General features: G+C 36.5%; 4 protein-coding genes across 4 annotated transcripts; 2 read left to right on the forward strand and 2 right to left on the reverse strand.

Moving 5' to 3' along the window:
* Positions 1 to 11357: 11357 nt before the first annotated feature.
* On the forward strand, positions 11358 to 13198 carry Pgk (phosphoglycerate kinase). Its single transcript, XM_073969095.1, has 2 exons — positions 11358 to 11727; positions 11787 to 13198. The coding sequence occupies exons 1-2, from the start codon at positions 11666 to 11668 to the stop codon at positions 12970 to 12972; spliced, it is 1248 nt and encodes a 415-aa protein (XP_073825196.1). The 5' UTR covers positions 11358 to 11665; the 3' UTR covers positions 12973 to 13198.
* Cwc25 (CWC25 spliceosome associated protein homolog) lies at positions 13196 to 15872 on the reverse strand. The gene is made up of 3 exons (XM_073969093.1): positions 15687 to 15872; positions 14787 to 15003; positions 13196 to 14730 (listed from the first exon to the last, which is right to left on the reverse strand). Exons 1-3 carry the CDS (start codon positions 15846 to 15848, stop codon positions 13217 to 13219), a joined length of 1893 nt encoding a protein of 630 aa, XP_073825194.1. The 5' UTR covers positions 15849 to 15872; the 3' UTR covers positions 13196 to 13216.
* Positions 15873 to 27514: 11642 nt separating this feature from the next.
* Got2 (glutamate oxaloacetate transaminase 2) lies at positions 27515 to 34910 on the forward strand. Its single transcript, XM_073969094.1, has 4 exons — positions 27515 to 27723; positions 33385 to 33541; positions 33606 to 33956; positions 34016 to 34910. The coding sequence occupies exons 1-4, from the start codon at positions 27638 to 27640 to the stop codon at positions 34709 to 34711; spliced, it is 1290 nt and encodes a 429-aa protein (XP_073825195.1). The 5' UTR covers positions 27515 to 27637; the 3' UTR covers positions 34712 to 34910.
* An 8947-nt stretch (positions 34911 to 43857) lies between these two features.
* LOC141394527 (uncharacterized protein KIAA2013 homolog) lies at positions 43858 to 47584 on the reverse strand. Its single transcript, XM_073969080.1, has 5 exons — positions 47099 to 47584; positions 46116 to 46407; positions 44693 to 45799; positions 44498 to 44622; positions 43858 to 44425 (listed from the first exon to the last, which is right to left on the reverse strand). Exons 1-5 carry the CDS (start codon positions 47262 to 47264, stop codon positions 44238 to 44240), a joined length of 1878 nt encoding a protein of 625 aa, XP_073825181.1. The 5' UTR covers positions 47265 to 47584; the 3' UTR covers positions 43858 to 44237.
* Positions 47585 to 68012: the final 20428 nt, after the last annotated feature.

The following is a 68012-nucleotide window of genomic DNA, read 5'->3' on the forward strand; positions in this document are numbered from 1 at the left end:
CCCATTAACCACTTCAAAGCACTATGGTCCGTTACTACCGTGAAGGGCATGAGTTCTATAAAGGGTCGGAACTTCTTTATAGCACTAATAACGGCCAAGCACTCCCGCTCAGTAACGCTGTAATTCTGTTCAGCTTTGGACAACTGAGCGGAATGAAATGCAATGGGGCGTTCCAGACCTGCAGCGTCTAATTGGTACAAGACCGCACCGATGCCGAGGTTGGAGGCGTCGCATTGGACGTAAAACCGTTTGTCGAAAACCGGATGACTAAGAACGGGGCTAGTAGTCAGAGCTAGTTTGAGCTTATTAAAAGCTTCAATGGCGGTAGCGTCAAAAGAAAAGGTCTTGCCCTTCTTCAAAGTGTTCGTGATTGGAGCTGTTATTTCTGCGTAATTTCTAATGAAGCGCCTAAACCACGATGCCATGCCAAGGAATCGGCGTACCTCACGGGTGTTTTTGGGAATGGCAATATCAGTTATTGAATTGATTTTTGTTGGGTCCGGCTTCAACTTCCCCTCCCCTACAATGTACCCCAGGTACCTTAGCTCGCGACGACAGAATTTCGATTTGCTCAAGTTAATGGTCAGGTTCGCCCCAGACAATAGTTCACCTACCTTGCGAAGGAGTGCGACATGCGACTCGAAATCTGGTGAGACCACCAATAAGTCGTCAAGGTATACGAAGACTTTGTTCTTCAGTTCCGGTGAGATCACTTTATCCATTAACCGACATAACCGTTGGGCCGCGTTGCACAACCCAAACGGCATGACGGTAAATTGATAATGTGGTCTCCCCGGTACTGTGAACGCAGTCTTCGGACGGCTTTCAATCGCTAGGGGAACCTGCCAGAACGCATCCTTGAGATCGATGCTGGAGATATAATAAGTATCCTGAAGTCTACCAAGCAGAGCATCGATAAATGGCAAGGGGTACGCGTCTTTGACAGTGACTTCATTAAGCTTGCGCGCGTCTAAACAAAGCCTGTTCTTTTCCCCTCGGCGAACTAAAGTGACCGGGGAATTCCAGGGGCTGGTACTGACCTCGATAACGCCTAAGCTTAACATCCTGTCTAGTTCCTGATATATTAAGGACTCCACGGCAGGAGACACCGGGTAATGGCGCTGCTTAACAGGAACCGCGTTGCCCGTATCAATAACGTGTTCCTCAATGCTTGTCTTCCCAAGACCGTATTTTCCAGAATCCCTGAAACTTTCTTTTGCTTTCTCAAGTGCTTCAATTTGGTCTGGTGACAATATGTGCATATCCGAATCAGTATTATTACGGAGTTCAATACTACTAACAAGTTTGGGTGCTATACGAAATATTTTCCAAAAATCAACGCCGCAGTACATCGCGTTTTCTAAACCAGGGATCAGATAAACATCCATGGTATTTGTTTGGCCATCATAAGACAGTTCAACTCTAACTTTGCCTTTACAATGGATACGCTGACCGCTAGCTGTGCCGACGCTGCATTTAAAGACTGGGGTAACATTCAACTTCAAACTTTCTACTAGGGAAAAACAATCTTTGCCGAGACAGGTGACGGTAGCACCGCTGTCAAACAAAGCCAAAACTGCTATGCCGTTTATCAACACTTCTCGAAACGGTCGGGGGTCATCGGTCTTGAAATCAGAAAAATTCGCAGAAGAAACAGACAATCGCTTTAAACGTCTAAGCCGATAACGTTCTCGAGCTTTCAAAATATTTTTGGAAACAGATGACTTAATAGAAATCTCAGAATTAAAAATTCGTTCTCGTGCCTTCAAGTAATTAGCCATGCGGATGTGGAATGGAAGTGCCAAATCTGGTTTAGATATAGCCGGTTGATTGGAAAGTCTGGGTAATGCTCTACATGGATCAGAGAGAAATGGATCTGTAGAAATGGAAACATCAGTAGAGGCTAGTCAATCCACAGTCTGAGTGGCTATGGATTCTGATTTAGAAGGATTAGAAGGACGACTAACTTGTTTGCATTGGTTGCATTGTGGAGTAGTAACCCCTGGTGATCCACAACGGAAACAAAAGACTGAACGATGAGAACTAGTGCAATTCTTAAAAATGTGGCCATTGCTACCGCAATTCCAACATCTTGAAGTCTCATTTTTGGAAACACCAGGTGCCTTCGGCCGAAGCCTCAGCTCCTCAACATCATGTACAAAATCATCAAAATCAGAATCGTTAATTTCATTTATCATTCGAGAGGGTTGGCCAGTCCTAAATCTCAACGACGATTCCCTTTCAAGAAATTCTTCAGCTTTCCTAACTTCATTTCGGAATTGTTCAACAGAATAAAAAGTGCCACTAAATGTTAAATGAGCAAGTCGAGGTTTCAATCCCGCTTTGAGGATGTCTATAACTTCAAAATCTTTCAAAGGTTCCCTCAACTGAGTACGCAGACTATTTATGGCATCTATATATTGAGTAGCAGATTCATCCCTACCCTGCTTTCTGTCCATAATTTGCCTCATCACATCAAGATTTGATTGAAAACGCTGGAATTCCCTAACTATACACAGCTTTAACATCTCCCAGTTCAAATTTGGATATTGACGGATCAGACCCCAGTACCACTGGCAAGGACGGCCTTCCAGTAAATGATGAAATTCATCAACCAATTCTTGTTCTGGGCAGCCATAACTATTTCGAAGCCTTTCTACTCGAAAGATGAAATCTTCGACATTTGGTGTCTTTGGGGTAGCATCAAACTTAATGCCCCACTTACTGAGATATGGATACCTGGGCCTACTAAAATCTTCCCTATTTCGATTTGGAACTTCCTGGTTTCTACTACCCGATCCTGCATGTCTGGTATCGGTTTGTAGTGGTGGCAAATCATGGGGCCAATCAATGCTTTGAGAATGTGGTTCTTGTCTGCTAGTAGGATTAGCTGGAGGAACGGAAGATTGAGAAAAAGCAGCTTGAACTGCAGCAGCAACCGCTTTCTGCATTTCCTTTTTCATGGTTTCAACCATTGACGCTTGGGTGGCCTCTAAGGCGGACTGAACTACCTCAAGAACTCCTGTGCTACTAAGCCTATCAACCTGATCTTCATCATTGCCACGAATAGTCAAAGGGCTAAAAGAAGGTCTAGTAATTGTGCTTGGTTGCTCATTTACTTGCGAAAGAGTAGGTGGACTTGCAAATTCGTTTGGTGTAGGCGGATCATTGCCATCAGCGCTAGCTGGGATACCTGATCCGGTACCTGGTTCTGTTCCAGCAGCTTCTCCCACTGCTTGACTTGTCGACCTGGTAATAATGCTGTAAGTTTTTGGCTTAGCACCTGTAGCAGGCTGCATGATGTCCCACAAATCAACAAAAGTTACAAAAAAAAAAAAAAATGTCCTTGTACTACTCGGTCCAACAAGAAATTTCAATAAAAAGCTCAAAATCCAAAAATGTCTTCTCTAATGACCGACAGGTTTTCAAAAAGGTAGGTATGATACCATAAATTCAACAAAAATTCCAAAGATATACAGATGAAACAGTCAATCACGGTTACTACCTTAAGGTTCCGAAAAGTCCAATATAGAAAATCTCATACGCAACAAAACTCAATATGAAAATTTAAATGGTTCCAACAGGTCAGGTATTTCGAAAAAGGATCGAACCGAAAAAACAATAAATCTGCAAAGTTTCTCATAAGCAAGGAAAAAAAAAACTCAAAAATCCTGAAAAACAGAATAAATTGAGACAGTAGATTATCTAGGCTGTGCTAGATCAGGGTAAAAGTTTGTAAGTCCGGGTAAAATTAATTCGAATAATATTCGAATCAGAAAAAGAAAGGTCTTAGCTGGTGAAAAAAAAAAATATATATATATATATATATAGGACTTCGATAGGCTCTTCAGTCCTCTTCGCCTACCCCTATTGTTCTATGAGGTAAACTGTTCAAAGCGTAGGAGTGATTGTTGCCGGTTAGAATTTCCTCTAAGAGTTTCTCGAGGTCTCTTCAGTGTATCTTTAGTTAAGCATAGAACGGCTTTCTAAAGATACACTGAGAAATCGACAACCAGACAACAACCAGTCCTACGGAAAATGCTCCAACTCAAGGTTGAGCGCTGCCGTCCGAAGGCTCTCCAGACTAACCGCCCCTACAACCCTAAGGTACTTCAGCTGACCTCGAGTCGAATTGAAGACCAATCTTCGGAAACAGTTAGTCCAGTTCTGTGTACACCCTGTGTGTACGTGAAAACAAACAAAAATATATTGCTACTCAAAGCGTATATATTTTAAAAGTAAGAACTAGCAATCAGTAGTTTGAGCCTATCAAACCCCTCCTGCAGTCTTTTAATCAAAAAGAGAAAAACAAATGTCTTGAGGGCGACGACCCTATGCCCCACGCAATCGGAAATAGAATGGTAACTACCACGGTAGAAAATTCCAACAAAGTGAATAGTAAATTACTATCACAAAGTTTTGAGAAAAAAACTGACTAAAACTGATGAACCACAGATCCAAACTAACGATCGGAAAAAAATTTCAAAACATCCCACGACGAAACTCTATAATCAAATCTCAAAAAAAAAAAAAAAAAAAAAACCCAACCAATGAAAAATTAAAGTTTCTCTTATTCGGAGTAAAACTTCTCAATAAAAACCCAGAAATATTTATAAAAACAAATCAGCAGAATTGATTCTTCCTTTGCAAGTAGGCTATGGTATATCCAGATGGTAAGTACCCTCAGAAATACTTGACCCAAGCAAAAAAACAATGCAAATAATCTATAGGACCGAAACGACAATCCCCTTAAGTGCAAAAAAATATATATCTTACTATTTCTATCTAAAATGAGAAACTAACGAGATCCAACGCCAATAATTAAAAAAACCCAAAAAACATAAAGGAACAATGTAAAGAATCGATAATGTTTCACGCGGACCGAAAAAGCATCAACCAATTTAATTGTCTATTCCGTAATCACAAAAGTTACTTGTCTACAGCTCGACCTATTTTCACAAAAACGTCAAAAGATAAGTATTCATAAGAGTTCAAAAAGGTTAAAGTAAAGGTTAGGTTTCAGCCGAAATAAAATTAATACAACCACTGCATATACACAGTGAAACCAGAATTTAATTGTTGTCCTATATCTCTCATAAAGTGATACAACCTTTATAGAAATCAAAAATACTGCAAATAGAACGTCAACCATAAATAGCCAACCGCCTATGACTACGTATTTTGATCTCTAACATTGAAATTTTGATCTTTGATTTATCTAATCATACTGTTGCAATATTGGTTTTGCCATAAACGCAAACAACCAAGTCAACAAATACAATTTTCTGTTAGGTGTAAATCCAGAAATATTGCCAAAAATAATTCGTTAGTTTAGCTATTGAGAGTCGCCATACAAAGCAACTGCTCAAGTCTATTACTAAAAAAACATTCTATACAAAAGATCATGCTAATGTCTGGAAGCTTAAACGGAAACGTGCATTGACACATTCATCCTTCAAAAACCTCTCAAACAAAAGCCTTTTACGTTGGGGCGCCATCTTGTTATGTGGACTGGAGAATATGTATCACGGCGTATGGTCATCTAAGGTGTTGAGTATGACGCTTTTGAATTGCGCTCCGGCTCGGCCCATCATACTCACTCATCCACAAACAATCTGGTTGTATCACAAAGAATAATGAAACATAAATGAATCGTGTATCGTTGCACGGGGTTATGACTGTGGTTGTAGGGACACCAGGTGGTAGTGGTCCCCTTTTTGCCCTCCCAATGGATTCCGACGAATCCCCATATGGGCCACACTGAACATGCAAACCCCCATAAATATCTCGACTGAACCTTTTTACCTTATTACTTTACCTTCTTATACAAGAAATTACTCCATGGTATTCATTTCAAATCCAGATGTACATAACACACTTTATTTCAGAACGCTCGAAAGCCATCCATAAATTCAAGAAAAATAAAAGATGTAAACAATATTATAAATGTTAAATTTATCCATGGGATAAATATTTGGAAATAACTTTTGAATTTAGAAATGTTTATATATATGCTTTGCTTAACTGATTCTTCTATTAATTCAAGTAAAAATAATGTTTATGGTTATAGTGAAAGGGGGGGTTAAATTCAAAGATAGGAGGGTATACGCATTAGGTATGACTATCCCCAAATTTCAATGCAAATATGCAAGTGGTATTGAATCACTAATAATGTGGTTTATCTTTCTATTGAGCTCAATCGATGATAAAATAATAATTCACAATGATGAATTCCAATATTTGATGACATAAAATATGGGGTTAGCCTTAACAAAATGAAATTTGTTTTAGCTTATTTAAGCTGATAATATTTACAATATTTATAAATATATATAATTTATAAATATTTATAATAATAACGATTACGTTTCAACAATTGTATTATACATTAGGCATTACTGCCACAAAAAAAAAACAATAGAAAATGACTTGATTTGTGCTACAGTGTGCACCTTGAAACGGTATCCCCGCGTGGTGCAATAAACGAACAATTTATCAAAATCTGAATTTTGACGGGAAGCCAAAAAAAAATTAAGTTGAATGAATAGCCGAAAGTCAATGGTAAATTTAGAAATGATTCAAAAAGGCAGATATTGCCCTAAAGGTATACTTATGTACCACTAGTGGTTCTTGTAGCTAATTAAAACCTGACTTTAGACCATTATCCATTACATCCACGCGGTGACGTACCGTTTTGCAACGTGCACATTACATAAACGCACCAAAAGTGTGCATGTAAAGTGGTTGACTGTTACGTGGTTATGGATAGGGGTATGGATGGGGAGCTATTCAAACTCTGATATCTAATTCCTTTAATCAAGAAAAGAAACTTAATCGGCTGACCGTCGACGGATGTTAAAATATTTAGTTCACGTTTTCCCCCCTCTGTGATGGAGAAAAACGGATACTAAAGGGTATGATTTACCCTGATCGTACTTACTCAACGGAGCGATGAACACAAAAGGAAATATCTTAACAAGTGCTAATTTCTTTTCTTGATACTTATCTGGAATTTGATTTCCTGTTGTCTGAGTTATATATATGGCTGCAACTGTTGCAGGTTAGGTTCTGGTGGTGACAGGCAATCTTGAGGACGTAGTAGTTCAGGTATATCTGTTCATTCTCTGGATGGCAAGTTTGCTCAGGGTTGGTTGAGTAATCTTCGTTCATGTCCCCTCAGGGAATACTGATGACGGCAACTCAGGGGTTGAGTAGCAATTTGGATGGCAACCAATTAAACTGCTCGGTGTATCAAGGCGGGCAAATAATTATTCATTTGGTGACCAGAAGTTAGGAATTTCAATTATTTCCCTAAAAAGACAGGACGAGATACCCCCGCATGACTGTACCCCCGTGTGGTGCAATAATGTAGTGGTTATTGGTATAACAGCCACGAATCCAAATAATTTGCCAAAAAAAAACACGACTCCACAATTTTTGAGAAAATTCCACTGTCATTAATGGAATGATGGTTTTGTACGAACTCTTTTATTGATGGAGAGGGGAACAGTGCTGGGGTGTCGGGGTATCCACGTCTAAAACTCGAAGACAATCCACCAAGATTTTGCGTTGTGAGAGAAATCTTTCTTGCTGTTTAGTTATGCGTGGTTGGAAGGATTTTTCCAATAGGAACGTCGTTCTTATTAATTTATTTGTGCGGCACTTTTATAATTTGCTTTCTGTTATTCTCTCACGTGTTACTCTTAAAATACACTTTGGTGTTTAATGGCCGCCGATGTTGTCTCTTCAAGGAATAAAATGCAATGATTTGCAAAAAATATGAAATGCATCGAGCTTGTTGTTCGATGTTCAAAATGGCCGGCTTTTGCAGTTTTGTGCACATTAATAATGTGCACGAAAGGAAGAAAAAGATAAACGTCAAATCAAATGTGCATGCCAGAGGGATTGTTAACCCTTCTTGCATTAAATGAAAGCGGTCGTACGCTTTTGTTACGCCGACCGGTTGACATAACAACTTTGTTCCACAAAAAACTGACCTGGAACATATGGAGTATGCCAAAATGCTCATAAGGACTCCCTCTTTCATATTCCGTTGAGACTTTTGTGTACGTTTTTATATTGTGGCTTCCAGAGCCAATTTTCTGTGTTGACCACCAGTTGGAAACTAGAAAATTGGAAACTTTGTTCCACAAAAAACTGACCTGGAACATATGGAGTATGCCAAAATGCTCATAAGGACTCCCTCTTTCATATTCCGTTGAGACTTTTGTGTACGTTTTTATATTGTGGCTTCCAGAGCCAGTTTTCTTTTCTGACCACCAGTTGGAAACCAGAAAATTGGAAACTTTGTTCTACAAAAAACTGACCTGGAACATATGGAGTATGCCAAAATGCTCATAAGGACTCCCTCTTTCATATTCCGTTGAGACTTTTGTGTACGTTTTTATATTGTGGCTTCCAGAGCCAGTTTTCTGTTCTGACCACCAGTTGGAAACCAGAAAATTGGAAACTTTGTTCCACAAAAAACTGACCTGGAACATATGGAGTATGCCAAAATGGTCTTAAGGTCTCCCTCTTTCATATTCCGTTGAGACTTTTGTGTACGTTTTTATATTGTGGCTTCCAGAGCCAGTTTTCTGTTCTGACCACCAGTTGGAAACCAGAAAATTGGAAACTTTGTTCCACAAAAAACTGACCTGGAACATATGGAGTACACCAAAATGCTCATAAGGACTCCCTCTTTCATATTCCGTTGAGACTTTTGTGTACGTTTTTATATTGTGGCTTCCAGAGCCAATTTTCTGTCCTGACCACCTGTGGGAAACCAGAAAATTGGAAACTTTGTTCCACAAAAAACTGACCTGGAACATATGGAGTATGCCAAAATGGTCTTAAGGTCTCCCTCTTTCATATTCCGTTGAGACTTTTGTGTACATTTTTATATTGTGGCTTCCAGAGCCAATTTTCTGTCCTGACCACCAGTTGGAAACCAGAAAATTGGAAACTTTGTTCTACAAAAAACTGACTTGGAACATATGGAGTATGCCAAAATGCTCGTGAAGACTCCTTCTTTCCTTTTATGTATAGTTTCTTGTGTACGTTTATACATTGGAGCTTATTTTTTAATTAATAAATAAATTAAATTTTTATATTCGTAGCTATTTTTCGTCCCCACAGTTGGAAAAAACGTATTAAATGCAAATTTTGGGCGTTCTGTGTCGCCCTGTATTTTTTCGATAACTTTTGTTATCGTTGCTAACTGTCGTTGCTAACTTCACGCAGGTTCCAGCAACCACAAAACATTTTGTGGTTGCATGATGAATGACAAAATTGAACGGCCACACTAGCAAGCAACAACAAAGCTGTCATTCAAAACTGACAATGTGTACCCAGCTTTACGCCCAACCATGGCACAATATTACAGGTACAGCGGCAAAAACAGCTGGTTATCACACTAGTTGTCAAAATTCATTATTGTGAATAAAAACAAATACAAAATGTAAACAAGCAATTCACAATAATACATTATTGTGACCAAATTTAACGTTTGAAATGATTTGATGCATGGTGGAATAAAGGCCAGAACAGAATCAATCGTCGCTTGCTTTGCAAATTATAAAGGAATGCCAGAGCCTCCCCTTTAGGAGGCTCTTGCTTGGTTTACATTTACGAAATCCACTCGATTTCAACTGTCAATTCCATTGCTTAAACGTCAAATGAAATCAAATGGATTTCGGGTGAGTTTTCATTTGACGTATACGTAAAGGAATTGACAGTTGAAATCGAGTGGATTTCGTAAATGTAAACTAAGCATCTAGTATTCCTTTATATTTTGACATTTGGGAAGCAAGCAACGATTGATTCTGTTCTGGCCTTAAGAATGTGTTACATCAAATCATACAAAACGTCAAATTTGCTCACAAGAATGCAGTACTGTGAATTGCTTGTTTACATTTTGTATGTGATTTTATTCACAATAATGCATTTTGACAACGGGTATGAAGATCAGCTGTTTTTTCCGCTGTACCTGTATTATTGTGCCATGATTTGATGTAACACCTTTTTATTCCGCCATGGCAAATTCTAAGAAATTTATACGCTCGTTCGCCACCACACTAGAGCGATTTCAGTGAAATAATTTCATGAAATTAGGCGTTCTTAGTCCCGGTCCACACTAGAGTGATTTCATTAAAAAAGGTATGAAATTATGCGTTTCTATGTCGACTTCCATAGTATAGTAAAATCATGAAATTGCTGTAGTGCGGAGCTCTATCTAAGAATGTCTAATCTCATGAAATTTTTTAAAGAAATTCACTCTAGTGTGGACCGGGTCTTAGATCGAGTCCCCCACTATAGCAATTTCATAAAATTTCTTTAAGGGGTGTTTACACTATCTATCAATGTCATATGAGATGTCAAATTTGCTACCTGTGAATGTTGTACACATAGCATGGCACAATAATACAGGTCAATATCTATTTAACAGGTCACGTAAGTAGCACAACAACAACTCTATTTTGGCCGAAAATTCTTCAATATGTCAACATGTTTGTTTACGTTTTCATACAATTTATTCACTATAACAAAACATTTGACAGATTGAAACCAATCAGCTGGCAGTTTTACGCCACCTTATAATTTCATCATGATACAGGTACAACGGGAAAAACAGCTGATTATCACGCTAGTTGTCAAAATGCATTATTGTGAATAAAAACACACACAGAAGGTAAACAAGCAATTCACAGTAATGTGTTATTGTGAACAATTTTGACGTTTGGTATGATTTGATGTAACACCTTCTTATTCCACCATGACACATATGCTTTGTTCCAGAACTAAAAAGTTTTTACAATTTTTACGACTTTTACACATTTTATCCGAAAACCCGTTCCCGTACACAAAAAAGTTGTAAAATGTTAACTTCTCTTTGAACAAAAATGGCGATGAATCACGCTCTCTTTAAAAACTTTTTACTCGACAAATTTGAGCGTGTAAAAAATAGTAACATGGATGCCGGCGTCTGATTGGCTGGTACGCCGACTTTGACATTTGTTCCAGCTTTTTTGACGTTTTTTCCATTTTTGCGTTCCCGAACTTTTTGAAAAAAACTTTTGTGTAACAACAATTTTTCTCTCTTTTTCTCTTTTACGAGTTTTACTATTAAAAAGTACGGGAACAAAGCTATAGTGTGACCACTATTGGTCTGTTCCTTTACTTTTGAAAATGGTAAAACCGGCAAAAGTAGCAAAAATTGTAAACTGTTCCCATATGAAGTGCATGCTGTCCATGGTACAAATACACAGGTAGCCGCATCGGCAACTGTTGGTAACATAAGATGTCAAAATTTGACATCAATTCAATGCAGTTGACACCTTATGTTACCATCAGCTGAAATCGATTCAGTGTGGACCGGGACTAGTGGAATCATGACTCCACATTGCACTACTTCCAATTTTTTTGTTGGACATATTTTGTTCAACAAATCATTAGATGTGAAAGTACCTTATAATTATATACAATGGAAATGTAACATGTTTTTCCGAAAGTAGACATCACTGGTCTTGATTGAACTGACCTTCACTTGACATTCAGCCGTTGAATTTGCAGTTTTTAAGGGTAGAAGTCAGGTCCTGTTTTGTTTCCTACGAAGACGTAATCTATTGATTCCAAACTCTTCAACCGTATACACAGACTATTCAAAATGGCACTGAACAAGCTAAGCATTGAAAATTTGGACTTGGCTGGAAAGAGAGTTTTGATGAGGTAATAATAAGAATTTTTCAAATTATATAGTGTTCAAAAATAAAACAAAATCATTTCAGAGTGGATTTCAATGTCCCCATTAAAGAAGGCAAAATTACCAGCAACCAACGTATTGTGGCTGCCTTGGATAGTGTGAAATATGCATTCTCCAAAAATGCTAAAGCCGTCATTATGATGTCTCATCTGGGACGTCCAGATGGCAACAAAAATCCCGAGTATACCATGGCCCCCGTAGCAGAGGAATTGAAGAAGTTGTTGGGCAAGGATGTTACATTCCTAAACGATTGCGTTGGTCCCGAAGTAGAGGAAAAGTGCAAAAATCCTCCCGAAGGTAGTGTAATTTTGTTGGAGAATGTCCGCTTTTATGTGGAAGAGGAAGGCAAGGGTGTAGATGCCACCGGAGCCAAAGTTAAGGCTGATCCAGCCAAAGTTAAAGCTTTCCGAGAAAGTTTGGCCAAGTTGGGTGATGTTTATGTTAACGATGCTTTTGGTACTGCCCACCGCGCCCACAGTTCTATGATGGGTGAAGGTTTTGAAAAGCGTGCTGCCGGTTTGTTGCTAAACAAGGAGTTGAAATACTTCTCACAAGCTTTGGATAACCCACCCCGTCCTTTCCTGGCCATTCTTGGCGGCGCCAAGGTTGCCGATAAGATCCAATTGATTGAAAATCTCTTGGATAAGGTAAACGAGATGATTATTGGCGGTGGTATGGCCTTCACTTTCTTGAAAGTATTAAACAACATGAAAATTGGTTCCTCCTTGTTTGACGAAGAGGGATCTAAAATTGTACAAAATCTCGTTGAGAAAGCAAAGAAGAACAATGTTCAACTTCATTTGCCTGTCGATTTTGTTTGTGGCGATAAATTTGCCGAAGATGCTGCTGTTAGCGAAGCTACAGTGGAAAGTGGCATTCCCGATGGACACATGGGTTTGGATGTTGGACCTAAAACCAGAGCCGCTTTTGCCGAACCAATTGCACGTGCTAAGATCATTGTATGGAACGGACCTCCAGGTGTTTTTGAATTCCCCAATTTCGCAAACGGTACCAAAGCTGTTATGGATGCTGTTGTAGCTGCCACCAAGAATGGCTGCGTATCAATCATTGGCGGAGGTGATACTGCCTCTTGCTGTGCCAAGTGGAACACGGAATCTCAAGTTTCACATGTTTCCACTGGCGGTGGTGCATCATTGGAATTGTTGGAGGGCAAAACACTGCCAGGTGTTGCTGCTTTGAGTAATGCTTAAACGTTTGTAATTGATCTAAAGAAAGTTCATAAGAAGTAGAAGAAAGCACATAGTTTAGCTAAAATGCTGACATTGAAATGATACATTGTGTTTGACGGCATATAAGTCGCCGCATTAACGCTGAAACCAGCGTTTATACACATACACGCATACATATACATATGTAAGTTAATATATGAACTATTAGTTGTTGAATAAATGTTTAAATAAAACCTACAACAACCAATATTTAGTTTTTTTTTTATTATTTTTTAATAAAATTGTCATTCATAGAGGACGAAGTTCGTTGGATGTTATTTAAATTGGCTCTCAAACGAGAACCAACTGATGTCTGATTAGCAATGGCTTTCTTAACTTCTTTGTTTAAGAAATCCTTATCAAATTCTCTTTTTTTATGTTGTTCTTCTTCGCGGGCGTAATCTTCACGATGCTTTTGAACTATATGTGTTCTTTCTTTTTCACGCCATTCGGCATTTGACATCATTTCTTTCAATCGCTCTTGTTTTTCTTTCTCTGTTAAGCGGCCAGGTTGGCGTTGGGATGATGTGGGTGATACTTTCCTAGGTGATAAACGTGGCGATCGTGATCTAGGCGGAGATTTTCGTGGTCGTTGTAATAAATGTTTGCCTCTCTTAGAGGAGGGTGAAGTTGATCGTGATCTTGCCTTATATGATGTTCTGTTACGATTTGAATTATCTGAAGATCGTGATCTACTTTTTCGTTTACTGTATGGAGAAATAGAACTATCTTCCCTTTTACCTCTATTACGATTTGGTCTTTCCACAGAATCAGATCCTTTTCCTTGCTTATCATATGATCTCGATCTTCTTCTGTTAGAACTTGAAGATGATTTACTCTCCCAATTACTGTTTCTTTTTGAATTTCTGTCCCTAGAATTTGATCTAGATCTTCTATTATTTCGGTGTCTTGATTTCGAGCGCGATCTGTCCCTATCAACATAACTATTTTTATGCGATGATTTCTTGGGAGAAGCACGACGTCCTGCACCTGACTCAGATTTACCTTCTTTTCTATTATAATACTCTGCCACGTGCCCTATCCTTCTATCTTTATGTCTTTCGTTTTTAAAATCATCTTCATCACTGTCTGAGCTATATTTATCCTTCTTTTTCTTCTTGGATTTACTTTTTGATTTAGCCGCTTTGTCTAACTCCTGTGAAATTTTTTCATATTTTGAATCCAAAATCTTATCTAGATTCATTCCCTTCTCTAGAAAATCCTTTTCATCGAGTAAGCCAACTTTTAGTTTTTTGGCCAACTTACTATCAATGTCGGAATCGCTATCACTATTGGACTCATCCTCAGATGAACTGGAACTACTGGACGATTTACTTCTCTTCTTGTGTTTCTTTTTCGACTTTTTGCTTTTCTTGGACTTTTTCGATTTCTTGGCTTCTTTTTTCAGTTTTATATCAGTTTTCAAAATCTTGTGCAGCTCTTTTAATTTGACCGGATTTTCAAGTATTTTCCGTCGGGTTTCCATTTCACGTTGTTTGATCAACATTAAAGGATCCTCCATGAATTTTCGCTGTAGGTCAACCTGCTCAGTACTTTGTATATTTTTGTAAGCTCTGATAGAGAATGGAACACATTCGTGTTCCACATGATTCAATGGTTGTTTCACTCCAACCAGATTGCTCTTCTCCTTTTGCAGTTCCTCCGCTTGAAGAATTTCGAATGACTTATCAATCTTACGGCCTAATAGATATTCTTCTCTATTTATGAGTTCATGTGTACCTGCAAACAAGTGTATGTTTATAGAAAAATTAAATCGCAACAAAATATTGACTTACTTTTGTACATCCAGTCTAGTTTTTTGTCCGGTTCTTGTCCACCAGACAAGACACCACTCTCCCGTCCAACTCTTTTAAGATCTTCCATATCACGTTCCTCCTGTATTTCTTTTCTCAGATCGTGAAGTTTTTTCTCTTCTAGTGCTTTTGCCTGCTCGGCTTTCCAAACTTGCTCTTGATTCTTTAAAGTATGAGGATGCCATGACTTCTTGGAATTCTATTAAAGAAGGATTATGAATTAGTCTAATTCAGGCTTATCTTTCCTTTACCGACCCACCTCAGAAAATTATGAAACAATTACCCAGACCGATTCCAATCATGTATTGCTTTTGTTGCGGAAATGTATTCTTCCCGAGATATGGGCCTCCAAAGTTCCAAAAAATTACCACAGATAGTGTTCTTTATCCCGAAGGAGAAAGTCTTAAATTCCGGTCGAATGCCGGCTATTTAGAGAAAAATATTTAATTTAAAGGAAAATTTTGTTCCCGTTCCCGAGATTTGCACCTGTCCATAGGAGAAAGTCTTAAATCCCGGCCGAAGGCTGGCTATTTAGAGAAAAATAGGTTAGGGCCTTTGTGGATCTTTTGAGGCGCATATCTCGGGGAGTATACATTTCCGCAACAAAAGCAATACGACGTTGGATTCGGTATAAAAAGCACTATCAGTGGTAATTTTTTCACAGTTTTCTGCGGTGGTTTGCCAAAATTTTTGACTAGGGCCATTGTGGAACTTTGGAGGCCCATATCTCGAGAAGTATACTTTTCCGCAACAAAAGCAAAACATGGTTGGAATCGGGATAAAAAGCACACCTGTGGGAATATTGGAATTATGAATTTTCTGATTTGGGTCGGCAAAGGAAAGTAGTTCCCTAATTTAACCTTGTAATAGAATAGAACTTACTAAATCACCTCCTCCCATTTTAAGAATAATCACTGTATTAAACACAAAGTTGACAATTAAGAAACTGCTAGGAAGGATGTGAACGAAAGTGCACCATATAAATCTCGTAGTCTCCAGTCTCCTGCTACTGTGAATATTTTCTCCAAAACAAAACAATTCCATGCCACTTCTAGGGATGTGTAAATCAAATATAATTTTAAAAACATCCAAATAAAAGTCGAATTGAGAAAATCGACTTTTCATGATCTATTTTCGATTTTATGAAAACACAATAAAGCTAAAACACATCCAATGTTTGAGTAAAGATTTGTGTAATTTTTGGTAGAAGAATAAAATACAAGTTTCAAATTTTCCTTATTCTTCTACCAGAAATGACACAAAACTTTATACAAGCGTTTGATGTGTTTTCAGCTTAGAGGCTTGAGCACATAAACTGCCTCGCCTGCTTGCCTTGCTTTCCAGCTTCATTTTTGACATAATAAAAATAAAAGAATAAAGAAGGCCGAGAAAATTTCGAACTGGGTTGCCCTTTTCTTTTTTATTCTTTAATCAGAATCAAGCAAAGCAAGGCAGCTTAGTCCCGGGCCACACTACAGTAATTTCACTGAAATTTTGATATGAAATTATGCGTCTCTAGATCGTCGTCCATAGTAGAATAAAATCATAAAATTGCTGTAGTGGGGAATTCGATTTAAGAACACCTAATTTCATGAAACTTTATAATGAAATTCACGCTAGTGTGGACCGGGACTTATGTACCTAGGCCCTAAACACATCCAACGTTTGAGTAAAGTTTTGTGCCATATCTATAGTGGGATTCTGTAAAGGCCTGCGTACATAAGCTTCTTTGCCTGGTTGCCTTGCTTTCCTGCTTCATTTCTGACATAATAAAAATAAAAGAATAAAGAAGGCCAAGCAAATTTCGAACTGGGTTGCCCTTTTCCTTTTTATTCTTTTATCAGAAGTAAGCAAGGTAAGCAGGCAAGGCAGCTTATGTACGCAGGCCTTGCTTACTTCTGATAAAAGAATAAAAAGGAAAAGGGCAACCCAGTTTGAAATTTGCTTGGCCTTCTTTATTCTTTTATTTTTATTATGTGTTGCGGGCGCCCCAAACCCGCGATTCGGCCCTGACGCAAAAAAAAAAAAAAAATTGCGTGGAGCTTCGCTAGGGTGTAGCTTTTTTCCATGGTGGAAGCTACAAAAACCACCTTAAAAAAAAACAATTACAGTCGACATACAGAAATGTCGAAAGAAGAATGTGTGCGAATGAAACACGCCCAAACTTTAGTTTTCGAAGTAATTTTACCTTTGCTTTTGCTTCAAAACAAAAACAAAAATTGAAAAACACACAAGAGTTTGGACGTGTTTCATTCGCACACATTCTTCTTTCGACATACAGAAACTGGCTGTTATTCTTTTTGTATATCATAGGGGACCGGGTGTGTTGCTGTGGAGGGTTTTATCTTCTCCCACCGGGGGTCCCCTAGTCCCTCGTTGCGATGCCGCCAGCACGTACATTTTGCCAATTATAATAAAGCTGGAAGGGCACCGTCGTTTTATGGTTTCCATCGCTGGAAACCATTCCCAAATGTAGGCCACCTGCAAAAGAAAAGAAACACATATTAGTAAGTCCCGGGCCACACTACAGTAATTTCACTGAAATTTTGATATGAGATTATGCGTCTCTAGATCGACGTCCATAGTAGTGTAAAATCATAAAATTGCTGTAGTGGGGAATTCGATTTAAGAACACCTAATTTCATGAAATTTTTTAATGAAATTCACGCTAGTGTGGACCGGGACTAAGGGTGAAATAAATAAGACCGTGTTTAGACATTCAAACTGGAAAGAAAATTTTTCTTCTCAATTTCCTTTAAAATTTCCTTGTTGTTTAGACACGGAAATCATGTTTGTGTCAATTTTATAATTTTTCTTATTCTTCTTCACGCCCATTTTCTCATTGCGCCGTTCAAAAACAAAACCAAGGCAAAATTGTAATGAAAAGTAAAAATGGACGTGTGTGATAAACAATTAATTATTAAAGGAAACCTTGAATTGCATTTTAATTTTGATATTTCCACTTATTTCGAATTGTTTTTGCTTAAAAAAATAGTTTTTCCTCCAAATGGGTTTTTTTTTTCAATTGTCTCCGCTGTTGTTTGTTTCTCGACAGAGAAAATAAAATGAAAGAAAATGCAAAAACAAATCTGCAGCCAACTTCAGGTTGTATACGAAGAAATACGAAACAAAACAGAATTTGCCAGTACAGAGGTGTGTGTACCCCCTCTTATTCCTCTCTACTCCCTCGCCCATAAACTCAATTTTCTTTCCCATCAACTTTCCCTGTATAAACAGGGACTAACTAAACAAACAAAAACACAAAAAGAATTAAACCATGCAGACGACTGCATGTGGAAACTTTGTAAATTGACAGAAACTAAATGCATGAGGCAAAACAGCTGACAAAGACGTATAGTAATAAAGACTCGAACAAATGCATTTTCCAAAAACATATGATAATAGTTCCACATTTTGGTTTCAGATGGCTACACAACTCACTGGAAATGATAACAGCAATGTCAATCGTTTTTGATTCCAATTTCTCGCGGCAGAAAACATTAACGTCGTGTTTTGTGGCTGAAATTTATTTCTTTTCTTTTTTTATTGTTCATTCAATGAAAAAATCGATATCCTTTGAACATTTAATATAAAAAAATTTCAATTTTCTGGAAATATTTTAATTCAATTTCAAACTTCAACAATCAATATCAAATATCAACAACAATTTAATTTCAATTCAGTTTCAACAATTATTTCAATTTTCTGGAAATAACCAATTCAATTTCAAACTTCAACAATCAATATAAAATATCAACAACAATTCAATTTCAAGAATGGTAAACAGGCGGTCATGCTGCATCCCAAATTGTAAGAATAGAGAGCCGATACCGTACGTAAAGTTCTATGGAGTGCGGAAGAATTGGATAGGAATCCTTGAAGACAATTATGGTGCTGGGGTCAACTACCTAAAAAAATTTATTTGCTCACGTCATTTTGCCTCTTCTTCAGTATCCTCAAAAAAGTATTTATTGTGGGATGCTTTACCAGTGGTTCCGTATATCCCAATGAACAACAGTTCATCCGACGAGGATGAGAGAGGGGAACCCGACTTTATAGGTTTTGAAGAAGACGACAATGAGAGAGCGGAAGCCGAAGGTCCGACTACATCAGCTGCAGCGGACAGCAATTCTACAATGCAATTGGATGAGGATGATAAGGATGATGAAGAAATAAATTACTTCAGCGATAGTGAGGACACTAATTCAACACCGGAAGCGGAAGCCGAAGGTCCTACTACATCAGCTGCAGCGGACAACAGTTGTAGAATTCAATGTTCTGCAAACGACGAGGATGAGAGAGGGAAAGCCGAAGGTCCGACTACAAATAATTCAATAATAAAATTTCCTGAAATCAACACATCATCCGAAGTCATGGCAGAGTTCATGGGTTTCGAGGACAGTACCACAGCTGTGCTCAAAAAAATATTTGAGCAGAAACCCATGGACTACAGGAAGTGTATTCCGTCATTTGATGGTGCAAATGTGTATGACCATAATGTTAAAAAAGCGAGACGAGCATATTGTTTTATTTTAAGTGGTTGCAGGAGTTGCGTTGAAGGATGTGTATAAGGTGGAAGATATTAAAAATGGCTTTCAAAAATTTATACGGCTGCGGGTAAAATTGGTCTCTCAATAGAGTTCAATGTCTGCGATGCACAGACGCAGCACGTTCAGTTGTTGACGCCATTGAGACATTTTGAGCTGTTCTGCGAACCTGTGAAAGGTCAACATTTACTGTGGGGCATTGATATGATGCATCTACTAGTGAATTGTGTGCACGCATTAATAGAAGGACGCCTTAAACTCCAGGGAACTCCAGTGAAGTATACTTTACTTAAAAAAAAGTGAAGAAGTGTCCTTCAGCTATAGAATTAAAATATACATATTGGAGGTTCAACATATGTCTCTGGAGGAGAAAGATTCGGCTTTGGAGGAATTTGGCGATTTTGTAAGAGAGGTTCATTTTAGTAGCAATGACCTCTTCTTCTCCTGCATAAAAGCATGGCAACTGTTGCTCCGAAAATATGCGAACATTAACCTTCTTAAGTGCACGACACACTTCACTGTCGAAAAATATTTCTTTAGAACGTGTTTAGACATTCAAACTGGAAAGAAAATTTTTCTTCTCAATTTCTTTTAAAATTTCCTTGTTGTTTAGACACGGAAATCATGTTTGTGTCAATTTTATAATTTTTCTTATTCTTCTTCACACTCATTTTCTCATTGCGCCGTTCAAAAACAAAGCCAAGGCAAAATTGTAATGAAAAGTAAAAATGGACGTGTGTGATAAACAATTAATTATTAAAGGAACCCTTGAATTGCATTTTAATTTTGATATTTCCACTTATTTCGAATTGTTTTTGCTTAAAAAAATAGTTTTTTTTTCTCCAAATGGTTTTTTTTTCAATTGTCTCCGCTGTTGTTTGTTTCTCGACAGAGAAAATGAAATGAAAGAAAATGCAAAAACAAATCTGCAGCCAACTTCAGGTTGTATACGAAGAAAAACGAAACAAAACAGAATTTGCCAGTACAGAAGTGTGTGTACCCCCTCTTATTCCTCTCTAATCCCTCGCCCATAAACTCAATTTTCTTTCCCATGAACTTTCCCTGTATAAACAGGGACTTATTATTGGCAAACGACTCACAATCGAGCAGATGATAAAAGATATGTTGCATCCAAATAAAAGTCGAATTGAGAAAATCGACTTCTCATGATCTATTTTCGATTTTATGAAAACACAATTGGTGTGTCTTTTTACTTACTAAATGTAGTTGAAACAATTTTTTCAGCAACTTTTCCTTTATACAACTGTCAAAATCTGCAACATTAGTAATAATTATTACTAATTATCACGTAAAAAGACACAGCTAATAAAGCTAAAAACACATCCAATGTTTGAGTAAAGATTTGTGTCATTTTTGGTAGATGAATAAAAGGCAAAGTGCTGCCAAGTTTCAATTTGTCTTTATTATTCTACCAGTAGTGGGATTCTGTAACTCATTTTTGCTGTGACCGACAAAAATCGGTAAAATTAAATCGCAAACTTTTGACTAAAAACATAAAGAAAAGTTGGCTTCACTGTTTGTGCCATGGTAGAGGCCATGGCACAATTACCCAGGTAGTGGCATCGTAAAATTTTGAATATGTTATGTCAAAACATTCTTTATGTTGTTGGGGAAATTACAACAAAAATATTTTTTTTATAAAGGGATTTGACTTTTCATATTCGATCAGCTGGTGTGATACCACTACCTGGAAGTTCTGTCATGGTAGAGGCTAGCGACTACGTTTTATTCATCGTCAAGATCTATTTATAAGGTCACGTAAGGAGAAAAATTACAACTCTGATTTGACCGAAAATTCTTCAATCTGTCAAAATGTTTGTTTACGTTTTCATACAATTAATTCACAATAACAAAAAAATTGACAGATTGAAACCAATCAGCTGGTCGTTTTACGCCACCTTATTATTTCATCATGTTCATCGTTAAGTTACCGAAAAATTCCGTTAATTATCGAAATTATAAGCATTTTAATTTTACCGAAAATTATCGATAACAGCAAAAATGAGTTACAGAATCCCACTACAGGAATGACACAAAACTTTACTCAAACGTTGGATGTGTTTAGAGCTTAACTTACCGAAAAATTTCGTTAATTATCGAAATTATTAGCATTCTAAGTCCCGTAATTTCACTAAAATTTTGATATGAAATTATGCGTCTTTCAACTGTCAAATTCATAGGTTGAACGTCAAATGAAATCCAATGGATTTCAGATGAGATTTCATTAGACGTTTGCGCTATGGAATTGACAGTTGAAATCGAGTGGATTTCGTAAATGTAAACTTAGCATTAGTTTGTATTTCTTTATTTTTTATAAAACAAATTCTTAGAATTTTAACACTCTTTCTTGTGTTCAGAAAAAAAGGCTGCGACTGTAGGGATTAAAAAATTGGCTTGCTTGGCTAGGGATCTTTAAGCGAGTGCTTCCAAAATGTATCGAGCGCAGTGCATTTTCATAATTCCGTGTGGATTGCATCGAAAGATGTATTGAAATCATAACTCTGCATTGCACTACTTCCAAACTTTTTTGCTGGGACTTTAATGCACTTAATCATGGTAATAGTAAGTTTACATTTGCGAAGTCCACTCGACTTAAACTGTCAATTCCATTCCCAGCAAAAAGTTTGCATCCGCGGATGCAGTTAAATCACTAGAACAATTGCCGCTGGAGTACATCTTTTCCTATGAATTTTACAAGAGAGCGCGCAGCTAGGATGCACTCCATTTTGCTTCCATGGCACACAGCTAGGATGCACTCCATTTTCGATCCAAATCACAGCCTTTGATGTAGTGTTTTGGATTGAATTTAAATGCAGTCTAAAGATGTTATAAAATGCAAGCCATTGCAAATATCCCAAAATAAATAAAATACATTGCTTATTCGTGTAAAACAAGAATATTAACTTTATTACATTAACACAAATTATAAAAAACTCTCCATTAAATTTGATCATAACTGAGTTTACTACCTCTGCTCGGCTTTTTGACATCGCAACTGATAAGGCCTGCGTACATAAGCTGCTCTGCCTGATTGCCTTGCTTTCCTGCTTCATTTTTGACATAATAAAAATAAAAGAATAAAGAAGGCCGAGAAAATTTCGAACTGGGTTGCCCTTTTCTTTTTTATTCTTTTATCAGAAGTAAGCAAGGTAAGCAGGCAAGGCAGCTTATGTACGCAGCCCTTTATTGCTTCATCATCCAAATGGTTTTTCATTTTTCCTCCAACTCCAGTTCAGATTTCCAAAAAAACTCCAACTCCACTTCAAAAATAATTTGCGTCTCGTGAATTACAGCAATCTTCGTATCTTTAGTTTGTATTTCTTTATTTTTTAAACAAATTCTTATAATTTTAGACACTCTTTCTTGTGTTCAGAAAAAAAGACTGCGACATTTTTAGGGATAAAAAAAATTGGCTTGCTTGGCTAGGTATCTTTAAGCGAGTGCTTCAAAAATGTATCGAGCTGAGTGCATTTTTTCATAACTCCGTGTGGACTGCATCGAAAGATGTATTTGGTCTGTTCCTATACTTTAAAAAATGGTAACAGTGGCAAAAAATGGTAAAAGTGGTGAACTGGTCTCATATAAATTGTATGCTTGTTAAAGTAAAGGAACGCTTTGCAGGTTAAAAATGGTAAGAAATGGTAACCTCAGGCAGGTAAAGGAACAAAGCTATTGTAATCATAACTCTGCTTTGCACTACTTCCACACTTTTTTGCTGGGAATATACAGAACAGCTGATGTCATACATGTGAAAAAGCGGATGGTCTGATGATGGTTTAATTCACGAGACGCAAATTATTTTTGAAGTGAATTATTTTTGAATCTGAACTGAAGTAGGATGACAAATGAAAAAAACATTTGGATGATGAAGCAATATTAATTTCGATGTCATAAAAAGCAGAGTAGAGGAAGTAAACTTAATGGAGAGTTTTTATAATTTGTGTTAATGTAATAAAGTTAATTGGTCTGTTCCAGTACTGCAAGAATCTACTAATTTTTAATATTTTTTCCGATAACATAAAAGAAAAAATGTTATCGTAGTAAAAAGAAGTAGCTTCTTGCAGGTTCTGGAACACAGCAAATATTATTGTTTTACACGAATAAGCAATGTATTTTATTTATTTTGGGATATTTGCAATGGCTTGCGTTTTATAACATCTTTAGACTACATTTAAATTCAATCCAAAACACAAAGGCTTTGATTTGGGCCGAAAATGGAGTGCATCCTAGCCGTGTGCCGTAGAAGCAGAATGGAGTGCACCCTAGCTGCGCGCTCTCTTGTAAAATTCATAGGTGAATTCATAGGAAAAGATGTACTCCAGCAATTGTTCTAGTGATTTAACTGCATCCGCGGATGCAAACTTTTTGCTGGGTCTACTATGGACGTCGATCTAGAGACGCATAATTTCATATAAAAATTTTAGTGAAATTACTGTAGTGTGGCCCGGGACTTAGTATGCTTATCTTCTTCTTCTTTATTTGCTAATTCGATTTTCGAATGTAAGTCCCAATTTACATTAGGCGAGTTTACTTGCGGCAATTGTCAGTTTGATGGAGAGAGAGGTGAGGTATATGGTAACCCTTTGCCTCTCAACACCCTCTCCCACCCACAAACTGACAATTGCCGCAAGTAAACTCGCCTAATGTAAATTGGGACTAAGCGACCATACAATTATATCGAGGTACATTTCATTTACTTATTTATACACATAAAATGCTTATAATTTCGATAATTAACGAAATTTTTCGGTAAGTTAAGCCCTAAACACATCCAACGTTTGAGTAAAGTTTTGTGTCATTCCTGTAGTGGGATTCTGTAAATCATTTTTGCTGTTAGCGATAATTGTCGGTAAAATTAAAATGCTTATAATTTCGATAATTAACGAAATTTTTCGGTAAGTATAAAAAGTAGTCGCTAGCCTCTACCATTGCACAAACAGTGATGCCAACTTTTCTTTACGTTTTTAGTCATAAGTTTGCGATTTAATTTTACCGATTTTTGTCGGTAACAGTAAAAATGAGTTACAGAATCCCACTACTGACATAATAAAAATAAAAGAATAAAGAATTTCGAACTGGGTTGCCATTTTCTTTTTTATTCTTTTATCAGAAGCAAGCAAGGTAGGCAGGCCAGGCAGCTTATGTACTCACCCCTTTAAGGTAGCAACACAATGCATTTTTCATGCTTGCGTGGCTTTATTTCGGGTAAAAGAATAAAGAACGGCCAAGACGAATTTGAATTAGGTTGATTTTTTCTTTATTCTTTTACTGAAGCAAAGCAAGCTTTCCTGCTTCATTTCTGACATAACAAAAATAAAAGAATAAAGAAGAAAAGGGCAGCCAAGTTCGAAATTGGCTCGGCCTTCTTTATTCTTTTATTTTATGTTATTCCCATGGTTGAATATAAAGGTGTTACATCAAATCCAAGATCTATTTATAAGGTCACGTAAGGAGAAAAATTACAACTCTGATTTGACCGAAAATTCTTCAATCTGTCAAAATGTTTGTTTACGTTTTGATTAATTAATTCACAATAACAAAAAATTGACAGATTGAAACCAATCAGCTGGTCGTTTTACGCCACCTTATTATTTCATCATGATCAAATCATACCAAACGTCAAATTTGGTCACAATAATGTATTATTGTGAATTGCTTGTTTACAATTTGTATGTGTATTTTTTCACAATAATGAATTTTGACAACTAGTGTTATAACCAGCAGATTTTGCAGCTGTACCTGTATTTTGTGCCATGGTTATGCCAGAAATGAAGAAGGAAAGCAAGGCAACCAGGCGATGCAGCATATGTACGCAGGTCTTTATCTTTCTCGTTCGGTTCGTTCTAGGGATACGTATTCCCAAGCAAAAATCGATCTTTTGATTCTTACTTAGAACTCAATAATCGATCTTTTGATTCTTAAGAGCAGTACACATTGTCAGTTTTGAATGTCGATATTTCGCAGTTATCGATAACTGTCCAACTGTCCAGCAACCACGAAACATTTTGTGGTTGCATGATGAATGACAAAAATTAACGGCCACACTAGCAAGCACCAACAAAGCTGTCATTCAAAACTGGCAATGTGTACTCAGCTTTACTTAAAGCGGAGTACACACGATTAGTTTTGACTGTCGATTTTTCGTATTTATCGATAACTGTCCAACCATCCAGCAACCACAAAATGTTTTGTGGTTGCCTGATGACTGACAAAAATTAACGGCCACACTGGCAATCAACCGATTATTTGAGCAAAACTGACAGTCAAAACTGATCGTGTGTACCCCACTTAAGAGCAGTACACATTGTCAGTTTTGAATGTCGATATTTCTCAAGTATCGATAACTGTCCAACCATCCAGCAACCACAAAACATTTTGCGGTTGCATGATGAAGGATAAAAATGAACGGCCACACTAGCAAGCAACAACAAAGCTGTCATTCAGAACTGACAATGTGTACCCAGCTTTAGAACTCAAAAATTGATTTTTCGATTCTTACGTAGGAATCAAAAATCGATCTTTCGATCCTTTGATTCTTACTTAAGTGGCTATGGCCGAGTAGCTATGAAATAATGTAATGATAGGCGTTTCAAACAAAAACTACATTCCTTATTAAAATTATTCAGACATTATAAATAATACTTCCTTTCTATAAGTAGGCTATATAGCAAGATCTATTTATCATTTATCATTTCATCATGCTATATAGCCGAGTAGTAATGAAATAATGTTGTGCTAGTTATTTTAAACAAATTTGAATTTAATTCTTTAAAATCATTAATGTATATTACCTATTAAGATTATTAAAATACAGTGGGACCTCGATTATCCGTGATGGTCGGGACCGGAGGCATTACCGATAATCGATTTTCCCGGATAATGGAGGCAATGCTTTTATGCAGTTTTAGAACATATTTTAAAGTAAAAGTGGCATAGTATCGTACAATAATATGAATATCTGCAATTTTTTTAAATTTGTTACGCCAATCCAGCAAAATTTTAAAAGATACTTAAAATCATCATCATGTGATTCATCTGAATTGACTTTGTCCCATGGTTTTTGTGATACCATAAATGCACAAATTGTGTAATACGGGACAATTTCCAGTTTTTGTTTGTTTACCTTTTGTTTGCTTAATCAAATTAATTGGAAAGAGTTCTCTTAATGCCGGGTAATGAAGTTTATAACGAAAAATAGAGGAAATGGAACAGAGTCCAAAATTTCTTTTGTATCACGGATAATGGAGGTTCCCGGATAATCGATTCACGGATAATCGAGGTTCAACTGTATATGTAATTACTTAATTATATTTTCGAGTAGCTATGATATTCATGTGGATTCTTTGTAATTATATTTAAATTGGCCATAGAATTGTAAACTGGCTTCAATTGCAAAGTAAATAAATTAATAAATAAAATAAATAAATGAATAAAGGCAAGGTTCTACCTAATACAAATGCGATCCTGGATTCCTTTGTTCTTTAACAGAAATTTAGGTTTGGGTAAGCATGAATTTCTCATTGTGTTCTCACCTTTACATCTTCGTTATATCGCTGCAATTGATTTATTTGCATGTTAATTCATCCACCACAAGATGAAAAAGAAAGATTCGTTAAACTACTTCACTCTCGGAACTATTTGGAAGATAGGAAATAAAGGCCTGCGTACATAAGCTGCTTTGCCTGACTGCCTTGCTTTGCTGCTTCAATAAAAAATAAAAGAACAAAGAAGGCCGACCCAATTTCCAACTGATGGCAACCCAGTTCAAAATTTCGTCTTTATTCTATTATTTTTATTACGTCAGAAATGAAGCAGGTAAGCAAGGCAATCAGGCAAAGCAGCTTATGTACGCAGGCCTTAAAAAACACGACGGAAGAACTATTTCGGTCTCGGGACTATTTAGAACGAAGGAAACAGAAAATGCGACGAATGTGAAAGATTTATTGAACTATGTCGCTCTCGGAACTAGTTGGAACTATGGAACTATATTAAGGAAATAGTTCCTTTTGGGAAAAGGGACTAGAAAGATCGTCCCGCTCCAGGAACTAGATTGCCCAACTCTAGGACATATGTAAAAACATACCGTGTAGAAGCCGTTTAACTAGAACAATAGGGACTTGTAGTCAAATACACAAGTCGAATGGATTACAAAAGGCGACTTGTAGATCCCCTGTAGCTGACCAAAGCAGTTTAATCGTGTACCTGTCTTGCATCGGACGTGTTTGGGAAGTTTCGGTTATTTTTACTGCCAACTAATTAAATAGCATGGCTAATATTTGTGTAAAAACTCTTTTACCGGCAAATCGTATATTGGTATCGTATACTTCAACAATTTGCAGCCAACGTTCAAAGTAAGTAGTAAGTGTGACCCTATTGTAAAACAGATGTTAGATACCTTTATGGACACAACACATGGTCGGAATTGTTCTAGTGGTAATGATGAAAATATATTGTTTTTTTTTATGGCAATGGATATTGTCTTTTTGTTTTTGCAAAAAAGTAATGTTCTAATGAGATGAATTATTTCCATTGGCTACATGGCTTCGCATACATACACATCTTAAATAAAACAATTTGATTTTGTTGTGAGTGGAAGGTGTATGTTTTCCTCCACCAACCGACAAAAATATTGCCCCTTCCCTTGGTTGGGTTGTTTTAGGTCATAAATTGCAAGGTCATTCTAAGTGCAAAAAAGATGGGGAACTTGATCAATGGATGATGCATAGAAATCTCTTTGGAACAAAATAATATTGCATAAACACTGAGATTTCTTTGTTTTAGAATTCTAGTATACGTATTATGTATGTGCGCTTATTCCAGTTCATTCTATTTATAAAATCGATGTGAACTTTTATGAGAAGGGCAGGAGAAGAGTAAGAAGTTTAATTAACGTTTTTTTTTATATGTACAGGTAAAGTATTGTAACACTATTACGAGTTGAAAAGCTTTTAAAAACAAATAATAGTAGTATATCAATTGTTTATAAATAAGATTATAACTGATTGTAGAATGCTCCTCCGTTAATTGCCTTAGTAGGTTTTTAAAACAGTAAGATAAAGCAAATATAACATTAAATCTAGTTAAGGCATCCTCGTGAATCATGTTTACCACAAGACAGAGTCAGATTACATCGACGTACATCTTATATGTATATAGGCCTTCAACGTTCCGTGAGTACATTACGAAGGAAATCACGTGGCTGGCATTGAGCTCTGTCTATAGCCAGAAATTCCAAATTCAGACATAGCGCATAATTCTGACAACTGAAGGAAAAATGTCTTAAACTAAAGTCTCGGAACTGAACCTAATCTGATTATACCTTTATTACTTTCAAGGTACAGAATTATCATTAGGTATCACTATTTTTAATGATATTATTGTCATTGTCGATTGGAATCCACTTGCAAATTAAGATATGCAGTTCTAGTGTATTTAATAAAGTATCTTCCAGTTAATATGGGTACCTTGTTTTTAATTCCCTTTTATTGAGAAGTTGTTGTTATGTAAGGCATAAAATATTCACAATATTCATTAATTATAACAAATCATGACTATCGTTTTATTTCCTTCTTTAATATTTGTTAAAGTAGGTATTTGAGGAAGTCTAACAAAAATATCTTCAAACAATTTAGTTTACAACGTAAATGTGTAAAAAGTGCATGAATTACACCGGATCCCACTAGTTTTGCATTTTCAATTCTCTTTGTAAAACCGGTAATACTAAAATGCACATGTCAGTCATATTTTTCTTATCAACTTTTTTTTTTAATATATATGTAGGTATGCTTGTAAAATGTAATTTCCTAGTTTGCGTATGGTATAGTAACAATATAAATTGTATTATTATATTGAGTGACTATATTCCCACATCATCCCATAAGATGTAAATATGTAAGGCTTTTTCTTCTAGTTCGTATAGAATAAATGTTACAAAATGTTTTCTTATTATATGAATGGTGCAAATATTGCCTACGTCACATCTTATTATTGTTATTGGTTATTAATACATTATTGAACCATGTTGACGACAACATATTATTTATTTGCTATCAGTTTAATGGTATTGAACGTTACTGTTATCACCAGTCGGTATATTGCCATAAGCAGTTGCAAGCATTTGAAAAATACGTTCAGATTTATTTACATACATGTATCGAAAACAAAATATAAAAACAATAAATATTTTTTTTTGCACTGGCTACGTTGACCCATATTAAGGTCGGCAAAACAAATGAGCTGTGGTCTTTGGTCGGAAATTGTCAACAACCTAAAATGGATTTTTTTTTTTTTGATAATTCTCTTATGGTCTTGGTAAGATTATCCACAGACATATATATTTTTTACTATAGCTGCCTGTACGGATATTGAACTTCTGAATCAGATTCTTTGGGGAATACTGGGCATCATCATTAGACATACAAGAAAACACATATATTACAAAAATAAGCACTGAATTGGCTTGAGATTCCTTAAGGATGTACGCAAACGTAGATACACATGTCATCATTCAATAATTGATTTAAAACATACATATGTAAATATGTATGCTGTAATTTCAACACACATATTCCACGTATGAGATTTTGAATATTCAATTTCTATTTTATCGGTAACAGGTTTTATCATATGTAATGACATGTGCTTGTTTCGCTCATGTTCTTAGAACGAAACATGCTGGCACGAGTATAGAAAACAAAGAGCTTGTTCCTGCAAACAAAGACTTTTTTAAAAATCTTTCCCATAAATTGTAAGCATATAGAAGAAATAATCTACATCGTTGAGGCAAATAGTTTACATAAAATAACATATTTTTTTCTTCTTTTTTTTGAATATATACAGTACCGTGCAAAATAATAGCAGTGTGGAACTGCTATGTACGAAAGTTGCAATAATTTGGCAAACAAGTTTGCCAAAGATCCAAAAATGAAAATACAATCGGTTTCCGAGATATGAAACCAACAACTTATAAACAGAAACTAAGATTAGCCGGTTGTAGATGAAGTGACCTGGAAGCTATTGCTGAAAGATTACATTATTTACCGCTAAAAACCGATACCCACGACTTTTATAGTCTCGACATATTCTTAAAACAGATTTTTAAATGTAATGACTTTTTAAGTGTTCCATAGTGCAATCTATCTGCAATAACTGTACGGCCACTTTATGGCTTCATCTACAGACGGCTAATCTTAGTTTCTGTTTATAAGTTGTTGGTTTCATATCTCGGAAATTGATTGGATTTTTGGATCTTTGACAAACTTGTAGCTCTAGTTCTGGATAACAAAATTGAAGGCCATATCAATCCATAAAAGTGGTTATTCAGCACGTTTCCAAAAGATTTGGTCTTATTTTCTTCACTTTGTCAGATTATGTTTACATAAAATTCCAAAAGTAGTATCCGTAGTATGGATGTTAGTTGCTTTAAGGATACGCAGGACGATTTTCGAGGATAACAAATTATTTTTGATAAAATACCACTGATATATTCCAGTATGTGATAAGTTTTTCCTTGGAAAATGTATTTTTATGTTTATGACCATCTGTGCTGCAGTGATGCACTAAAGGCTGTAAAGATCCACATTTGTACACATATTGTCTGTATTTGGTCTTATTTTCATTCCAAAATACTTTTCAACTCCAAAAAGTTATAAATGAATAGCTTTTAACATGTTCATTTTACTTGGCTTACTTGCACTGCTATTATTATGCATACGAAAAAACCCTCCTGAGCAGAAAACTTTAATGGGGTTTCTTAATAGTTGCATATTTATGTAAACTATTTTAGCCCGTGAGGTCAGGCACCTTATAAGCATTCGCCTGATGCAGATAATTGAATTGCTTTAAGGATTTATAGCAGTACTATTGCAACTTTCGTACATAGCAGTTCCGCATTGCTATTATTTTGCACGCAACTGTAGGTTATATTTAATTTTAAACTTATTATTTCGATGGTTTATAACTGGATTTAATAAATCCACTGAATTTCAAATGTCACTTAGATTCGGTGGGTTCTGGTACTTAAAAGGAGTGTGGAGTGAAGACAGAAGAATGGTTTTTTGGTACCACACTTCAGTCTTACTATACACGTATCTCCATTACTGTAATTAGATAGAAAAAGTACATTTAAGCTCCTCCTACTTGTTACACATATCCTCACCCTGTCCTTCACCTTTCGTACTACTCTTTTCGGAGACAGCTGCTTTGCAGTAGTCCAAATTAATCTGCCAGATGCGTAGAACTTGCAGCTTTCCTTCAGACTGAACCGAATCTTTTCCAACTACATGTTCAGTTTTCCCTCGCGCTTCCTTGTATAAAATACTCCCCTATTGGGTCCACAGCAACCTAAATGGGCATGCCTCCATTCTCCTTACAAGGGGTCAGACTAATTATAACCAGACATATATATGATCTGAATTCGGAAGGAGGCTGTTGGAGAACTTCAGGAAGGTATCTTAGAGATGCGGACATCAGTTAGCTACCTCCACAAGGCCACTAACAGCCTAAACAAAGAAATCTAGCGATTTCTTGTTATGACCTTGATGTCCATGGGGAGAAGGGAGCTGCCAAACTCTAGGTCTCCCTGATATACATACCTTGGCAGAAACAATGATGTTCCTAAGACTGGTTTCGACCAGCAACCAATGACTGTCGGACATTTTACATCACCGAGCATCGTTGGGACCGACCTTCCATACGATTTCTTACTAGTGGGCTTTTCTTCTTGGTTTTCTGGTCAAGAACGGCTTCGATATTTGGACTGACTTCTTCTTGGATAAAAGCTGCGGGCCTTCGGAGAAGCAAATACGTTTCACAATTTTTATGCTGCATAACTTGGATGTGTTTCTCAGTCAGCCTTGCCACTTTAGCTTTCATACAGTATGTGGACGTGCATACAACAGGATATCCTTCAACTTTATCTTTCCTTTCGGCTTTGATTTGGGCTAAAAAGCAAATCCCTTTGGCAATCATTCACCCAAGCAAATTCGAATCCCTTGCCACGAAATTGCGAATATGCAGAACCTTTCAATGGCTGTTGTTGGAGCCTCCTTAGATTCTCTATTCTCAATCCCGACTAAGCATTTTAATATTTGAGGACTGATTGATTAAACTGCTATCTTTTTATATTTTAGTCAATGAATCCTACTATTAAAACGAATGATGTCTAAAGTTTGTTAATAGACAAATTAGATTTCATTAATTTTAAAAGAGCATTACGTTTATCTTGTGTTTTGAAATTTTTTCAAATAATTTCCAAAGCGCATTCCTTGTCACTCACTGACCCCCTAGTTTAAGCAGAATTAAACATGATGACTAACATTATTTGATATTACACTGATTTTAGCATTTATGATCTTTTACCTTTATTGTGACTTCTGGAAACTATTGTTTTTATTACTCTTATCAAAAAATAAATTCTAATCGATAGCATACCTATAACCATTAGGTACACTTTGTTTATTTACTTATCTTTATCTTAAAAGTACCTAACAAATCAGCTATGCTCCATTGGACAAATGGTCAAATTTCAATTCTAATAAAAACAAAACTATATCAACTTGAATCGGATTAACTGACAATATTATTTTAATTTTTAGTTTAATGAATGATGTATGATGATTTGATATATTTGTTATCTTACTACATTTTATATAGGTATTTATGGAGATTTATGCCAATATTTTTGAAATTTTTTTCGATAATACTAAATTATGCATAAGCAATTTTACATTGCTCCTCAGACGAAACAATCTTATGGTAAATGATCTTCAAATGGATGATGATTTTGTTGGTGTTGTAAATACTATGCTCAGCCAACAAGATTCTTTTTATCATGGTTGTACATTTTATTTCCAATTAAAACCTTTGTACCCCACCCAGTGTTCAGAAGGGTTTCTATTTCTTTTCAAACCTATTTCAAACTATAGGTCAATTCTATATTTTTCAAACCTAACACATATACATACTTATATTTTTGAATGCCAACTTTACTGAATATTTCATTCCCATTACAGATCATGGTTCGATGGAGTGAAAATGGGTCCACCCGATGCCATTTTGGGCATTACAGAAGCATACAAAAAAGACACAAATCCTAAACGCATCAATTTGGGTGTCGGTGCTTACAGAGACGATAATGGCAATCCCTGGGTTTTGCCTAGTGTAACTAAGGTAAGTTCTAATAATATTAAGAGAGACGATTGATTGCATTATAAACCATATTATTCAATTTTAGGCTGAACAACGTGTCATTGGCAAAAATTTGAACAAGGAATATGCCACAATTTTAGGTATTCCCGAATTCTATAACAAAGCCATTGAATTGGCATTGGGCAGCGACTCTCAGGTCCTGCACGAGAAACGTAATTCTACTGCTCAGGGTATCAGTGGTACTGGAAGTTTGCGCATTGGTTCTGCATTTTTGAGTAAATTCTGGGATGGCAATCGTGAAGTATATGTACCAAATCCAACATGGGGTAATCACATTCCCATCTTTGAACATGCCGGTTTGCCTATTAAGAAATATCGTTACTATGATCCCAACACATGTGGCTTGGATTTTAAGGGATGCTTAGATGACATTAGCGTAAGTGAACACTTTTCTTTTTTTGTGAATTCTAAATTGAAAAATGTCTTCTATTGTAGAAAATTCCACCCAAATCCATTATTTTGTTGCACGCCTGTGCTCACAATCCCACTGGTGTTGATCCAACTAAAGAACAATGGTTGGAACTTTCCAAATTGATTAAAGAAAAAAATCTATATCCGTTCTTTGATATGGCCTATCAAGGATTTGCATCTGGAGATATTGATCATGATGCCCAGGCTATTCGCATTTTCGAATCGGAGGGTCATCAATACTGTTTGTCTCAAAGTTTTGCCAAGAATATGGGTCTGTACGGTGAACGTGCTGGCGCGTTCACTGTTGCCTGTGCCAACAAAGAAGAAGCCGATCGTGTTACATCTCAAATTAAGATTTTAATTCGTGCCCTCTACTCCAATCCTCCTATTCATGGTGCCCGTTTGGTTGCAGAAATTTTAAATGATCCCCAATTACGCAGCGAATGGTTAAAGGACGTTAAAGTTATGGCCGATCGTATTATTGGTGTTCGTTCTAAGCTAAAGGAGAACTTGATTAAAAACGGTTCGAAATTATCATGGGATCACGTTACCAATCAAATTGGTATGTTCTGTTATAGCGGCATGAAACCCGAACAGGTCGACCGTTTGGCCAAAGAATATAGCATTTACTTGACCAGAGATGGACGCATTTCAATGGCTGGCGTTACTACCAAAAATGTTGAATATTTGGCAAAGGCCATGCACGAAGTCACCAAGTAAATCGTTTCCAAATACGTACACTGAAATGCAATATACCTTATTGTAGAAAAAAAAAACAAAACTATTATTAATTTTAAGACTAAAATGCACTTATTTTTCTATAAGCATTTGCACTGACCGAAATCTATAATCAACAAAATAATTGTTAAATATATTTTATGTTCGAGAAAATAAATTTTATTTTGTAGTTTAAACTAAAGTTTGTCGTTTTAACTTTTTTCTCAATATTTCAATATTAAAATCCTTTGCTTGTTGAAGTCTATAAAATTACAGTGGTATCTGAAAGGTATGTATCAACAAATTTTGGTTATATTGATGTGCTGGGAAAGGTCAATAGGGATTTCAAGCACTTTAGAATAGAGTCATTTTAGGAATAGTGAGAACAATATATGTGAATAGTAGATATATGTTCTCATATTTCATGATTAGAGTAGAGTGCTCCCAATTATTTCTTTTCAACTGTAACATGATAATGACATAGGAGGTAACCAATTGAGTCTGTCTGCATTACCCGTAAATGGTTGTTGTTTGAAAAATTTCTGTTTTTATTTTAGAGTCATTCGCAAGCAAGATGAAATAAATAATAAAACAAATTTCCGGCATATAACTGTGTTGTTTATCGATGGTTTGTACTCGAAGAGATAAAGAAGGTTAGTCATGGCTTGGCAAGGTTTTTTTTTGCAAATTTATAAAGGACTAGCAAAGTGCCCGCCACTTCGTTTGCGGAAAGGAAATAAAAACAACAACAAACAATACTTAATACCGAAATGGTGAACACTGATTGTTTTGTTGTACTACTACCTAAAATCGGTCCATCTCACCCCTGCAAATCAGCAGCGAAGTATTTTAATTTATGGCTTTCTGTCCTTAGGGTGCAAAAAAATTCTCGCATAGGTCTACGTTTCCAAATTAACTTTCTAATGCGTTCAGAATAAAAACACAATAAAAATACAATATTCAATACAATTTTTCTAACCCACGACCCTATCTAAAATTTTACAGTTTTATCCCTACTTGTTCGCCCAATGCCTATTTCATTACATGTAGAAACATGCCATATACATATTTAATGTGCGAATTTTTATAACCATTGTGATCTAAACCCAACAGTGACTCGTAACACAAATTTCTTAACGCTGGATTTACCACTTCATTCATATCGGTGTTCCAATGTGTAGTAAAATTTAGTAATTCTAAAACATTTGTTGTATATTACCCTTGAGTGCTATGCGTACACTAATATTAGCATTCCAAATTATATGATTTCGGCTTTAATCCTACATCCAAGACCAAATTTAATACTTATGGTAGCCTTATAGGAGGTATTTCCAATACCACCTCCACAGCTCAGTGCACAGAGACCTTCGTACCAAACTTCAGAATATCAAAATGGTACCAAAAATGCTACTTTTCGTACACTTGGGTATAAACTTCAAAAATTACTCCGTATATAAACGCTATACACCAACCGTGATTCTCATTGCCAGCTCTAGCTGTTCACCTACTAAATTACCCCCTCACACCAACAGTGGCTCTAGTTTTTGAATTCGAACTCAGCCCCCAAATACCAAATTTAGCACTTTTCTTGTTTTAGTACTTTTCTTGTATTTGTGGAACGTATTTCTACAAAATTGAGTACCACCCGATGTCAAATTTATTACAGCATAAGCATTAATTTCCGACAGGGATCCTAATACTAAAATTAAGAAATTTAGTTTTATATTTTAACAAATATCAAAAAGTTAAAAATTTTTGTTCCACTTAACACTTCTGGAACACATAAGTACGCATTTCCAAAACTACCTCTATATCTCAATCCTACACACTAATCTAAATTTCACGATTTCAGTTATATCCGTCCACCAAAATTGTAATTGTACCAAATGTAGTACCATTACGTACTCTTCGTACCCATAAGTCCGAAATTTCAAAATTACCTCAACTCTACACATGAACAGAAATCCGTTCAACCATTCAAAATTGTACCAAATTTAGTACCATTTAGTATTTTTGTACACATAAGTACAAATTTCTAAAACTAACTCAATCCTGCACTACAAAAGAAACTTCAATTTAAATTGCAGCTTTCTAGCTCTATCCGTTCATTCAAATCCGAATTGTACCAAATTTAGTACTTTTCGTACTTATGAGTACAAATTTCCAAAACTACCTCAATCCTATACTCCAACAGCAATCTTTATTCCAATTTTCAGCATGTCTGCTTAATTCGTTCACTCAAATCCAAATTGTACCAAATTTAGTACCATTTAGTACTTTTCGTACACATAAGTACGAATTGCCAAAAGTATCCCCATACTTTTATCATACACTTCAACAGTAATCATAATTCCAAATTCAGGTTTCTAGCTCTATCCGTTCACCCAAATCCAAATTGTACCAAATTTAGTACCATTTAGTACTTTTCGTAAACATCGTTCAAAATTTCAGGATTACATCTCTATCCGTTAGACCAAAGTCTAATTTTACTACATTAAGTACTTTTTGTACCCATAAGTACGATTTTCAAAACTACTTCCATTCTACACTTCAACCGTACCTTAATTGCCAATTTCAGGATTCCAGGTGTACTTTTCGTATCCATAAGTACGAATTTCCAATGCTACCTCAATCCTATACTCCAACAGCAATCTTAATTCCACATTTCGGCATTCCAGCTCTATCCGTTCACCCAAATCCAAATTGTGCCAAAATTAGTACTTTTGTACTCATAACTACTTCCATTCTACACTTCAACCGTAACCTTATTTTAAATTTCAGGATTCCAGGTCTATCCGTTCGCCCGAATCCAAACTGTACTAAATATAGTACCATTTAGTTATTTTAGTATTCATTATAACAAATTTCCAAAACTACCTCAATCCTATACTCTATCAGGAATCTTTATTCCAAAATTCAGGATTCAATCTCTATCCGTTCACCCAAATCCAAATTGTACCAAATTTAGTACCATTTAGTACTTTTCGTATCCATAAGTACGAATTTTCCATACTACTTCCATTCTACACTCCAAGAGTAAACATCGTTCAAACTTTCAGGATTACATCTCTATCCGTTAGACCAAAGTCTAATTGTACTACATTTAGTACTTTTTGTACCCATAAGTACGATTTTCAAAACTACTTCCATTCTACACTTCAACCGTAACCTTAATTCCAAATCGCAGGATCCGTTCACCCAAATCCGAATTGTACTAAATTTAGTACGATTTAGTACTTTTCGTATCCATAAGTACACATTTCCAAAACTACCTCCATATCTCAAACCTACATCCCAAAAGTAGTCTTATTTCAAAATTTCAGGATTCCAGCTTTATCCGTTCATCCAAATTGTACCAAATTTAGTACTTTTCGTACACATGAGTACACGTTTCCAAAGCTACCTCCTTTTATGAACCCTACTTCTCAATATTGATTCTCATTCCAAATTTCAAAGTTTTGACTCTACCCGTTCGCATAATACGAAGTGGTACCAAATTTAGTATATTTTAGTACTGTTCGCACAATTATAGTTAAACATATTTAAATCCTACACTCCAACAGTAATCTCAATTCCGAATTTCTGCATTCCAGCTCTATCCGTTCGTTTCAAATCCAAATTGTACCAAATTTAGTACCATTTAGTACTTTTCGTACACATAAGTACGAATTGCCAAAAGTATCCCCATACTTTTATCATACACTTCAACAGTAATCATAATTCCAAATTCAGGTTTCTAGCTCTATCCGTTCACCCAAAGCCAAGTTGTACTAAATTTAGTACCATTTAGTGCTTCATACACATAAGTACGAAGTTCCAAAACCATTTCCTTATATCAACACCACTTCCCAAACTTGACTCCCATACCAAATTTCAAGATTCTAGCTTTATCCATTAAAAATATGCAAATGGTACCAAATTTAGTAACTTTTAGTACTTTTCGTACACTTATAGATTGAATTTCCAAAAACCCTTTGGTACATCCTTATAACTCATCATCAGTGACCCTCGTTAAATCTGTTCACGCAAATACAACTTGTATCGAATTTAGTACCATTTAGCACTGCTTCGTGCACATTAAAACGATTTTCCAAAGCTACCTCCTCCTCAATTCTAGATTCCAACAGTAATCTTAATTCCAAATTTCAGGATTCCACCTCTATCCGTTCACCCACATCCGTTTCGTGTACTTATAGTTAGAATTTCCAAACACTTTTCTTTGTTACTTTCCATTTGTGACCCTCATTCCAAATTTTAGGATTCCAACTCAATCCGTTCACCCAATTTCAAACTGTACTAAATTTAGTACCATTTCGTACTTTTCGTACCCTTATAGTTCGAATTTCCTTTCCAAACCTTTCTTTGTTACTTTCCATCAGTAACCCTCATTCCAAATTTCAGAATTCCAACTCAATCCGTTCACCCAAATTAAAATTGTACTAAATTTTGGTACTAAATTCGTACTTTTCGTACCCTTATAGTTCGAATTTCCAAAAACCTTTCATTGTTACTCTTCATCAGTTTCCCTCATTCAAAATTTCAGGATTCCAGCTCTATCCGTTCACCCAAATCCAAATTGTACTACAATTAGTATCATTTACTACTTTTCGTGCACTTATAGTTCGAATTTCCAAAAACCTTTCATTGTTACTTTTCAACAGTAACCCTCATTCCAAATTTCGGGATATCAGCTCTATCCGTTCACCCAAATCCAAATTGTACTAAATTTAGTACCATTTATTATTTTTCGTGCACATATAGTTCGAATTTCCAAAAACTTTTCTTTGTTACTTTCCATTAGTGACCCGCTTTCCAAATTTCAGGATTCCAACCCAATCCGTTCACCCAAATTCAAATTGTACTAAATTTAGTACCATTTCGTAATTTTCGTACCCTTATAGTTCGAATTTCCAAAAACCTTTCATTGTAACTCTTTATCAGTGGCCCTCATTCAAAATTTCAAATCCGTTCACCCAAATCCAAATTGTACTAAATTTGGTACCATTTAGTACTTTTCTTGCACATATAGTTCGAATTTCCAAAAACTTTTTTTTGTTAATTTCCATTAGTGACCCTCATTCCAAATTTCAGGATTCCAACTCAATCCGTTCACCCAATTTCTAATTGTACTAAATTTAGTACCATTTCGTACTTTTTGTACCCTAATAGTTCGAATTTCCAAAAACCTTTCATTGTTACTCTTCATCAGTGGCCCTCATTCCAAATTTCAGGATTCCAGCTCTATCCGTTCACCCAAATCCAAGTTGTACTTAATTTAGTACCATTTAGTACTTTTCGTACACATTAGTACGATTTTTCAAAACCATTTAATTACATCAACGCCACTTCCCAACCTTGATTTCCATACCAAATTCCATGGTTCTAGCTATATCCGTTCAAAATATACAATTGGTACTAAATTTTTTAAATTTTAGTACTTTTCGTACACTTATAGTTCGAATTTCTAATAACCCTTGGGTACATCTTTCTAACTCTCCATCAGTGGCCCTCATTCCAAATTTCAGAATTCTAGCTCTTACCGTTTGCCTAATACAAAGGGTACCATATTTAGTACTTTTTAGTACTTTTCGTACACTTCTAGGTCGAATTTCCAAAAACCCAGCCTTATCTCACCCCTACACACCAACAGCAACCTACACCCAAAATTTCAACTTTCTAGCTTCAGCGGTTTCGTCTGGGCGTTGATGAATCAGACAGTCAGTCAATCAGTCAGTCAGTGAATACCTCACCTCACTGCTCTTTTATATATATAGATTATAAGGACACATAGTGATAAGAAGGTAGTAGTATATAGTTGGTATATTTATGTTTGATACAAGTACCACCGTCTCTATCTCTTCTGCATATTCACATATCCATCAGTAATCGACGCCGCTGTCACTCTTTTGTGTATTTAAATTAAAAAGAAGCACGCGTTTAATAAATTTAATTAAAATAAAGCTTTATTTAACACAAGAGTTGTTCAAACGCCACAAAAAATGTTTGTAGAAATTCATGGCCCATGCATTTCGACGCAATTGCCCTAAAACGCAAGCAATTCAGAAAAGGAAATTTTTTGTAATTTTCGACTTTTGATGAAAAATTTAAATATGCGATAAAAATTTAATCATAAATGTTACATTTATATAGGGTTTATCATGAACGGCAATTCCCCGTGATTTTTCCACTTTCTCCCTTAAGTTGCAAGGTCGGAAAGGCAAAACTCACGGGGAAATTTCATTAATGATAACCCCCATAAAGTCACGGTTTGTCAGGCATATGGAAAGAGTATTTTCTCAGTCGAAAACCAAGGGATTGGCACGTAAGAATAGACCTATTTTAACCTTCAAAGTTTTCGGAACTTTTAAAAGAAGGCCCGATTGCAGGAAAACTATTCGTTTTAGAGAAAAGTTTTTTTTTTAAAGGTCTCTCAAAAAAATTCTCGGCGCTAAGTTAATTAAAGATATAACAACAAAGATGAATCGAATATAAAAAAATCGAGTCGAACATTTGATATGTTTGATAGTTGAAATCGAAGTGAACAATAACTAGTAAACAAAATGGCAGTTATTAAAAATGTAGCAAATAGTTACTAGATACATTGATAGAATAGAAATATCATAACATAGTATAACTCATGACATGTGTATGAAATATATTGAAATACACTACACACCTAATCATGACTTTAAAGATCTAAAGCGCTCGGCACATACGGTGCGTTGTGCGTCGCGCTACAACAACCACATGAAAAAAGTGTAAGTGATGCCAAGTTTTTTGAAAAACAACAACATGGCTGACGCATTGAAGTTAAACATAATTTAACTGTTTTGGGACAACGCATGTCCCAACGTGTCACTAAACGGACCGTATGTGCCGAGGGCTTAACCTTAGAGTGACGCGTAATAAGTCCCCACAGTAAAGCCCTCGGCACATACGGTCCGTTTAGTGACACGTTGGGACACACGTTGTCCCAAAAAAGTTAAATTATGTTTAACTTTAATGCGTCAGCCATGTTGTTGTTTTTCAAAAAACTAGGCATCACTTACACATTTTTCATGTGGTTGTTGTAGCGCGACGCTCAACGCACCGTATGTGCCGAGCGCTTTATTCTCAACCCTAGGCTTTAAGCCGAAAACACATCCAAGGTTTGATTAAAGTATTGAGTCATTTTTGTCTCAAACGTTGGATGTATTTTTGGCTTTAGTTTATGGTCGTAAAACCGAATACATTATTTTATTTTTCTACCAGAAATAACGCAAAATTTTTCTCAAAATTTGGATGTGTTTTCGGCTTTAATTTATCGCCGTAAAGCAGAAAAATAAAGTCGGTAAAGTTTCGCGTCAGAATAAAATCAAAAGGACAACAAAATTCGAATTTCTCTTTCTTTTATCTGAAACGACTCAAAACTTTACTCAAACGTTGAAAGTGTTTTAAGCATTAAGGTACCCAGAGTAGAAAAAAACGTTCTCTGACGAAAGAGCCAGTGAATTGTGGCATAATGAACCTACGTGCATTGTGGCAAGATCCATATGGCCGTCTCTGTCAGTCAAAAGAACGAACTCTCTGCTGAACCTGAGTAAAGATGAAGTTAGAGTAACGACGGGAGTCATCACTGGACACTGCTATGTACATCAGGGCCCATACCAACAAATGGGTTGAGGATGTTACTGACTACTGCAGATTCTGTGAGGACGAGGAGGAGTTAGAGACGATCGAGCACATCTTGTGTCGTTGTTGTTGTGTTGTTGTTGTAACAGTGTTTTTGTTATGTTTATTTGTTCGTTCCTCTGTTCAATCTGGCTCTGGGTCTATCTCCAGTTCAAGAAAAGTGGCTGCTTCGATGGGATGTAGCCATAGATCCACTGGAGTTAGATGGGTAGGTTTGGCGGGGCAGTTAAAAAGGTGTTGTGTGTCGTGCGGGCCCATGCCGCATACTGGGCAGATGTCTTGCACGGTGCGATCGATTTCCGCCCAATAAGAATTTAGGCGACTGCAATATCCCGAGCGTAGTTGGGCCAAAACTACTCTAGTTTGTCGTGGCAGCTGACGCTCCTCAGCTGCGATAGATGGAGGATGTACTCCAAGTACTTTATTCACACTATAATTGCTTAAGGCCTTGGCAACTGCGTCCGTGTGAATGCTATTCAATCCTGCTTGATATGCTTGTTGATCTAGGGGTTCTCTCCTGTATCGTTGGACCTCTCCCTCTAGAGCATGGATATCCTTCCTGATCTCCCTGAATGGGCCGGGCCTACCCACAAGATGGTGATTGGGATGGCTCACACGATAACATCCAAGCAGGTACTGCAACGAAAGCATCTCATTGTGTTGCTTTACAGGAAGAATTTTTGCCTCCTCATGTAGATGGTCCACTGAAGATTTGAGGAGGCACCCTGTCGCTGTTCTCAGGGCTGCATTTTGGCAAGTTTGAATCTTTTTCCAGTTCGAATCACACTATCTCGGGGACCAGACTGGAGCCGCATAGCTTACCACAGACCGACCTATCGCGTTATATGTGGTCAACAAGGTTTCTTTATCTGCACCCCAAGTGCTGCCGGCCAGGGACTTGAGGACCTTGTTCCTACTTTTCAACTTGTCGCAGATAGCTGTGGCGTGTGCGCACGAAGTGAATGTAGTGTCGAATGTGACCCCTAACATTTTAGGGCAGTTTGTGGTCGGAATTCTGCTACCGTCGACCACGACATTCAACTCACGTGTGTCGTTGTCCAGCAATGGCTGGTAGACGGCATAGGTTAGTAGGTGCTCACTTCCCACCGTGTCTAACTTTCTACTCAACTGTGGAGCCTGCTGTGATCTCTGAAGTGGCTGGGACAGCGCAACCTGAACGCGTAAATAAATTCAACTATTCTGCCTACCATTAAAAATAAATTTTTTTCTCCTACTCTAAAACTATCACTCCACTCTTAAACATTCTTGTAATCTACTCGTTCTTTCACTGCGCTAACAACTTTCTCTTTTTATTTTTTCCCCTATCCTCCCTTTTTTCACCTCCTTTATCCTGCAGCTCTTTTCTACTGGATGATCACAATGGACCGGAAGGTCTCCGAGTGACGCAGTCACAATTAGTGACTACACATCCCCTAACCTAACCTACCCAGAGTAGAAAAATAGAACACAATAAAAAATTCTTAAGGCCAACATCAATTTATTTTTCTTCTATAGGAATAATACGGAGTTATGGGTTATGTAATCAAAGTTAAATAAATTGTCTTTAGTTATATACATTTTTAATTTTTTTTTTAACATTGCGATGTCATTTTCTTCTTCATGATTCACAAAAAATATTTTATGCAGCTTTTACTTTGTAAAGCTTTAGGGGGATAAGTTATTAGTAATATGTTCATATCTCTCTCATTTTTTCTAGTCCTAAATATTGCGTACATGGTAAACTTAGCTAATTTCTGAAAAATCAGTGTTACAAAGTTGAGAAAAGAAAAATTAAATAAAAAGGCTAATTTTTTAGTCGTAAATATACTTTAGTACTTTACAAATTTAGAACCTAAAATCACGGCTTGTTATAACGATATCTTAATTTATCTGAAGGTTCACAATATTCTTTAATAATTAATTTACATAAGAATATATGGAATACTATAATTATTGCACATACAGATACCCAAAACAATGTGGGTAACCCACCTAGCTGATGCCCATGTTTATGGAGCGATATTATGTGTTGTTCATGTGCGGGAGCTAAATGAAAAGAAACGAAGATCGAATTAACACTTCGCAAATGAAAATTAAACTTATAAGTGATGATATTACCTTCCACAACCTCTTTAACATGTATAGCTTGATGAAGTTCAACCATGTGCTGCTTGTCCTCGGTTATGTAAAGGATGGCAGTCAATGGTTCTGTAAGTTTGACCGGAAATTGTCGACGATTTTGCCTATAAAATAAATAGTTTAATTGCATTAATGTACATATTATGGGTTAACTCAACTCTTTCATTTACTTACGTTAATAAAACCGGTTCATCCATACACCCACCATCACAAGCATAATATGAACGATCGGAGCGATCTAGTGCAACATTGATGACAGCCTTATTGTCTTCGGTTACATTTATTGTCACATTAACATGTGTACGATTGCCATAATTCAGGCGACGAAAATGAAAATCTCGATGTAAATATTTCGGATGCATATTACACTCCAAATGTTGATTACTGAAACGAAAACTACCGAAACTTAAAACCATAGCTTGAATTACACCAGAAGAACCAGCCCGAATTAGATTATGACAGCCCTGTTTTTCTAGCGTTAACATCCACGATGAGACAACTTTGTTTAGTTTTTCTAACGAATCCATAGGTAACCATAGATTGTCGGCCTGTAAGGTATGATAAGAGTCATAACAACCTTCCGCATACGTTAAAGCCTTTGCTATATCCTGCTTGGATGGAGCAGACACTGATATATATTCCTCAAATTCATAACTACGCGTTTGTGATAATACAGCATACATAGTGGCATTGATACGATCGCCATTTAAGCTGTTTTCTGCTTTAGATGTACTAATCGTAAAACCTGTCGCCCATAGATCGGACCATACATTAATGTGAGCTTGTCTAAAGTTGTGCAGCGCTGTACTGGCAGATTCTGTTTTGGACTGCAAACTTTGTAGCACCTTATTCATGGCTAATGTAGCTTTTTGTTCTGTCTCAGCTGTTGTGGTTCGTATTTGTTCTTCGTTGTCTCCTTTCAATGGCTTGGAGTAGTGTACAGCTATTGGTATTTCAATTTTAATACTTCCTCGTTTTTTCAATTGTATACTTCTCGATACTTTTGGTAATACAATAGTGACAATAATAATCAAAGATTTGTCCTCTTCATTTGGATTCAGAGTTCCAGTGATAATTTGAAATTCTTTTGTCGATTCCGTAGAACCAAGTTGTATTGTACGAGTGATGGGTGACTGGAAATGTATCCTCGGTAAAATGAGCTCAACTTCTTCCATGGTATTACGTGTATTGGTAATTTTAATTTCTTGCATTAGGACACTTGGATGTGTTCGATGAGCGTAATATGAATAAGATATGAACATGTTTGAAAAACATTGAAATCTGAAAGGAAACAAAAAATAAAAGTATTGGTCATTATTTAGGAAACAAAGCTCTTCTGTAAATGTAGAACGGGATAAACCTTAAAACCCTTAACGGCATCTGCAGGATGTTGCCAAGCTTTTCCAACATGTACTCTGTTTTACTTTGATAATATTTTTTCATGTAATTCATACTTCCCGAGATATGGACGTTAAACAATCTAAATTTATCACTGTTTATTTCAATTGGAATGGACATTGACAATACGGGGTAATGTTTTCATATTTCAATTTGTTTTTCTTCTGAGTATACTTGTAAAATAAACTTTTAAACTTACCTCCACGCAATGCCTGAAAGGTATTCCACAACTGTAGCTTCCCTGCCAGATTCGGCAGTTTGCAAAACCGAAACAACCGGATGAAATTGTGTATATGTATGCATAGCACGTCCATATTTAATATTTAAGGGAGCATCATGAGCCACTTCCAAACCTATATATCCGTTGCCAACATACGGTATAATATTACGTTCCTCTGCAAAGGGAGGCACGTGCCTAATGTTGGCATCAAACTCAAAATTTTGCAAGAAAAACGGTGTCAATCGATCATCCATGCACTGCATTAAGGGATCTAAGAAATACATATTAGTTACTCAATATGGAACTTCTTTCCTTTAGGGTCCACCTGGCTGAAAAATCGGCATTTTCACCATAGCGCTTTCGGTACTGATTCCAACGGTGTATAACTTTTGTCCCGGAAATGTGTACTTCCCGAGATATATGCCTCGAAAGTTCCACAAAAACCATTACTCCGCCTTAAGTTAAAAATATTTACTAGACTCGAATCGTTAAAAATTTTGTTATTACAGGTAAGTATTGTCCCCCTGAACAAACCAGTATACAATATGTGTGGGGAAACTCCAAACTTCCCGAGAAATAGGTATTTTTAAATTGTACATTTTGCTTTATGTAGCCGGCCTTCGGCCGGGTATTTAAGACTTTCTCCTATGGACAGGTGCAAATCTCGGGAATGGTATTAAAATTTCTTTTAAATTGTAATTATTTCTAAGAAGCTGGCCTTCGGCGGTGGATTTATCTTTCTCTATACATATATACTGGTGTGCAAGATTTGAGTTTAGTAAATGCGAGTAAATGCGTTTAAGTCCTAGTTGGAGTTTTTGAGGAATTTTCGAGGCCTTTATCTCGGGAAGTATACATTTCCGGGACAAAGGTTATACACCGTTGGAATAAGGGCCGAAAGCGTACCTGTAATAAAAATGCCAAATTTCTCCTCCAGGTCAGCATATCAACAACATACATACCTTTATTTTCCGGTGCGCTTCCTCCTAGGAATAGATAACGAAAAATGGGCGGCAATAGATAAAAGAATATACAAACACATAGTAGAACCACAAAAAGCCGGCGATATGATGAAAAGTTTACAAAATCTATTTTATATTTTGCGGTGCGAAACATATTGCTCGACATTTTTTATAATAAAATATTTAAATCTTTGGTTTCTACCACTGGTTTCGTAAATTTAACTCATAAAATCATTGTTTATCGCGTTTTTATGATTAAAACAAATCTCCAACATATGACTATGACAACAGGAGGATTGTTTTACTTCTAAATGCGATAGACTTCTAAATGCGATGACATATTGACGGAATTTTAGTACATTTAAACCACGTTCACATCAAGGCATATTCATATAAGGTAGAAGTGACAATCAGCTGTATTCTTACTTTTTTTGAAATTTGAAACTTCGAAATTTGTTGCCATAAAATACTGCTTTTCATCTTAAACGTGTAATAAAAATTACCTACGAGAGATCTGAATGCGTTAAGCGCTCGGCACATACGGTGCGTTGTGCGTTGCGTTACAACAACCACATGAAAAAAGTGAAAGTGAAGCCAAGTTTTTCGAAAAACAACAATATGGCCGACGCATTGAAGTTAAACATAATTTAACTGTTTTGGGACAACGCGTGTCCCAACGTGTCACTAAACGGACCGTATGTGCCGAGGGCTTTATATTTACATTTTAATTCAAATTAGTTCTATTTTAGAGGATTCTCAAAATGTATTTATGTTGTCCTGAAAAAAAATTGGAACGACCCTATTATTCAATATTTTCTTTGACAATTAATTTTCAACAATAACAATGTTGTTTTTGTAAATTTGTTAAGGCCTGCGTACATAAGCTTACCTTGCTTACTTCTGATAAAAGAATAAAAAAGAAAAGGGCAACCCAGTTCGAAATTTCCTCGGCCTTCTTTATTCTTTTATTTTTATTATGTCAAAAATGAAGCAGGAAAACAAGGCAATCAGGCAGAGCAGCTTATGTATGCAGGCCTTTAGTTGTTGTAATTCATGCATATACCTGTGGCATCGACATATTTGTAATAGCCCTGTTCCTTTACGTTCAATAATCTTCAAGTTTTTCCACTTTTTACTCGAAAAGCGTTCCTTTACTTCAGACACCATACCATGGTATAAGTAAAGAGGTAGATTTAAATGAAAAAAATCTATAGAACCCTTGTTTTCCTGAATTCATAAAACTTCAAAATTAGTAAACAAAAAGGCAACAAGTGGGTTTGTTTACAAAATACCAATTTTGAGCATTTTATAAAAAACGCGAAAATGAATGAAGGGCCACGGTTTCTACACATAATCGAGTTGTGGATATGATAAAATGTTTGTTTCAATAATAAGCTGAAGGATTTCTTCCATACAAATGTTCTAAAACCAATTTTGAAAATCATTGAATTCGATTGTTTTTAAAATTGTTGGCATATTATTCAAACATCACACACACATACAAAGATTGTGTATATTGTTTTGACGTTTTAGGAACAGTCGAAAGAAAAAAAATTAAATTGACAGGAAGCTTTAGCTAACCTTTATTATTAAACCATGCACCATACAATTCATATGAGAGCAGTTTACAACTTTTCCTACTTTTGCCGGTTTTACCACTTTCTAAAGTAAAGGAACAGGCCGAATATGTTATTTCAAAATGTTTTTTTTTATGTTGTTGGAAAAATTACAACAAAAATATTTTTTTTTTATAAAGGGATTTGACATTTCATATTCGAACAGCTGGTGTGATACCACTACCTTGGTAATTATGACATGGTCTGTTCCTATGGCACAATCATACAAGGTACGCTCATCAGCCCAGCTGATGTACTGCGAGTTGTCAAAAAAGTTGTTGTAATTGAAAACACAAAAAATTAAATGAAAAATTGTGCATTTTTGATGGATTTTTGTAATAATGCGTTTATTAATACCTGCCTAACGAAATTTTGTTGAAAAATTATGTGAATCGCATTATTTTTGGAAAACATTTTTGACATTTCACAGTACTGAACTGGTTTTTGTTGTAGTAATTGTGCCATGGTCTGTTCCTTTATTATTGAAACTAGTAAAACCAGCAAAAGTAGTAAAAGTTGGAAACTACTCCCATATGAGCTCTGTTCCTTTACGTGCAAGAATCTTCAAGTTTTACCACTTTTTACTCGAAAAGCGTTCCTTTACTTCAGACACCGTAAAATTCATATGGAAGTAGTTTACAATTTTTACTACTTTTGCCGGTTTTACTATTTTCAAAAGTAAAGGAACAGACCCATGAATTATATGGTGTTTGAAGTTAAGGAAAGCTTTTCTAGTACAAAGTTGTAAAACTTGAAGATTATTGTACGTAAAGGAACGGAGCTTTAATGCGTTCCAGTACTGCAAGAATCTATTAATTTTTACTTGGTCTGTTCCAGTACTGCAAGAATCTACTAATTTTTACTATTTTTTTCGATAACATAAAGGAAAAATGTTATCGTTGTAAAAAGTAGTAGCCATGGTATAAGTATAGAGGTAGATCTAGATGAAAACAAATTATAGAACCCTTGTTTTTCCTGAATTCCTAAAACGTCAAAATTACTAAACATAAAAGCAACAAGTGGGTTTGTTTACAATACATTTTTGAGCATTTTATAAAAAACGCGAAAAATGAATGAAGTGTCAAAGTTTCTCCACATAATCGAATTGTGGATATGATGAAATGATTATTTCAATGCAAAGCTGAAGAATTTCTTCCAAACAAATGTCCTAAAAACTATTTTAAAAATCATTGAATTCTATTGCTTTTAAAATTGTTTGAAATATTTTTCAAACAGCACACATACACAGATTGTGTATATAATTTTGAAGTTTTAGGAACACTCGAAAGAAAAAATTTAAACTGACAGATAGCTTTAGGTAACCTTTTTAATTAAACCATGGTAGTAGCTTCTTGCAGGTTGTGAACAGAGCAACTATTCTTTTTTCGATATCACAAACGAAAAATTTGGTCTGTTCCAGAACTGCAAGAATCTACTAATTTTTACAATTTTTTCCGATAACATAAAGAATAAAATGTTATCGTAGTAAAAAATCGTAGCTTCTTGCAGGTTCTGGAACAGAGCAATTGTTATCGTAGTAAAATTTTGTAGATTCTTGCAAATTTTGTAGATTCTATTCTTTAGGCCAAGTTTAAGCGCAAAACCTAAATTAAGGTAGAAATAGAATCAATCGCTGCTTGCTTAGCTTCCTTCCCAAATGTAAAATTATAAAGGACTATCCGAGCCTCTTTGCGTTCCCCATATAATTTGACATTTGAAAGCAAGCAAAGTTAGCAACGAGCTGATTCTGTCACGACTTTTAAGGTTAAAATACATTGTACTTTGTTGCTTGCTTCACGCTCAATTTCACGTAAAAGAATAAAGGCCAAGTGCTACCTAATAAAAATGCGATCTTGCATTTCTTTATTCTTGTACATAAATTGTGGCTTGGATAAGCATGAATTTTTCATTCTGTTCGCACCTTTAAGGTGAGAACACAGTTATGGTAGAAACACAATGACTTTTGTTGTTTGTTTCACGCTCAATTTCATGTAAATGAATAAAAACCAGGTACTACCTAATTAAAATGCGATTTTGGATTTCTTTATTCCTTTACACAAATTCAGGCTTGGATAAGCATAAATTTCTCATTGTGTTCTCACCCTTAGCCCTTAGCTTATTTCTTACTAGGCTGCTTATTTCTTGGTATCACACATGGTTCAATTATTAGAAGGTTGGGCAGGTTCATGAAATTATAAAAAAACAACTCTGATGCCGGTTTGCTTATAACTTCAAATGAATAATAACAAATGCAACAGGTTGTGTTTATTTGAAATATTGTCAAATATTTAAATTGAAATATTTTATATACTCGTATGTATGTATGTATGTCAACGTTATGGGTTAGCCCCCATATAACGGTACCTTCAGATTTTAGTTCAGAAAACTTGACTGTGAATATAAAACTTTCGGCTCGGCCCAATGGACACTGAGCTCACCGGAGTCACCTTGGGAGCTACCTTTAACATTCGTTAAGGGTAGTGAGTTAGCATGTTTACACATAAGAACGATAAAAACTTGAGTTGGGCATTGGGCTAATAGCCCTCCAAAACATCGTACTATGTAAAACAAAGAAACAGAAAACAACCCTCACATAAGTTAGTTTACGCTTTGGCAGATGCATTTGAAAAATACAAGACCGATATAACTGCCATACAGGAAATACGATGGATTGGGAAAGGTGCCACAACAAGACCTAACGGCAGCTTCACACCAGTGATTGAAAGACTTGCTACAATTCGTATAGAAGCAACATCAGTTTTATTTGTGCTCATGCATCCACGGAAGACAAGTACGAACAGTTAACAAATTTATTTTGTGAGCGCTTAGAAGAAACACATGGTTGTTGTGCTGCCCATGACATTACATTTATTCTATGCGATTCTAATGGCGAAATTGGAGGGGAGAATAACTTTGGCCCAACAGTCCGAAAATTCAGTCTCCCCAGTGAAACTTCTGACAAAGGAATCAGGTTGATATACCAGATTTAAGCATCTACACATTCATCGTTCCGAGGAGCTAACATGGACACGGATCACCATATTGTTGCAGCAAAAGTACGTGCTACATATCCAAATAAACGATGCAAATAAAGTTCGAACAGGCACAACACGGAAGTTGGACATCGATAAGCTGCAATCACAACACATATCCACAGCACATTCCAATAATCCGGCCCAATTGTTTAATAAAAGCGCCCGTCGGCAATGTTGAAGTTATTTGTGTTTTCACAATTTTACATCTCTATATATTTTTTTGTATGCATTCAATTTGATTTTATTTTTTAAATTTATTTTGTCGTTTGTCAACTTTGTCAAAACGGTTTTGACACAATAGGAGGACCACAGAAAAAAATTGTAATCAGATGTTTGCTGTGTCCTACCTTGTAATGATTGTACCATGGTATCACACATCGAAGCGTAATACTATGTTTACATTTACGAAATCCACTCGATATCTGTCAATTCCTTTGTGTATATGTCATATGAAAACTCATCTGTTTTTTCGAACGTTCCCAACGCCACACTTTCCCACCCCTTCCGAACCGTGGGGGCGACCTCCCCATTACGTAGGGATCGCGTACACGTCATGATCCGGAGCATGACGGGATAAAAAGTTGGCATTGAATACCAGCTACAGAAAATTCTTTAACAGCTAGTATATTTTATAATGTTAGGTATATTCTAAGTATTAAGATATGAAATTATTCTAGACTTGATAATATTGATATCTACACCAAAATCTACAATAAAATATAAAGAATTAAATTCATCACACATTCTGCAGACAGGTTCGCTTAGTGCATAATTAGTGCGATGAGAATCAGTGTTACAGAAACGATAATATCTACTGAATCTGATAGGAGCATTTATTTTGATTGAAGAAATAAGGAAATCTGAAAGTATATTGCCATTCAAAATTTTTTGTACCATAATTGTATTGAACATTACACGTCTACTTTTTAATGTTGGTAATCTGATTAACTTAAGCCTGCTCGTATATGAGGGCAAGATGAAATCACTATTCCAATGAAAGCCTCTTAAAGCAAAAAGTAAGAATTGTTTTTGCACAGATTCAATTTTATCAGAATATTTCGAATAATAGGGATCCCATACAACAGAACCATATTCAAGTATAGGTCTGACAAGTGAGACAAATAATTGCTTGGTGACATAGGGATCAGAAAATTCCTTTGCCCAACGCTTAATGAATCCTAAAACTCCATTTGCTTTATTAACCATTGTTATAATATGATTATTGAAATTTAGTTTGGGGTCCAATAGGACACCTAGATCAACAAAGGAATCCACAGATATTAGAGTAGATTCATTTATCCGGAAATCATATGTTAGAGGTGAGGTTCTAGAGAAACACATATGTTTACATTTCTTTAAATTTAAATCCATGTTATTAATAGCGCACCACCGGGAGAATCTATTTAAATCCTCCTGCAGTAATTGTAAATATTCTACAGACTTGTGTGTTATAAAAATTTTAACATCATCTGCATACATAAGTAGTTCAGAATTTTTTATTGACAACGGTAAATCATTAACAAATAATAAAAACAAGACAGGGCCCAGATGACTCCCTTGAGGAACACCTGATGGTACATTTATTGATTTGGAATGACAATCCTCAAATAAAACAACTTGTGACCTGCCTTGCAAGTAAGACGAGATCCAAGATAATAGGATTTTACTGAAACCGATTCGGTTTAATTTGTATATTAATAATTTATGATTGACTCTATCGAACGCTTTACTGAAATCAGTATAGATTGTGTCAGTTTGCTTCTGCTGAGTAAATCCTTTAATGACCTTTGAGGTATATTGAACTAGGTTCGTAACGGTGGATAAGCCACTGCGGAAACCATGCTGATAAGGGCTTAAAATATGATGTACTTTGTAAGAGATTACATCCGTGATGAGTTTTTCAAATAACTTCGGAATTGCACTCAGTTTTGCAATTCCTCTATAATTTGATACGTCGGATAAGCTGCCAGATTTATGAAGAGGTACCAAGTAAGATTTTTTCCAAAATGTTGGGAAATAACCAAATTTCAGGGAATAATTAAAAAGTGGCAGAAAATGAAATCGATTTGATTTCATTTGACGTTTGAGCAATGGAATTGACAGTTGAAATCGAGTGGATTTCGTAAATGTAAACATAGTATAAAATTCATGGGCGCTATAAACATAATTATTTCAATATATCAAATAAAATTCAATTTTTTAATATGATTTGTCCCTAAATAATTAGTACCGAACATAAAAATTACAGCCAAATTCTATTTTTCAGATTAACACGTGTTTATATCAAATTTAAAGTTCGAACGAAATGTCAAAAATGAAGCCAGGCGAAGAATTCAATAGTTCAACAATTTTCAACTTTGTGGCCTGAAGCCTCGCTTCACTTTTGCGCTTTGAAGCGAGGTGGAAAAAATAAACAACAAAAATCCATTGTGTTCTCACCTTGAGTGCGTGTTGCGTGTGCGTTGTTAAAAACAAAAACAGACTACAATTACATATTTCAATTTTCAAAGACTTTGAACAAAGTGCATAACTTTTTACATTGTACTACATTTACAGCCAGTTTCTGTATGTCGAAAGAAGAATGTGTGCGAATGAAACACGCCGAACTTTAGTTTTCGAAATAATTTAACCTTTGCTTTTGCTTCAAAACAAAAAACAAATATGAAAAACACAAGAGTTTGGACGTGTTTATTTCGCACACATTCTTCTTTCGACATACATGCTCTGTTCCTTTACGTGCCTGAGGTTACCATTTCTTACCATTTTTAACCTGTAAAGTGTTCCCATACTTTTAATAGCATACAATTTATATGATAGCATTTTACCACTTTTACCATCTTCTGCCACTGTTACCATTTTTAAAAGTAAAGGAACATACCAACAGAAGCAGGCTGTTAGGCCAAGTTTATATTATAGCCTTTTGCAGGGTTAACCTTCTTAATGAGGATTTATTTGACGTATACGCAAAGGATTTGACATTTGAAACCCAGTGGGTTTGTTAAATCCGGTTATATATAAACGTACTATTAATCTAATATATTTATCATTAGGCCTGTTCGATAACTTCGCAAGTAAAAAGTACTTGTAAGTTCTTGCAACTACTTCGCATTTCTCTTTAATTGAACAAGTTAGTTATCGAGCTATATTTCGCAAAAGTTCGTACAAACCTGTAACTAATACTATGTTTACATTTACGAAATCCACTTGATTTCATCTGTCAATTCCTTTGTGTATACGTCAAATGAAAACTCATCTGAAATCGATTGGATTTCATTTGACGTTTGAGCAATGCAATTGACAGTTGAAATCGAGTGTATTTCGTAAATGTAAACATAGTATAAGTGCACTTAAGGTCAGAACTCAATGGATTTTTCATGCCTATGTCGCTTAATTTCTGGTAAAAGAATAAATAACGGCTGAGAAAAATTCGAACTAGGATACCCTTTTTCATTTATAAGCGACAAGCTTATTAAATTTTGGCCTTTAGAAAAAATTGTATTAGCTGGGTGGAACCATGGTAGAATAATAAAAGATAGTCGCATCTGTCAAATTTAGGTAAATACAGCCCTGTATGTCTGTACGGGAGCGTGTCAAATGCAAAATAATAATATGGCATGACATTTCATAACAAAAACAAAATACCCTTTGTTATTGAATTTTGTTTTTATGAAAAATAATTATGAAATATTTTAACTAATTCAAAAAAAATTGCTTTTGCCGCCATCAACAACTATGTATGTATATATGATGTGGAGCTGGGATCCACCGATCCACTACAATAACAGCAGCTGCAACGGACGTAACAACATGATGTTCCTGCAAGATAGCTAATCGGATCCAAAGCCAGATTCAACCACAGATGAATTCAATTTTTGATTTGGAACAAAGAAGATTCTATTACAGAACCCTATCAGCAACACCAACAATATGCTTTGGAGTTTGTATGCAATTTTTCCCGGCTATCGACTGTTGTTTCACATCATTAGTTCGGAGTCCGAACTTCGGACTCTACAATTGCTGCAACAACAGTTTTAACAATATTTACCCCACCAATAACAAAAACAGTTGCATCATATATCAAAAACCGATTACGTCAACTGATGATATATTTTAAGAACTACAAGTTCCTCACCTTTATCAAATCTTTGAATCTGGAGGACGCACCTATTTTGACAAAGAAGACTATTCTCATTTATTGAAAATATCTTATTTTTAGTGTTTTTATTTTTTATTAATAAAACGTATACGCATATTTAACAAATTGGACATTCAACAATTGCTCTCGATTTTTATTTGGCCATTTCTAAACCGTTCCCATTGTGTACCATCCGTCGTCTTTTCACTCATTGATTGTATCAACTGTCCAATTTGTTCTGGTCCCCGGATCATAATTGGATTACCATCAGTTTCTGTTTGGGTCTGGTTTATCTAATTCCATTGCTTAATGTTGTTCGCCTCAGCAGCTTCTGCTAAAAGTTGTTGCTGGTGATGTTCTGCAAAGTTGCTGCTTCTGCTACTGCTGGATGTGTTGACTCTGCTTGTAGTTCTTCTGAATAATGTTCTTCTACCACGTTGGATATGGCTATCATGCATTCTTGCCAAGCTAACAAGCTTGTCCACAGCGCCAACAGCGGAGGATACAACCACATCAATGTCCGCAAATTATTTCTGTGTTAGTCGTTTGTTCCTTATGACGACGGTAAAATAAGATTTTTGTAAAATTTTTTTCATTTCAATTCAAATCGAAATTTAATAGTTGCTGACATATGTATGTACACATTAGGTATACATGTACACACATAAGTCAAATTCACCTTGACAATGAACGCACTTCAAATTTAAAATTTGAAAAAAATTTTAATCAGCTGTTTGCATGAAATTACCTTTATTATTTTACCATGGGTGGAACCTAGTTCGAATTTATCTTGGCCGTTTCTTTTTATTTTTGCAAAAATGGCAAGCAAAAAATCGAAGCAAACAAGAAAAACCCATTGAATTTTGGCCTTGAATGAATTTAGGTCTTTAAGGCCCGAACGAAATGTTTTTGGCTAGGTAAAATAAGTCCCGGTCCACACCAGCCTGAATTTCATTGAAAAATTTCATGAAATTAGGCTTCTTAAATCGAATTCTCCACTACATCAATTTTATGATTTTACTCTACTATGGAAGTCGATCTAGAGACGCATAATTTCATGCAATTTTTTCAATGAAATCACTCTAGTGTGGACCGGGACTAATAAAGAACTGACGAGTCGAATTTGAACTAGGGCAACCTAGTTTCCCTTTTTAACCAATTCCATTGAATAAAACACGTGTTTGCTCCAAAAACTGGGGCCTAATCCTGCATTTAGACAGGGCAGTTGAGTTCATGTATTGATTGTCAAAAGCCCAAAACTTGCCTGTGTGACGTAGGCGTCCCGACAGCTGCAAAAACAGTTGTAAAATTATGAATGAAACTTCATCGATATCCTTCTGTTTTCCGTTCACATATTTTTTTATTGTTCATATTCTTTTGTTTTCAACTCATTTCAATTATTAGGCCTGTTCGATAACTTCGCAAGTAAAAAGTATTTGCAAGTTCTTGCAAGTACTTGCAACTACTTCTCTTTTCTCTTTTATTGAACAAGTTTGTTATCGAACAGCATTTTGTAAAAGTTTGTACAAACTTTTGGGTTATCGTACACACCTATAATCTCCCTTGTTACCCCTGCTGTATGTGAAAAATTGACGGACAGCTGGGAGACAGCCGAAAAGTGTATGTATTGGTCTGTTCCAGTACTGCACATTTCTACACATTTTTACTATTTTTTTCGATAACATAAAGGAAAAAATCAGTTATCGGAGTAAAAATGTGTAGAAATGTGTAGTACTGGAACATACCATATGTGTTAGTAAATCAGAGTTGTATTTGAAACAAATTGTCTGGTGTAAACGCCTAGTAATTAGAGTTGGCAAAAATCGATGGCACTATCGATAATATCGATTATTTTTTAAAAATACACTATCGATAGATAGTTTTGTCTGTCGATATTATCGGATTAAAAACCTTTAACCTAAAATTCATTGAAATGAATAGAAATTCACGGCTTTTCGGTTTTGTGGATGTAAGAAAGTAGTGCTTTGTTTACATTTACGAAATCCTCTAGATTTCATCTGTCAATTCCTTTGCGTATACGTCAAATGAAAACTCATCTGAAATCCATGGGATTTCATTTGACGTTTATGCAATGGAATTGACAGTTGAAATCGAGTGGATTTCGTAAATGTAAACAAAGCATAAGTTGGTAGTCACACGTACACATTTTTCGAAAAAGTAAAATGTATTTTTATTTAATAAAAGCAATTGTTTTTTTTCTCCTTTTTTGATTTCTGTGAACTATTTGTGCAAAATGTCAACACACAACATTTCCGCCATTTTCATTTCCAAATTAATTGTGGTGACTAATTAACGATAATATCGATAGCAATCGATTTGTAAACTATTACACCCAAAAAATATCTAATGTTGGGAATATCGATGGTTTTCCAGCTCTACTAGAGCTGGCAAAAAATCGATGGCCCGATTGATAATATCGATAATTATTTAAAAATTCAATATCGATAGATAGTTTTGCCTATCGATATTATCGGAATAAAAACCCCTAACCTTGAAATAAATAGAAATTTCGCTGCTTTTCGGTTATTTATATGTATATATATATATATATATATATATATATTGTAGAACTTATCTTTTAAAAAAACCACATAAGAAAAAATCCATCTAGGGCATCAAAATCTATAAAATATAGAACATTTTACATTATTGCTGAAATTCTGGTCAGTATCGCCTAAACTATTGGGAGTTGAACCAAGTAACCTTTTGCAAAAATCTTACAAATAAAGTTCTCAACAATACTTTAGAACATTCTGAAACACTAAAATACTTACTTCATGTTGTTTCAGCGGTATTTTGCATCATATCTTTTAGTCCCGGGCCACACTACAGTAATTTCATTGAAATTTTAATATGAAATTATGCGTCTCTAGATCGACGTCCATAGTAGAGTAAAATCATAAAATCGCTGAAGTGGGGAATTCGATTTAAGAACACCTAATTTCATGAAATTTTTTAATGAAATTCACTCTAGTGTGGGCCGGGACTTACAACACGTATTTCAAACACAGTTTACACCAACAGTTTGTTATGTACCGCCTAATGCGGCGCTACGGTGGGGTTCCGACAAGCTCAGTCGGGGCGTACACTTTCAGGGGGTTCTCAACCCTTCCACCGTCAGCCCTAGGGGTCAAACAATTAAAGGAATGAAAACAGAACAAGATAAACACAAAATAAAACGACACAAACACGTTATACAACCATGACAAGGGAACTTGGTGTCTCGTTCCCACACATAGCCCGCCCATCCTTGACCCTTTGGTCCATACGAAAAAAGACAACAATTTTAAAGGGCCCCAGAAGCCACACACACTTACCGCTTAATAACCTACATCCTAATTATCTCCCTTACAAAGAAACAAGTCAGCAATTCATATTAAATCACAAACATTCAAACATTAAATGGGTTTATTATCATGTTTTAAACTTAATTCTAACAATGAAACATTTTAACACAATAGATTTTTATTTAAACTCCTAACACCTGACTTTATTATTGCGAGCCAATCGCTCAGGTTACTGACTAATATGAGTAGGAATTGTTTTGCCAATATGGCCACTTTTACTAATTTTCCCACCCTAATAGAGCTCTGTTAAGGGGAAGATGGACGTTACCATATGTCCATACACATAAAAAAACCAAAATTACTCCTTTCGCATATCGGTGTAACCCTACGCTCACGTAATTTTTTTTTTTTGGCGTTAGAAATTCTTAACAAATGTGAAACTTAAATATTAATCTACTCACTACAGACGATCACACTTAACCTAAAGATGATATCAATTTTAAATCTTAGTATTTTTAGTTGAAGTTTTGATTATATTATTAAGGTCAATTTGTAAAAAAAAAACAAGCAATGATTGAAATTATTCTGTTCTTTTATGTAATTTCAGGCACCAAAAACCTTCTGGAGCGCATGCGCATATACATTAGGAGACAGACGTCACCCCTGTGCGTGCTAAGCGCCGTTTTATATCTCGGTAGGTACAAGTTTATGATTTACCTGGTAGCCAGATACTTATTCGCTCTTTTCTTCAATATTTGCAGATGAAGATGATGATGGTTTAGCCAATCTAGGACTTCCAAGCGTCCGAAACATTCCCCGGGACACAATGCCTCCCTCTAGACTCAAGCCCACAGGTGTCTGACTTCCAACAGACTCAATATAAAATTTTACTGACCACCTCCACACAAAGCTTTGGAGGGGCCAGAGTTCTAATTGATGTGGTCGGTTTTCTTCTTGGCGTTATCTTTAATAAAAGAGGAATATTTTATATCCGACAACCAATCACTAATAAAACAAACACTTACAATTTTTTTGTACGCACAAAAAACATAAACACAACACCATCAATTTAAATAAATATTAGGAAGTGTTTTTTTTTCTCAAACGTTCAGTCTTTTGTTTTATTCAATTTAACTATTTTCCTGGGGGTATATATTTTTTTATTTTGGCAATTATAAACTTATTGTCAGGCACCAAAAACTTCAATGGCGAATTTTCTCCCCGTTACGCCTTATATACGGCCGTCATCAGACATTTTCCTATTTTCCAGCTTTTTCGCGGATTTCCCAACGTTTATCGCTTTCATTTTCGTTGTCGTTTTGGCCTCGAACTAATCTATAGATCCCTATAGTTCCCCACAGTGTTGTATTTTATTATTTCATATTGGTTGGCAACACTGCGAATTTTGCCTATGAACCGACCATCTAATGTGTATCCGGTTTCTTTTTCGTTTGCCGGCTGCCAGAGGCAGGACGCCTCGATATAAAAAAAACATCTCTCCAGCTCCACGCAACAAGTTTATTCTCGCATTTCGGATTTCGCCACATTATTGACATTTTTATTAAATCGTCGTTGAACAGTGTACTGAAAACAACGGCATAGCGGCATTTTACAACAATCACATGTTCTGAAGAGTATTACATTCCAGGGAATATTTTTCCGAAAGAAAATAATCAGAAAAAATTAACGGTTTTGGAGATACGGTGCGAATTGTATAAAAATTGTGGAATTTTTGTATATATTTTGAAATGTGAGGCAATAAATGTATTTTTTCGAGTTTATTAACTCTCCAAATATTTTATTCTTGTCCTTATCTACAAATTTGCTTCAGAAGTCAGAAGAAGATTCGCATTGGTTTCAGAGATATAGCCCCGAAGTTCTTTAAAAACTCAATATTTAACCATGTTCAGATGGGGCCATAAAATCCGAGCTGGATCTGACACAACAAAACCCAACTAGGGTTTCTTGTCGTTTGGGTCTGTACTTTCAAAAAATCCTCAGTTCGAATTGTTTGCATAAGACCACCTTAAAAATGTTGCAGAGTGTTTTACTCCTCTTTTGGACGAAACTTTCATTTATTCTAAAAATAGAAAGTGTATACATTTCTAAGAATTTGTTATAAAATAAAGAAATAAAAACTTATACTATGTTTACATTTACGAAATCCACTCGATTTCAACTGTCAATTGCATTGCTCAAACGTCAAATGAAATCCAATCGATTTCAGATGAGTTTTCATTTGACGTATACACAAAGGAATTGACAGACGAAATCAAGTGGATTTCGTAAATGTAAACATAGTATTAAGTTGTGAACACTTTTGCGGTAACTAGGCGTTTACACCAGACAGTTTGTCTTCAAATACAACTCTGATTTACTAACACATACATACATTTGTCGTTTGTCTCGCAGCTGTCCATCATTTTTTCACAGACAGAAAGGAAGACAAATTTTTGGCATTTTTGTAAAAATAAGTGAGATAATAATTGAAATGTGTTGAAAACAAAAGAACATGAACAAAAACAAAATATGAGAACGGAAATCAAAAATAAATCGATGATTTTCATTCAAAACTTTACAACTGTTTTTGCAGTTGTCGGGACGCCTACGTCACACAAGCAAGTTGTAGGATTTTGACAATCAATACATGAAGTCAACTGTCCTGTCATTTGTAAACGCAGGGTAATTCACGAGACGGAAATTTTTAATGGAGTGGAGTCCATGTCGAAAGATGAACTAGTGATGGGAAGTCAACATAAAAAACCTTTAGGATGATGAAGCAAAATCAGATGCGCTTGGATTAATTGTGATTGAATTTAATGGAAACTTTTTTTAATTTGTGTTTATATAATAAAGTTCTTTGTATTATTGTTTTACCCAAATAATAAATGCATTTTAGTTATTCTGGAATAATTCGCAATGGTTTGCATTTTTACTGCATCCTTATATTGATTAAAAACACAATCTGGAGAGTGCATTTAAATTCAATCCAAAACACTACATCAAATGCTGCGATTTGGATCGAAAATGGAGTGCATCCTAGCTGTGTGCTGTGGAAGCAAAATGGAGTGTATCCTAGCTGCACGCTCTCTTGTTAAATTCATAGAAAAAGATGTACTCCAGCGGCAATTGTACTGTACACTTGTAGTGATTCAACTGCATCCGCGGATGCAAACTTTTAACTGGGTATGAATTGTGTACCATGTCGTATGAACGGGTTAATTCGTGTACCTAATTACGAGAGCGAAAAACGTGATTCAAATGCTGGTATGAACATGGCATAAAGGAGAATAAACAATTGCTTTATTAATTCTATAAAAAATGTAAAAAAATACATTTTATTTTACCGAAAAATGTGTACGTGTCACTATGGACTTACTTTCACACACACACACAAAACCGAAAAACAGCGAAATTTCTATTTATTTCAATGAATTTTAGTCCTTATTTACATTAGGCAATTTTCCTTGCGGCAATTGTCAGTTTGATGGAGAGAGGGGTGAGACACCCAAGCTCTAGTACCCAGGCCTATAAGCGGGGTACACACTAGAGCTGGCAAACCATCGATATTCCCAACATTAGATATTTTCGATATAATATTTTAAAATATTGATTGCTATCGATATTATCGTTAAGTTGTCAGCACCATTAATTTGGAGATGAAAATGGTGGAAATGTCAATGCTTTTCTTGACATTTTGCACAAGTAGTTCACAGAAATGTAAAAGAGAATAAACAACAATTGATTTTATTTTATAAAAATATAAAAAAATGCATTTTACTTTTCCGAAAAATGTGTACGTGTAGGTTAGGTTAGGTTTAGGATGCGCAGCTGCCGTGCTGGCAGCCACTCCACTCGGAGACCTTGAGGTCCATTGTGATCATCCTGACTATTGAAGTATATGTGTTGTATGTGATGATGTTGTTGTGATATGATGGGGGTTTAAGTCGGCTATTGATGAAGTGATTATAGATGCGGCTATATGGTGAAGTGTGAATGTAGATGGTGATGATGTGAAGTGGAAGTGTGATATGTTGTGTGTAATGGATGAGGTTGTATGATGTTACGTGTGGTGATGATGGTGTACAGGAGTCATGAGCTATGATGTATATTCTGAATGGTGCCTTTTGTCTGCATATGATGATACAAGGCTATTGATGATGATGAAGCGTGCGGTTGTGGATGTTATGGATAGATGATGGATGGTGTTGAAAAGAAGATTCACTGTAGATGTGTAGCGGAAAGTGTGATGTGTTTCTTTCTATGTGCGGGGCTGTATTATGTTGCGTGACTACAGATTGTGGTGATGTGTGACTGATGGGTATATGGTGATTTGTGCATACGGTATACGGTGGTGTGTGAGTGCTGATGGTGTGATGTGTTTTTTGCTATGGGCGATGCTGTATGATGTTGCGAGACTGCAGATTGTATTCTGAATGGTGCTGTGGGCCTGCAGATGATGATGCAAGGCTATTTATGATGATATGGTGAGCTAAGTGGGAGGAAATTGTGGATTAGGTTGGAAAGATGGAAAGGAGGGAAGGGGAAAGTGATAAGACAAAAGAGACAAGAATAAGAAGAATGAGTAATTGTGAAGGAGGGTAACAGATTGTTTTAAGAAGAAAGAGATTATTTTTCTAGACTGTGCTAAGCCTATTCTGACCCGCCCCAGAGCCACTTTAGACTCTTGCAGTAAACCACCAGGATAGTAGGGTCAATAGAGGAGAAGTAAGACAGAGAGTCAATCACGTGTACACCAAATAGTCTATGCCTTTTGATCATCAGTCTAGGACATCTACATAAAAGGTGCTCGATTGTCTCCGTTTCCTCCTCATCCTCACATAGCCTACAGTACTCAATGTTGTTATCATCCCACTTACATGTCAAAGATCTTATTCTACAGTGGCCAGTTATGACCCCTGTAGCGATTCTGATTTCCGACTTGCAAAGTGAGAGAAGGGACGCAGTTCTACGCCCTGAGATTGCCGGCCAGATTGACTTCGATGCCTTGCAACCAGGTACGTCTTGCCAAATTCTTACGGTTTTCTCTGCATAGAACTGGCAGAGTTTGCCGAGGAAGTAGCAGAGCGGTGGCTTGACATAGTCCTCTACCATAAGGTCAGAGGACTGGGAGCCTCGCCTTGCTAATTCATCAACAATCTCATTCCCTTCAACATTGCAGTGCCCTGGAACCCAACAAAGGTTGACGCTTAAATTGCAAGTTTTTAAGGTGGACCTACATTTTTGAACGATCTTAGATTTAATAGTGTAGGATCCTAACGCCTTAAGGGCAGCCTGACTATCTACATAGACTGTAACTGTCCTGCCTGCGTTGTCCGTCATTCCTGCTACTAATTCTAAGGCCTTCAATACTGCGAAGACTTCAGCCTGGAAAACACTGCAATTTGCATTAAGCTTGAACGAGCGTTTAATGTTTAGCTCTTCGCAGTACACCCCCGCTCCAGTACCTACATCCATCTTCAAACCATCAGTAAAGATGGAAAGGCTATCGGGTAGTGGCCTGCCATGCTCCCATTCACTTCTATCAGGGATAGTCACCTTCGCTACATCGAAATCCAGTGAAGGCGAAATGTAATCGGTTACACTCCCCCCATCCCTTAGTCCGATCTGACTGCTTGGCTGTTGTAAAATGCTAGCATGTCCAGACCCTGAAGAGCGCCACTGGTTAAGCTCCTTGAGCCTCAAGGCACTACGGGATGCTTGGTACTGAACAAGAATATCCAGAGGCTGGATGTTCAGTACTGCATTCAGTGCTGCCTGAGGGGTGCTCTTCACTGCTCCTGTAATTAGAATTGAAGCAGATCTTTGCACAGTAGTTAACGTAGACAAGTTTGGCTTGCTGTTCAGGGCCTGCCACCAAACAAGACATCCATAGGTCAAAATTGGGCAGACCACTGTCATAAACAACCAGTGTATCACATGCGGTCTCAAACCCCAACTTTTACCTATGGAGTTCTTACAGGAGTAGAGTGCAACTAGACCCCTCTTAGAGCGCTCCTCTATGTTCCTTTTCCATCTGAGACGATGGTCAAGAATCACTCCCAGGTACTTCGCTTCCGTAGAGAGATTTAGACGTACTCCATCCAGTGTTGGCGGTACGAACTCGGCGGTTTTCCTTTTTCGGGTAAAGAGCACAAGCTCTGTCTTAGCCGGATTCACACCAAGGCCATTGATGTGCGCCCAGCGTGAGAGTTTGGCAAGTGCTCCCTGCATTAGATCGGACAATGTAGACAAAAATTTCCCACTAATGAGTATCCCATTTATCACCAGTAATCAGAGTAAGGGAGACAGAACTCCCCCCTGAGGAGTGCCTCTGGTAACAGATCTCCTGATGGAGCTTTCCCCAATATTAGAATTGATTAGCCTGCTTCTAAGCATGCTATCGATCCAGTTTATTAGGACAGAGGGGACACCCAATGATTCTAGAGAAGAATGGATGGATTCGAGTTTCACATTATTAAAGGCGCCCTCTATGTCCGGAAAGGCTGCCAGGGTGAAATTCGATTCATTCAGATTTTTCTCTATGTACCCTACGACACTATGTAGCGCTGTTTCTGTCGATTTCCCTTTAATATAAGCATGCTGTGAATTGCTTATAAGGTCTTAGCGTATGAAAGTTCTTATTTCTAAATCCAATAACCTTTCTGAAGTCTTCAAAAGGAAGGAGGAGAGACTAATCGGCCTGTAGTCCTTCGGCAACGAGTGACTTGGTTTCCCAGCTTTGGGAATATAGGTCACTGTTACCTCCTTCCACAGTGCCGGAATGTGCGATAGTCGTAGACATGCCCTAAAAATCTTCTGAAGAATGATTATCAAGACAGCAGGTGCGTTTTGGAGCATTGCTAGGACGATACCATCCGGTCCCGAAGACTTGTAGGGCTGAAAAGTGCTAATCGCCCATGAGATTCTGTTATAGCTTACTAACCTGTCAACAAGTGCCAACTCCTCTGAGGTGTGGGTCCTCCTCGTGTCCACACCGGGTTTACTCGAGCAGGCATCCTCGCTTCCAATGGGCTTAGGATCCTTTGAGATCACCTTACGGAATCTAGCTGCTGCATTAACCCCCTCTATAGACTCACTAAAGCTAATCCACGAATTTCTCTTAGCCTTCCTGATTTCTCTTTTATACCTATTGAAGCTCTCTCTATAGAGATCCCAATCGGCATCAACTTTAGTGTTATTAGCTTTATTATAAGCTTTCCGGCTATTCTTCCTAAGTTTGGCTAACTCTTCGTTCCACCAAACTGGTTGAGTTCTCCTACCAGGATAAGATAATGGGCAAGACTTCTCATAGCAACCGTTGAGGACACGTGTAAGATCTACAACTTGGCCATCTAATTCCTCCGTTGTGCGTGGTTCAGAGAACTCGCCCAACCACGAGGAAACAAGGGAGTTGTAGTATTCCCAGTTTGTCCTCCTTGGGTTGCGATGAGGCGGTTGCCGTTTACACTCATAGCAGACTCGAAAGTGTATCGCCCTGTGGTCCGAAAAGGAGCACTCTTCCGATACTCTCCAGTCTACTATGGATGTATCTTCCATATTTGTAAGGGTTAAGTCAATGACTTCCTCCCTTACCCTATTATGGAAGGTGGCAGTATTACCCCTATTACATACTCGCAGATTATTAGTTAAAATAAAATCGAATATGGACTCACCTCTCGCATTGGTGTCACTGCTTCCCCAGTGGAAGTGATGAGCATTCGCATCACAGCCCATCACTAAACTGCAAATGCCCGTAGTCTCCTCCACCAGTTTGCGCACCAATCCGCTTGGTGCGTCGGGTGCTTCATACGGCATGTAGACCGAGGCTAGTACCAAAGCCCAAACGGTATCTTCGTCTAGCCTCACTACAGTCGTATCGCCATCGCTGTAATTGTAGAGTTGAATAAGATTTAGACTTTTCTTGGCTACAATACAGGTTCTTTCCTTCTCACCATTATTGGCAAAGAATAGTGAGAAGCGCTTATCGTTTAGTCCAGAAACCCTATTTTTATATAAATAGGGTTCCTGGACCAAAGCGATATCTATTTCAGAAACTGTGAGGGAGAGGAGGAGTTCAGCAGCCGCAGCCTTGCAATGATGCAGATTAATCTGCACCACCCGCAGGCCATGCTGCTGAAAAACCTCACTGCGACTTCGGGATCCGGAACCGGAGTCCACCAGAACCGAAGTACAGCACTCCCCCACAGTTTCTGATGTAGTTAGCGCTCTCACTATCTATGGTGAATCTCATCACCATGCCATCTCCTTCTCTGAAGAAGTTCAGCAACCTCCAATCGTCGATGAAGAGACCTCTATTCTGCTTTCTGATCATCTTCATGACCTCCTCCACGTCAGAGTCTGGAGGGGGGACCCATGTTGTGGCTACGATCCTTCGAGGTATCTCTTCCACAGGAACCGCGGCCAGCCTGCAGCCCTCCCAGAGCTCACCAGCGCCCTCGATCGTCTGGATGAGAAAGTCCTTCGATTCCTCATCCTGACAATAGAGGACTTTGATGCCCCTATGAGCGACTGCCCGGCCAAAGCCGGTCTTCCTGGCGTCTACCTTGTCGGACGTTATGATCTTCCTAAGAAGACGTTCCACCTCTATCCAATGCGTATCGCTGATCCTCCCATCCAGATCAGCTCTATCGATGATCGCCACCCGAAGATCATCCGGAGCGACCATCACCTCGGAGCCCGCTAACGCCGATGGTCGTTCAACTGTAGGTTGGTCGGCCTTCCCCGGTTGAGCCTTCTCTACCTTCTTTTGACCGGCCACCTTTGCGAAGGACTCCACCTGGTTATTCGACTGATGCT

This window comes from Musca autumnalis, unplaced genomic scaffold, assembly GCF_047663935.1.
Source record: "Musca autumnalis isolate F117 unplaced genomic scaffold, ASM4766393v1 scaffold_2, whole genome shotgun sequence".
Taxonomy (NCBI): domain Eukaryota; kingdom Metazoa; phylum Arthropoda; class Insecta; order Diptera; family Muscidae; genus Musca; species Musca autumnalis.

What these genes read in the sequence shown, in the direction of transcription:
- Pgk (XM_073969095.1), top strand. Translation starts at nt 11,666, where the DNA reads ATGGCACTGAACAAGCTAAGCATTGAAAATTTGGACTTGGCTGGAAAG. An exon ending in GGAAAGAGAGTTTTGATGAG is followed by an intron (nt 11,728 to 11,786) that starts GTAATAATAAGA and finishes AAATCATTTCAG; the next exon opens with AGTGGATTTCAATGTCCCCA.
- Cwc25 (XM_073969093.1), bottom strand. Translation starts at nt 15,848, where the DNA reads ATGGAATTGTTTTGTTTTGGAGAAAATATTCACAGTAGCAGGAGACTG. An exon ending in AAATGGGAGGAGGTGATTTA is followed by an intron (nt 15,004 to 15,686) that starts GTAAGTTCTATT and finishes CTTCTTTAATAG; the next exon opens with AATTCCAAGAAGTCATGGCA. An exon ending in ACTAGACTGGATGTACAAAA is followed by an intron (nt 14,731 to 14,786) that starts GTAAGTCAATAT and finishes ACTTGTTTGCAG; the next exon opens with GTACACATGAACTCATAAAT.
- Got2 (XM_073969094.1), top strand. Translation starts at nt 27,638, where the DNA reads ATGGCTAATATTTGTGTAAAAACTCTTTTACCGGCAAATCGTATATTG. An exon ending in ATTTGCAGCCAACGTTCAAA is followed by an intron (nt 27,724 to 33,384) that starts GTAAGTAGTAAG and finishes TTCCCATTACAG; the next exon opens with ATCATGGTTCGATGGAGTGA. An exon ending in TTTTGCCTAGTGTAACTAAG is followed by an intron (nt 33,542 to 33,605) that starts GTAAGTTCTAAT and finishes ATTCAATTTTAG; the next exon opens with GCTGAACAACGTGTCATTGG.
- LOC141394527 (XM_073969080.1), bottom strand. Translation starts at nt 47,264, where the DNA reads ATGTCGAGCAATATGTTTCGCACCGCAAAATATAAAATAGATTTTGTA. An exon ending in GATGAACCGGTTTTATTAAC is followed by an intron (nt 44,623 to 44,692) that starts GTAAGTAAATGA and finishes TTTATTTTATAG; the next exon opens with GCAAAATCGTCGACAATTTC. An exon ending in TGTTAAAGAGGTTGTGGAAG is followed by an intron (nt 44,426 to 44,497) that starts GTAATATCATCA and finishes CTTTTCATTTAG; the next exon opens with CTCCCGCACATGAACAACAC.